We start from the raw sequence: 71,712 nt of genomic DNA on the forward strand, positions 1-71,712 counted from the left end.
GTAATTTTTTTTCCAAAAAGCTTTCTTTTATATTGCCCATTTATTTCCCCTCCTCCCACCAACCATTTCCATTACTAATAGGCAGCAGCAAGACTCAACCCCTAGCACAGCACTCCATTAATACCTGCAAGGATATATGGGCTGATCGGAGCACAGCTAAACAGCTAAAGCGTAGTCAATGACAGATTAATTGATTATGGAGATGGATTTACACACAGAGCATGTGACATGAATATCTGATGCCCTTCTATGGATTTTAAAATCGACTATAATGCAAATAGCAAGCATGGTTGTGACTTGAATATTATGTTAATCTCTTATTCATTGGTTTGAAACACTGTTCCTTCCACCTTTGCTGAAAGACAGAAATATACAAACTCATGCTTTGTAACATGATGCAATTTTGTGCATTAGAGATGAAATTCACCATACACAACTGTATCTAATCATAATATTCCATAATTATGCATCTAATTATGAAACCTCTGCACCGCTCTCAACCAAACCTATTTTTTAGTCACTCTAAACTCAGTGTATTGGTTACAAACCCCATACACATGCTTTTCACAAACTCACTCAGGGCTTACATACAGTCAATTGTCTTGGTGTGTAATGAAGTATAAAATGATCTTCTGTTTATCATGTCTGGAAGCTGAAGATAATGGGGAGCCTCTAAATCACTGTATGATAACTGCAACACAGAATTTCTCCCTGTTCAGAAATGTTCAACACTGTTCCCCATCTTCGAGACAGAATGAAAAAAGAAAATTATATTAATCTAAAAAGATAATTAAGCCCTCATGTGGAAGTTGAGCTGTTTAATAAGGAAAGGGACATGGCCTTTTAGCTGACACCTCCTCTCTCTCTCTCTCTCTCTCATCCTTTCATGTTTTTTTTTTTTGCTCTTTCAGCAGTCTGTAAACAGCTGGTCATCAGCAAATTTTGCTTGTGATGTGCTAAAGAGATGAGTTCACATGTTTGCTTTCCTCATCTCATTTATACCAAATCTTGTTTGATATTGTAATTTAATCAATGTAATTCAATCAAATTTAATTAACCAATTTTTTTGAAATCACCCAAAACAGCCACATAAATGTTTATTGTTTTGTGTCAAATTAGTCATTGGAAGCAAAGACTTCATGTTCATCCCATCTCTAGTCTATCTTTCAGTAAGTACTGTATGTGAAGCTGGGCATGTGCATGAGTTTTTCTCCATCTTCTACAAAGGAGCTCTAGTTTTCAAGTTAACAGTGTTATAAAGCAGTGAACACAGTTGTGTTTGGAGACTTAAAAATGACTACTAAATCCGGCGCAATGACCTAGATTACTTTCTAAGATAGTAGCGAGGATTGCCTTGTAGCTTTCATGATTTTTTTCTAACTCATTATCTCCTTCTTTATTATTATTCATTTTGAAGTGCTAACCTAAAAGCTAGCATCTCTTGCTTCATCACAGCCATGAGCCATAGGTAGCTCATGCGTCTGGTGTCAATAATGACTTTTGTTGTGCTGTGCTGTGCTGTGCTGTAAAACACACAGTTCCTGTGTGGTAGGGCTGACAGTGAAAACATATTTTGTGATTGAACTGTCCTACACTGATGGGGAAAAGAATTTATGGTGCTGTCAAAAAGTTATTAATTGCTCATACTCGGTGTCCTGTGACAGTGTCTCTTTTTTCGTTTGTGCTCTTTATAAAATTCTGCTTTGTCTGGATTTGTGATGGACCAGGATGTACACACCCATGCACATACCCTCAATGTAATTAGACCACAGAGGCCCAGTCTACTGTGCCATGGATGACTGGGTACCATTAAGTGGATGACAGGCAAATCTTTGACAGAACTGGGTTAAGAAATACAGCCCCTCCATTTCCAACATTGCTAAATCTCAGATGTGCTGTGAGCAGAGAGGGTTAAACTTTCTTCTGGCAAGCTAATCTGTTTTACTACTTGAGCTGTAATGCTGTGCAAATTTAAATGTGTTCCTGATCGCTTTGAAATCACTGAGAGGTTAAACTGCATGTGTCTTCCCAGAGCTGCCAGGCGAAGAGGATAAAGAGGATGAAGAAGGTGTGGTTCTTTCAGCTGCACACAGCAACAGGGACACGGGTTTGGCAGACACTTCCACGTCAGCCACTAAGCTGCTAACAACTTCCCCGCCACAGAGCACAGGTAAGCAAACACATCCCCTGAGATGTAAACAAACACTGTGCCTCACTTCAAAAAACTAATCCATTTAAGCTTATGTTTGCACGGGCATGCTGTTAGGAAGACAAGTATTGCATGCTGTTTGTTTCATAAGTCATCATAGCTGTTTCAATATCTGTAAATCTGTCAGGAGGACTGGGAAAAACAATTACCCTGCATCCTCTGCCTGAAGCAGTTAATTGCTTCCAAAGGGAGGAGAAAACTACTCATTCAAGCTGTGAGTTTAGAGAACTCTTGAGAACAAAAAAGGCAGGAAACAATGCCCACTCACTGTTTCTCTGTACAGTCTCTCAGATAAATAATCACTGATCCAACAACAGCTTCTAATACAAACTTAAAAACACAGTAAAACATTCACTCTTAACAGCTAATGTTTGCATGATTGTAGTGCACACATTCATTTACATTTCATTATGTAGATTTTCTGGAAATTCAGATCTTATTTGTCATTATTTCAATGCTAAATCCATTACATAAAAATCACATCGCTATCGCACATTATTGTGACACTCAGGCAAAGATATTTATAATGTATCTTAGCTCACATTTGAGTGGGGCACTGTTCTCAGCAGATGTGAAGACACAGTGGCTAACAATGTTCCCAAGCAATGTTAAATAGCTCATCTCTAGTGGTACTATCCTTTAATAATCTTAACAAAACCATGTTGTGTGTGTGTTGCACCATTATTGACAAATCTTGGCATCTGTGTACATTTAGAGACGAATCTGTGTAGCTTGGCAATGTTTTAAAAACTGGATCAAATCATTTCTCGTGATCTCATCTCCGGTCAAACATGTTTGTGCAAAGATTCACTTTTGTCCCAGTTCACATTACCCACATTACCTCACCCAGAATAGCAGATGCAGTCAAGTGATTTTCAAAAATAGACCTGTCAGATGTGCCACTAGCTGATTTTAGTATGCTTCAGGGCTGTTTAGTTTGGTGTGTCACAAATAGGTGAGTGAATGAAACAATCATTTTTCTACTGTGTTTGTGTATTGTTTTGCCTAAAGCCAAAAGCTGTTGCAAAACATACTGGATGGCTGTGCATACACAAATTACAGCTACCACACAAACACTTCTATATGCTTTAATGCAACCACAGATGGTGGTTTTGCACAGAATTAAACTGTAGATACAACCTTAATTCCACATCTCCCTATACGCACAACCCGCTTCTCCTCAGCATGTGTTCTAACTTCTCCAGGAGCTCTGACTAAATTGCTTTTTCTGAGGTGAGCCAAATTGAGAATGAAAGCAATCAGATGAAAACTACACAGGGCCCTTAGTTTCATGAAGCATAATCAACATGCAGCCAATTAGAGAGGAGTGTTGTAGTCCATGTAGTCCATACATCAGTGGAGTCGTGCAGCTTTATTACTTCTGCTGGTTAGCAGCCTCAGGTGAGACCTTTCAAGATTTATTAGCAAGGCTGAAAGAAATGATGACATAAATACAGCTCTGTGAAGTCTGTGAAGTTTTCTGTTCCTTGATTTATCTTGTAATACCAGCCCTTACTAATAACCAAGTAAATTACCTTAAAACAGGTAAGAATTAAGTTCTTTAGATTTACCCAAAAAATCAACTATCCCAATGTGTCTAAATGAGTACACATTAGCTGCAGATGGTTAAATCTAAATTTTACTGTCAATCTACAGTTATAGCAGACAAATTACTTCGTAAAATGCTAAAGTTTGTGAAACAGAAATGGTCACAATTGTACAAGGAAGGTTGCAGTTTGTCATAGGCTTTTGTTTGTAGGATTTCTGAGGCTGCTGTGCCAAATAATATGTTTATATTTTGCACTAAAAGAGGCTGTTAATGATAATTGTGCTCATGTGGTTGTGAATAAAGCAGATGTACTGTGGTTGGTCTTACTCTACTTGATTTAAATACATGCTGATTTAAAGTACACCCTGTAAAGTGTTGTTTGTTCTCCAGCCAAAAGAAAGATTACTGCCCATACACTGTGGCTTGAAATCATTCTTGGTTATCACATAAGAAATTATAATTCAACCAACACTTTTGTACCCATGAAGACCACTTTAAAAAAATAAACCTCAAAAATTGGTGTTTTTCATCTGCCGAAAAGGTGTTGTGGCCCCCACAGTGAGCCCAAGGGCTTATATCTGTCTTTAAAAAATCTTAGCTTCATTCTTGTCTATGATATTTAAAAGATTATCATCCAATCAGCCCATTTATATAAGCCCATAATAAATTAATTGCCTTTTATTATCATCTGTTTACCAGACACTCTTCACTTGATGCCCACGAATCGAATCATGAGGTACCTGAAGATTCCCACCCCTAGAAATAACCTGTGCCTTGTTCTTACACAGACCAACATCAGCCATTAAAAAAGCGTTTCACACAGACAGACTGCTAAATCACCACACACCTGCCGAAGTTCCTGTGGATAAGTGGCAACACTGCCGAGATAAAAAATAAATAAATAAATAAAGTAAACATGTCTTACCTGTGTTTGCAGCGGCCTCTCTAGTCCAGTTTGCTCAGGTAAATGTCCGCGAAAGTATGTAGAAAGTTCTTTGTTTGTGTCACCACTGATGCTGTGAAACTTTTCACCGCTGGCAGGTCCGTAAATTAGCCTTACCCGGCTGGTCCTAGTCAATGGGGTAAACAGCGGCCCGGTCTTGAACAGTTTATTTCCTCACGGCACCGAAATATCCAGAGTATACATACAAACAGCTAGCACTTAGCTTCCTGTGCGCCTGCGCAATGAACAAAGTGCGTGAGATGACGTCCTGTTTCCCACAAAAAACAAAAACACGAAAAAAAATCCCACTTAATTTAAATTATTATTATTATTGTTATTATTATTAAGTGAATAACAACAACCAGACTGTTTTATTTTCAGCTGTCACATAATAAAAACAACAATAATACAGTCATTAAAGGTTAAAGGTTTTGTATGCTAATGTTAGCATGCTAACAAAAAGCTATTGTAAACATAAGCCTGGTTATGTTTACATAAACCGGCTATTAGCATTTAGCTCAAAGCATATCAGTTTGCAAAGGTACCGAATTCTAAGGTGTGAAAATAAATTTCTGCCTTCATAATGGGTGAGAAGTAATTAAAAGGCTAAGTTTCGCTTACAAGTAAATATCAGGCTTTATGTTTCTCAGTTCTGTGTTTATGTTTTGTGAACATCAACGTCTTTACACAACCATATTTAGCATACAAATTAGCTAGATGGCTAGGGTGTATGATTGCTGTCTGTTCTCACAGGAGAGACAGACTTTTTAATTTAATATGTCTGAAAAATACTATTTTAGTGCCAGGATGGTCAGAAGACACATGATTATGAAAAATAGGTCCAGTATTTATAGCCCCATCACTACGGGGGCAGTGGCAATTCTACTGTGACACAGATACAGAACATTTCTCTCACTCACCACCTCATTTCTGAGCTGCTGGCTTAATTTAAGTCATTTTTACAAACAGCAGTAACCCTTGTAAAATGTTAAATTAAAACTCCAGAGTCTTTAGAAGATTCAATTTAAAGTATTTCTCAGTTAATGGCCAGTTTTTTGCTTTCTGCCTACTGCTAATGTGTCAACTGTCTCTGGCACAAGAGACTTCCCACAGGAATGTGTCAGATGACCGAGCAGCATGCAGTGGAACGTAACGCTCTGATCCATCCTTGCACCATAGCCACCACCACCACATACCAAACCCCATCCAGGCAGCTCATATGTGACACTTCTTGATGCGAGCGAGGCAATGAAACATGGCCACTTTTTCACTAACCGTCATGTTTTCCACTCGGCCTTACTCAGTGGCATGGCAGTCATCACCGTGGAAAGTAAACAAATGGGCAGACAAATCATTGACATAACATTATGCTGAACCCCACCTACTTTATCAGCGGCCCACACTTCCAAAATGCCTGCAGCTGTGTGTTTATTTTACACTCCAGCCACATTTCCCACACAGCTACTGTTTTGATAAGAATAGACACACACACCCAAAATATATACCAAGCACACACACCCGCACCCATACACAGTAGTTTACAAGTTTACTACCGATGCATAAAGAAGCATCTTGACTATTAAAGAGTCACCAGGCCTCTTAAAAAAACAGCACATCAGCACTAAAAACAGCACTTTACTGATCCTTGTTTTCCTCCTGTTGAGGAAAGGATTATGCTTGGGTAGCTGTCAGAAATAAAAACTGCATTGTCACTCTGAGTGATGCACGAGCAGCTGGTGGTCTTGTTTCCTCAAGCTTGATGTTTTCACCACAATCGGCAATAGTGATTTCAGACTCTGAGTTTCCTCAGAGAAGCTTATCCTGAAAAAGGACTTGTGAAAATCCTCAGAATCTGCAAAATGAGAGCGTGGACTTGCTTGCTCAAATGTCAACTGAGCAAACACACAAATACACACGACACATAGACACACACACTAAACATTTTTAGCATTGTCACAGCAGGAACAGAGCTTTAAAGCCTTACTCCTCTCTCTCTCCCCTGCAGAAGTGAACACATTAAACATAATGGAAATAGCAGCTGCCATACATTGAGTAGATATATACACACGAGAGGCAAAGACCAGAAAAGCAGAGATCGTAACGCCTGGGAAGAGAATTGTTAAAATTGTCCACTTCAGAAAACGGTCCAAATTTAACCCACCTATGGGAGTTTCCCCCTTTTTGACAAAAGGGAAACCAAAGACCAAATTAGGGGGGCCAGAACAGGGTGTGATGGGAAATATAAGAATAAACCTATAAAAGACACACAAAAAAGACTTCAAACTGAACTCAACCACATGAATTGCCCTTTAGGACACAAATTGGACTTCTTCAATCTATACACAAGGATTTAGGGGGTTTGCTGTGCTGATGTCTGCACATTTATGTTCTTAAATTGGCACGTAACATCGTCAAACATATATAATGTCTTCGCCGGGCAATTCTTTTTAGCCAAATTTCTAATCAATAAATATGTCATTGACATCAAAATGACTGCAGCAGATATTTATGAGTGGACACTTCACTAAACCTGCCTGCCAGTATGATTTACAGAGCTGTCAGTACATCCCTGTCTGTGGTCCATTATAGCTGCTGGCCCTTTATGGAGAAGTTATTGTCTCTGATAAGCTTGCAGCAAAATGACTGATGAGCCTGAGTTTGTGTGCAAATCACAGAGATGCAGTTTGAAGCAGCACTCACGTTTTCTTACAAGCTGCCATGTTGTAGTTATGTTCTCAGTGTTGAAAATCGGGCATGAACGTGATTATATTTTCTGAAAAAGAAGCTCAGTGATGAGGAGAGTAGGAGACTCTCTGTGAAGTGACTTGTACATGTCCCATTCAAGACATCCTCCTGTAATTCAGCTACATTTTGAGTGTGCGTATATAAGCTTAGCAGACCTCTTTGTGTGTGTACATTTCACACAAACACACACATTCATGGTTGTTCCTTAAATTTTCAAAGCCAAACCACTTCCTTTAGCAGTGCTAAAACATGTCTAACACAATCATAATTAACCGTACTCTCATGGAAACTCCAGATGGCTTACGTAACGAAAAAAAAAAGAAAAACTTGCTCTGTGGTTCTGGGTGGGCTGATTTTACACACTCATGCACACACACATTTTGAAGTTGCCTTCTTACAAGCTTTAACGCATTAGGAGAACAGCACTGTTACACCATGCTGGACCTGATCCAATTTGTTTTCCAGCTCAGATAGTTTGGACGTTGATTAAATGCTTCTGTGTATTCTCATGAGTGGACAATTAGCAGGCTTTTAAGTGATATAAAAGTAGACAAAACAATCTCTAAGTGATTGCATTTTAAAAATATAAATCTCCTTTCTTTCCAGGCACTACTCCAACAACTCTGCCTGATCCTCTCTATACTGAGGAAGACTGGATGCCCGACTCTGTGGACACAGCCATCACCCTCCTTCCAGACTGCAACAAAGAACGCTCCGGGATCTGCAACCTCTCAGACTCCTGGGAACCCACATCCTCTTTGGACATACAGCCCACACCGAACACCACTGCTACAAACCAGTCCAACAACCCCTTTCTGATACCGGCTCTACCCATGTTGGTGCCCTTGTACACAGACTGGAACAGTGCCATGGCCACCTGGGGCCTGGCCTGGGAGGTGCATGTTTATGGTACTGGTTGCATCTTTGCAATGCTGACGCTAGCCTCAGCACTCAATCTGCTATGCTTGCCCCTGCGATGCCCATCTGGATGTGGCTACTTTGCTCTTGTCAGTCTGTTCCTCTTGGCGGCCAGTTGTACCAGATCCTTCTCGCTCCTGTACGATGCCTATGGCCACCAGGACCGCCTAACCTCCACGGAGGCCTCGCTGATGCTTTATGAAGCACCTTTTCCCTGCCTCACTGCAGCTTTTGGTCTGGTTTTCCTTCTCCTCTCAATGCGCTCAAGAATGCAGCTCTCCTACTCAGCTTTCCAGAGACCTTGTTTCCTGGCCTGTTTGGTCATCCTGCACTTTGCTGCTGCATTTGGTCCAGTCACACTACTAAAGTTCTACCAGCAGAAGCCCCCCCTGTGCCTCTTTCTTTCACTCATCTCCCGTGGAGCCTTTGTGGCTCTGGCAACATTTCTGTCCACTGCCTATTTTGTGTTCTACGTCTACGTCCGGGCAGACTCAAAGCACATTTACCACCTAAATAACACCTCTCCGACACCTGCTGAGCGCTACAACCGCTGCCCCTTTGCTGAGAGCCGAGACTGGGACCGCGCAGCTGTAACAGTTTGTCTTTCAGCTTTGTTTTCCTTAGCATGTGCAGGACTTCAGTTGTATGCAATGCTCAATGCTATGGGCATTGCAGGTGGAGAGGAGGTCTTCCACCCTTGGCCATGGTGGGCTTTTCAGTTTAGCTGCAGACTTTGTGAGCTCGGCGTTTGTCTCACTTTAGCCTTGGTGGTTGCACAACCAGTCTATTGCTCAGACCACCTTCCAGATGCTGGAAGCTGTTGGACTGAACTGCTGTCATCCAAGTCACCCATCCTGCCAGGGAGCTACCAATGGACCCTCAGCCATCAAGAGAAGCTAGCCATTGTTGACACAGTTGGGCTTGGAGAGACGGAGAGCCTTCCTCTCTATACTCTGATGGATGAGAGGCTTGGTAGCAGTCTCAATGGCCTGGACCTCCTCTATCACAGCAACCGGGCCTTGGCATACCGAGATCTTGACCTGGATTTGGACTTACAGGGTTCAGAAAAACCAGAGGAAGGAGGCAGAGAGCCCTCAGGTGGATCCTCATTTACCAGTGACTCCACCACAGATCTACGGCCACCTTCGCCCATCAACCTGCGTCGGAGCATAGACGAAGCACTCTTCAGCGAGGCCCTCTTTCCCATGAGCCTCTTCAGTCCTGTTAGGCCTCTCCGCTCCAGTGACGGGTCTGAAAACAACCACTGGACACTTCCTAGCAACGGCCTCTGTGATCGCCTCTCAGCTGACCGTGGCCTTTTTCGGACCTCTTCCTGCGTGGAGATGGCTTCTCCACCCCAGCTTCCTTGTACCCAGTCAGAAGGCCATCAAGGTGTTCAGCCATCTTCCTCTTTGGCTTCTTCCTCCAGTTGTTCATCACCTGAACGTTGGAGGGGCAGCTCTTCCTCCTGTTCCCTTTACCGAACCTCTCTCGGAGGCTCCTCTTTGGTCCTCTGCCCAAGCCCAGACAGGCATGGACAGCAATTTATTCAGCAAAGGAGCTCAGGCCAAGCACAATCCTCGGACCAAAAGGGCAATTCTGACCCTCAGAGGAACTATCATACACTGGGAGCCGCCTCACAGGAGAGCCTGGACCTGGACATGTCAACTGAGACAGACCGATCTGTGCAGGAGGAATTCATTAGTGTCTGCAGACAAATCGATGCTTTGAGCATCTGCAGCGAGACAATTGATTTATAAAGGACCGCCTGGTCAAACAAGGGTTATATTGAGAGTTTAGACTTGTTTTTGGACTATTTGATAGTGCATGGTAGCCTTGCATACACCTTAAGGGACCTAAAATGCAGCTACCACAAGGTTTTTGGAAGTTTGTAAGCTTTCTTGTGTGGTCTTTAGTGAATGTCAGCAAGGGTCTAAGTGCCAAGAATGTCAAAAGCCAAAAGGTAATTTGTAACTTTTACACGTTTGATAAAAGGCAGAAGTTTAATAGTCAAAATAATGTTTTACTGAGTGGTGATATACAAGAACAGATTTGTACAAATGTTTCTATTGCGTTCCAACATTCCAATAGATCGTACTGTGACTGAATTAAGCACTTATTAAGTACTACTGAGGTCAAATTCTGCAGAATATCATTGTTGTTAAATCATATATTGAAATAATGGGATTAAATTAAGTACTCTACTCTACTCTTACTTGCAGTTATGGCACAACAGTGCCCTCTGCTGGTAAAGATGATCCAGACAACATATTCTATGACCAGCTCACTAATTTATTTAAGTTCAAATATAACTTTGCTCAACATATTGTTTAATAAAGTTTGTTTAATAATATATTGCTTGTTTTAATAGTTTTTTAAGTGTTCAAAAGACAGTAGGCCAAACACAGTTTTATTTATTTATTATTCGTTTTACCATATTGAACAGCAAACGCAACTTTCCTCCATTGAGTGTTTTACTGTAAACATAATTTGAAGTGACATTTCTAACAATCCCCCAGGATTTATTAATGTATTGAGTCTTTTTTTTCCATCCATCAAAAAAGGTGGGGGCTTCTCATACCATTTTGTGTGTTATGGCAACTGCAGTGAAGCTTAAATCATACAAAAAGGTGTGCTTTTAAGGTGGACAGAAAAGGATTCAATACTTGACAAGTAAAACATTTTAAAAAACTGAATTACCGGTTTTGGGTGGGAAACAATCTGAATATATAGGTATATATCTGTCCATATATCTTCATGTACATTTTTCTTGCAACTTGGTCCAGTTGCAAGAGAACCATGTGCATTAGCAGGTTAGAGGAAACAACCTTACAATCTGGGAAAATGTATAAAAGAAAGGAAAAGACATCCTGTATGAAAAATATTAGAAAGCTGAACGATAAACAAACACAGCATCTCAAAGTAAGAAAAGGAGGCGAGAAGGTCTATAGCATGTGAATGCATTTTCACTGAGCTGCTGTGTGCAGCCGTTATCCATCCCAGTTTCAAGGCATATCTCTGGTGAAATCAGAAATACAAAATAATAATAAACAGAAAACACGAAAGCACAGGAATGAAACGTGTAGTGAAGTGAGCTGTTGTACCAATTTTGGTTTTTAAAGTTACAAAGGAAGTGTAAATACACTTGGCAGTATGTATGCAATTAAAGCAGAATATAAATACAGCCTGGTTTGGCTAAGTGGAAAAACAAACATGCATATCAAAAACCCTTCATGCTCATTTCAAAGCCCCCAAGACTATACAGGTTTAATATAAAGCTGATTTTATCTAAAAGTATTCAAATGACGAGTAATTCTAATTTTCGATTTTGATTTTAGTTTCTGTTTTAAAACATACCTGATCTTTAGATTTTGGTCCCTTCCTTACATGCTCAACATTTGAAAACTTAACACACTGAGATGGGACTCTGGTCACTTGCCTCAATATGTCTTTGAGGGGGTAAAACAAATATCCACAGTGGCATACACTATGGGTCTAGGGGAGCAACTGTGGCTGATAACTCGTACCTCTGACTCTTCAAGTAAACAATCACGCACTGAAATACAAGCAGCTACTCTTAAAGTAGCATATATGTGATAGAGTGGCACACTACACATATATATACTGTGTGTTTTTAAAGTTCTGGGGATGACGTGTGAGGATTTCAACAGTGTGGACCCTGCCCTCACTAACATTAAACAGGACAAATAAACACAGTGCACCTTCACTTTGCTTGTCCCAATACACATTTAAACTATATCACATAGATCATCCTCTCAATACTAACACACAAACATACAAAAGGGACTGGGCTGCATACTCAAGATGCAGGTGTGGATGTGGTTCCAAAACCCTGATTCACCGCTTCCTGATGCAAAGCCCGGATGTATGAAGGGATTCTCACTTTGCTGCAATGACCCCTGTCCTCCCCCCTGGCCCAATAAAAAAAGCTGGTTGGGATCCGAGAGAGAGAGAAGGAGAGTGTGCGAGAGCAAGTGTGAATATGATGCAGGGGATGGCAGAGATGGTATGGAGTGGGTGGTGCGTGTGTATAGCAGAAGTGGCAATTTAGCATTTTGGTCACTGTTTTGATTGGGTATGTCACATGTCACCCGCTGATCCCCTCTTCAGTAAAGCCGCTTCTCATAACTGTGAAGGTAAATAAAAGCTAAATAAGAACAAAATAACTGAATCAAATACAACCAATATTTGTACTTTTGCACCAATTTAGAAAAGAAATAAAAAGCATGATCTTACTATGACATTTGACCACTTATGGTCAATGTTATATTAAATAGGTAAGAACAAATCAATCAAGTATGCAGTAAATATCCAAAACATACCAAAAGTGATTCTATCAAGAATAGCACACACTTTAAAGGAACCATCTTGTCTCCCCAAAGGACTATAAAAGGACAACTATCACAGAATGAAATGGGCCTTAACATAAGATTTAATGTAGCTTCTGTACTTACGAGTGGAGTCCATGAACACCGCCCTCCATCTGTGCAGACATGGTCCGCCTTTCAAACTTAAGCTCTCCAGAGTACATCATAGAACTGAAAACATAGAAAACACTGTTGAATATAATGCAGATAACATCTGTATTCTGCACAGCAATCCTCACAAACTACTTACCGCAGGACAGAGAGACTTTTTGCCCCAATGTCTTGGCAGCCATGTTGGATACCTGCTATCAGGTAAGGTACAAACTTGTGGATGGAGCCCTTATCCTGGACTGATCCTGACACACCCTGGGCTACCTTCACATTGTCTCCTTCACTGTGGGTGAGGCCATGAGCAGTTAATATTTAATACTGCGACAGCCACACCTGGTATTGACAAGACAAATTCCCACAAACCTAAAGTAGCGTTTCTGGCTGCTGGTGCTTTTCTCCATAGCATCCAAGGAGCCCATGCCACGATACTTCTTAAGTCGTACACCGTCTGAGAAGAAGTACTCTCCAGGAGCCTCAGTGGTTGCTGCTAGCAACGAGCCCATCATAACTGGAGTGGAAGGAGAGACAGAATTACCTCTGTGTTATCCGACATAACCCGTCACTGCTGCAGATGATAAGCTGTCTCGTAATTGCCACAACAATGTGACATTCTTAAATAACTCACCAGTCGATGCTCCCAGAGATAGGGCCTTCACCACATGGCCCACTGTCTGAATGCCACCATCAGCAATGACTGGCACACCAAAACGCCTGGCATACTCTGCAACCTTGTACACTGAGGTACCCTGGGGCCGCCCACATGCCATCACTAGAAAGCAAAGAACATTTGTTATAACATGAAGACATGTAAGTAATGCATACACTGGAGCAGGAGATGCTGTTTCACTGCAACACATCTCTTCTGTTCTTTCAGTAAAATGTGACCTAGTCTGAACAGAAGAGACCGGTCCCCATGGCAACACAGAGCAGAGGCCTTGGCCATCACCATGACAACAAGGAGTGGTCTCAGTGTATTTGTTACCACTGGCAACTGATGGCCTTTTGTTCCCACTGTTCTTCATAGCCAGATACAGAACAGGTACAGCAAGCAGTATTTCGTATTCTTTTATGCTTTTCTTCACATTTTAAGTTCAACATTAGTGCTCGTTTCAGCAGAGCGTATCCATTTCTGCTCTTGTGGGATTGCATGACTAAGAAGTCCTGTACCTTCCTGTGTGATGCAGATGGAGCCACAGCCCATGCCAACCCTCAGAGCATCCACCCCAGCATCTATCAGATTCTTGGCCTGGGCGGCTGTAACCACTACATGAAAACAAACAAAATGTATGTTACATTTGCAGAAATAGCCCTCACATCCATTCTTTCTCTGTTAACACACTCACCATTTCCTCCCACCACTTGCAATTCTGAATGCTTCTGTTTTATATAGTTTATCATGTTGATCTGATAGACAGAGTTGCCTTGTGAAGAGTCCTAGAAAAAGAGTAAACCAGTAAACACAATATGTCTACAGCATCTGCCCCAATACACTTCTGTACAAACACAACTTACTAATACAACCACATCTACTCCAGCTTGTACAAGCATGTCCAGTCTGTATTTGTCATCCTCCCTCGTGCCAATGGCAGCGCCGCACAATAGCTGTTTGCGTGAGTCTTTAGAGGCAAGAGGGTAGTCCCTGTTCTTCTTCAGATCCGTCCTGGCAATAATGGCCACCAGCTCGTCGTTGTCGTTTACAATGGGCAGCTTGCCTGGTTGCAGAGAAAGTAAAAGTGAGGTCAGTAAAATACATGAACTGCTGTTAAAAAACACTTCTGTCACACACACACCTTTCTTGCTGCGCTGCAGAATATCGTTAGCTTCTTTCAGTGTAACACCAGCTGGAGCCACTACCAACTCCTCCCTCCTAGTCATAGCCTACAAGACCAAAGCAACAGCATTGTAAAAATAATCACTAGGGTTGTCAAAATATACTAACTGTGGATGAACATTTTCTTAAAAACAAATGCACACCTCCTCCAAAGGTTTGTTGTGGTCCTTCTCAGACAGGAAGTCAATGTCTCTGGATGTGACAATGCCCATCAGTTTGCTGCCCATTTTTCCTGTCTCTGTGATGGGAATACCAGAGAAGCCGTGTCTTACTTTGGCCTCAATCACATCCCCGACTGTGTGGCGAGGACTCATGACGAGTGGATCTGTGATAAACCCCTGCTCAAACCTCTGAGAGCCAATAAAACATACACGCAGGTATTAATATTATTGTTATTAGCACTGTTTTTGAGCAAAGCAGCAAAAACACAAAAAAAGTGTAAAAACACACAAATTAAATAAAAAGCATCAAACAAGAAAGGTAACAAATATAAAAACAAAACACACACACAAAAAAAATCAAAACACACAGCTGAGACAATTACCATAACCTATATAAAAGACAAGACACAAAATAAGAAAAAGTTAAAGGGCATGGCTCATCAACATAAAACAGTAACAAGCCTACTACCACCACCAACATAAAGTACCCAAAACATTACCTTGACCTTGCGGACCTCGTTAGCTTGGAATTCTGGTGTGCAGTTGTGGTGAATGAAGCCAATGCCTCCCATCAACTAATGAAATTTAAAAGGAAAGACAATGAGGTGAAAAAAAAGGAAAAATCTGCACATTCTCTCACAAAATATTTTCTTTTTCCTTACAGCCATCGCTATCGCCATGGCCGACTCTGTGACTGTGTCCATGGGCGAGGAGATGAGAGGGGTTTTCAGCGTGATCTTCTTGGTGAGTGCTGATGTCAGGTCCTGTGAGACAAGAAAAGGTGAGAGCTTTTACACATCATCCACCAGGGGGCGCACTAGAGGCTAAACGCATACTGTTTTCACAGGGCTTCTAAATCTCCAAAAAAGACACAACCAGTTTTAAGCTCTCCTTTCTTCCTCTCAGGGCCAGAGAGCTGATACAAAAAAGGGAAATGAGCCGTACTCCAGTATCTCTAACGGCAATATTGATTTTCACTTATCACTGATTCCCACAACAGCCAGTACCTTTTGTTTTCTTCCACTGTGAGAGAGAAAATAAATAGCTGCATTCCTTGCATGTGGGAAATGTGAATGTGAGTTATGTTGTTGAAACTTTATCTGACAGACATAAAGTTTTCTCAGGGCTTCACAGCAAGAGAAAAATCACCTAACACCACTTCTCTATATAGAGCTGCACTGACTTGCTAAATTCAACCAGGAGTTAGAAAAGCACATGAAAAACAACACAACCTCTCAAGAACGCCCCTCATGCTCACCTGGCCTCTCCTCATGTTTGACAACATTTTAAGCAAAAGTAATAGTCACTTTTTTAAGCTGTGACTGAGGCCAAATGTGGAAGCATTTGAGTTATTCAAGCTTGAATGGGCTCACTATCCAGTGAAAAAGTAGGGCAGACCAAGTGTCTGCAGAGACAGCTAACTCATGACAGCATACTGGGCAGTAAAGCCAGCTCACTTTGACACTGAAGGAAACCGAGTGAGAGAGAGAGATTACTCATAAATTAAATTATAACCCTCAGTGATGGATGAAGCAGACAAAAGGGATTTCATCTAGAGCCTCAAGATTAACTATCCCATCCCATGAGGGAGGTCTCTGAACAGACAGAGATGTAAACATGAGGGAGCAGCCAGTGGGTGACCGCGTCGGGCAAAAAAACAACAGAGAGAGAAGTGTTGCAGACGGTTTTAAGCGAGCAAAAAAAAAAAACATTTTTCAAAAGCTACAATTATAAAACACAGAGCTTCAGTGGCCTGGAGTAGTACGTGCTAAATTAGGCATCATGAGGGGGGGAGAACACTCACTTGTGACAATTCTCCGAAACCACACGTACTTCACATGTGTATACTTACCACTTCGTCTGAGGTAAAGTCGATGAAGCCAGGTAAAATCAGGAAGTCGCTGAAAGACAAAATTCAAAAGGGTCACATGTTTCTTAAAACTTTGAGATTATAGACAATATGAATAAACATTTGTAACAATGTCGCTGTGAGAAGCAGAAGACTAAATGTTTCCCTACTTCATCAGCAAACACATGGACAAAACTGAAAAGTGGATAAAATAAGGGTAATACTGAGAGAAATGGGCAAACAAGACAGATGAGAATGTGTGGTAAAAAAATAATTTAGATTAGTCAAAAAGTAAATTTACCTCTGACTGCTAACACAATGATAGGATTACATCCTGATTAAATACATTTTTAGCAACCCGAACACCATCGGTCAATACTTTTTTTAGTTCAGAGAAAACTACAAGATGGCTGAGTGCGCCCACTTTAAGTGCAGCTGGGTGCGTCCTGTTCTACTGTTCTCTAAAAAGCTACTATTGCCCTTATTTAGCTTAAGGCCTGCACGCACGCACGCACACTGAGAGGTAAAAGGAGATGAGTGGAGGAGCCTGAACTAGACACAGGAATGGTGTGTTTGTTTTCTAGCCAGAGTCAGTATGTACTTTGTGGTTTTTGCAGACGGGTGGGGAAAATAGGCAGAGGAGAGGTGGAAAGATGGAGAATAAAAGGAGGCTTTATACAGTGAGTGGATGTGCAGACAAGAGTAAATGGTGGACATAACGGGTCTAAGTATGAACAAGAGCTCAGTTTCATCTCCTCTGCTTCAGTCTGAAAATAGATGGGACTCTGCACAGAGCGCAAACGCCCACAATTAACAAACCAGGGGACAATCAGGAAGTCCAACAAACAGCTGCTAGCATTTAGCGAGAAGCCACAAACCTCAGCTGAGCCTACCGACTCGGGGTCAGCAGCAAACCAGAGATTGCAGTGCTGAGTTTGAAAGCTAAAGAAAACAATGACTGGCTCATACCTCATTATGGTTTTGATTTGAATGTAAAATGTAGACAAATGCATGATGTTAACAGGGAGGGGTAGGAGTCCAGAGAACCTGATAACAGGGTGAATTAAGGTAACACATGTACACTTACTAGGACTGTGTGTCATGTGAGTAAACACAAGGCTGTTTATACAGCATGCCAGGCCTGCGCCTGGGGCTAACAACTGTGGGTTTTCTACAACCATGACGTGCAAGTGGTTTTTAAGGTTAATCATGCAACTTTCCCTTGAGGCTACAAAAGGCAATGACTGATCTGATTTTCTGTTATTTAAAAGGCAGTTTGTCAGCGTGGACAAGAGCACAAAAGTCTGCACAGCAGCAAATGGTATGGTTGGATGTATAGCTTTAATTATATGGTTCAGTTAAACTTGCATGAGCAATCTCATATTTTCCTGCTGCCAACACCCTAGAGCTTGTGTGACAAGCTAGCTTAGCTAGCCGATTAATAAAAACAGACACACGTTCTGGCTTGAGGTGCCATCATGTCCATTGTTTACATAACTCAAAAAAGTACTACTGCTAACAATGTTTACATGAAGACACACTATACAGAGTTCAGAATGAGTTATTAAATTACACAGATTTGAGCCTTCTGATTGGCTAGGATTATTGGTACTAATTTCTATGCTCATGGGAACAGAAATTCTTTTTTTAACACTTTAAACTGTCATGTACTTATCAGCAAGGCCTGAGCCAACATGTTGAAAATGTTTCATCCGCACCTGCTTGAAGGTCATAATGGAGCAGGAAGCTGCTGCTCTCACAGAGCTGTTTTGTTTCTTCCTGTGTTTGTGTACCAGTTTCTTAGTGCATGCTTTTTAAACACTGATCAAATTTGCAGGTTCATATACTGACAAATGTTTTCTACACTGCATTTGTCACATTTGGAATATAAAGAGGTTTTAACAGAGAACAGCTTATACAGAAGCTTTCCCCAGAATGAAAAAGAAAACACACCACCAATCACATGTGCAGCTTTCCCCTTACAGACATGATGCACCTGATTACACTCAAAACACACATTTCTTCAATTAGCCTCTACAAAGCAGCAGCAGCACAGTTAAGGCAAATAATTCAAAGAATTCATGCTAATTAAGCCACAATAACTTGTTAAAGAGCAGTCCCTGAGAACTGTTAGGAGGGCATCTTAACTGATTGGAGTGGTTGTTAGAAGGGTTAGAAAGTGGCATGCTTCTTAGTAAGTGACATCTACTACAACTGATTTGCACAATTTGTTATGAAAATACCAAGAGTGAGTACTTTGGTGAATTATAGAAAAGCAGCTCAGTAAAAAAAAAAACATGATGATGTACAGAGTAACAGAAAGCTAAGCAGAGGAGGGAGTGAGGATATGGAAGAAGTGAGACATTAGTGTGTAGATCTTAAGTCTTTAAGGAAGGGCATGAGCTGTTCTGTCATGCAGTTTGCATTTACAGGACAGGTCGTGCACTGGGATGATTAGTTGAAGTTAATAATGCAGTTATGTCCACTGGAAGCAAATTTCATCCACATGACTAAAGATCGAGTTAAGCGTTCCAACAAGCGTTATGTTTAACCTTCATGCACTTACAGGTAGAATGTATTTTGGGATTGTTGCTTTGCTTTAGAAGGACAATTATTTGCTTCCTCTTTATGAATTCACCATTTAGGAGAGACAGAGGATTTTTTTGAAGGTTACTCACTTGTAAGTCAACCCATCTCCTTTAGAGCATAGCTCTTCAGCCGTATGACCATCGGAGACAACACACTGTTGGTCAGATCTGCTGGTTCAAAATGCGTTGGCCATTACAAAGCACTGGTGCGTACACTTTTGTTGTTTTTTTTTCCACCCACCATTTCGCACAAGTGAGGTTTTAAAAAAAAAAGACCTCATCTTAAAATGATTACAGTAGTTTATAGAAAGGTTAGCAGAGCAGGGAAACTTACTTGTATGTGAGGCCATCTCCAATTGAGAAAAGCTGCTGAGCTGAGAGTCCATCTTCGGGGACGTAGCCTGTGCCACCACTGATTAAGTAATCTGCCATGCTGCCAAATAATAAAAGAGAGGCGCCTTTATTCAATCAGCACAAAGACACTTATTTGCATAAGGATGCTCTAATGGAACACTACACATCCCCTCTGCAGCCAGAGCTTTGGAGGAGGAAGCCATAACCATAGCAACATCAACATCTCCCCTCAGCCAGACTCGGGCCAGTGCGCCTGCGCGTCTGATGCAAGCTCGATCGCTTCTTCCATAAATAATCTAGTAATAAAGCTGTAGGCTTGCACAGTTATGAATACACAATGTATCATGAAAGATACTACAACAACAAAGCTAGTGTATCCGTATACTGTTAATAACAAATGGCAGCCACCACCTCACCGCGTGTGGAGGAAAACATGGCCGGGTGACCCACTAACATATAACTGAACTTCTACGGAATCGCTTTCGATCTTAAACACAACTAAATACCGCGTTAAAATATCATGTAATACATAAAACCTCACCAGTTAAAAGAATATCCCCAACTCGTCGTATGACGTGCTATATTTTAATTGGCCTGTGACCTACATCGTATTATCAGCAGCTAGCAAACATTAGCTGCTCGCAGTGCACATTCGTAGTTTAGAAAACACGACGCTTCAGACCTGCTTTTTGTTGTTGAGGTTTAAACAGAAGCGAAGAAACGCAGCATCCACGTTGCATTATCCCATGCTAGCCCTAGTTAGCTACCAGCATCCGTCACATTACAGAAGCACATGCCACGGAGTAGAGGGGTGGGGGTTTACACTGATTACATTCACCACACAATATTACAGCTAATCTAGCAACATAATTGTTTTTTTAAAGGAATAACAAAATGCTTTGTGGTTTAATCCACGCCGATTTATAAAGACGGTCAGTGTGTATTGTAATTAATAAATCATATTCATCTGTGCATCATAACTACTTTTTAAGAAGAAACACTAAACTATTTTTGGCAGAGTTTCCAGTGGAGTTTGGTGCGGCGTTCAGTGACGTACGGTGCTTCGAGCTATCTTCCGCAAGCATGTGAGTGCATGCCGGCTGATAGGACTTTATAAACTGTATCTGTCTTTTGCAGAAACCCAGAGCTGATGTGCTTTATGTTCACTTTAACAACAGGTGAGTCATGTGATATAAACAGACACGTTCAGCAGACACTGCATACACCTCTGTTTACACAGTCCCCACAACAACTAGGTTAGCTAGTAATCATTAACGCGAGTAATATTGTCTGTAATATACCAAAACAACTACTCGACAGTGTTATACTGACCAACTAACACACAATTGGAACAAAATGTCAGTCATGAAAGTGACAAATATTCAGGTGCACTTCACAACTTCGCACTTTCAGTTACAATGAAGCTACCGCCAGGACGTCATTTTAACCTTACGGCATTAAACGTGTATAAACATGTAGGTAGGTGCCAATAGGAACGATAATGGGCATTTAAGTAAACTTCAAGCACACCAGACATATGCTACATGTGGCATCGCTAACTGTTAGCAGTTAGCATTAGCAACGTGCTTTATTTTAGCTTTGCTTACGCGGAATAATAAATAGCCATAGAAAGCAGCTTTAAACAGGCAAACAAACCAACGTGTCAAACCGTGTAGCTGTCTTGTCAATAGAGACAGACAGCATCATTTTCCCCGAGCACACGTTAGCTAGCTGCTGAGGAGCAGATGCCCACGTTGACTAAAAGGAAGCAACTTTCTAGACGCAGGAATGAGACAGTGAAGCGACGGTAGGTGCAGTTAGCGTTTATATTTACCTCGATGAACAAACACGATGAACGGTCTTGGCTTCCAGATATTAAAGTAGCACAGTACTTCGGTGATTCAGAAGTGGGTGACGCTGCTGTGTGCAGACAGTGCGTGTTGGTGTTATGTACTAGTAGCAGCGTCACATCCTCCCCACCCCTCCCCAGGCTGTCTCCTCCCCCCCCCCGGGGGTCCATGTCTGTGGATCAGTTCATTTGTTCTGTTGGTGTAATCCACAGCGTGGTCACATCAAAACCAGCAGTACACGCCTGACATGTGTAGATACAATATAAAGTGGTTTGCTAGGTTCAAATATTCAAAACAATAACTCCAACTTTACACAGAGTGTGAAGGAATGTCTGTGCCAGCCACAGGCAATCATTTTTAATTAACTTTATACTGCAAGCTGCAGTCTAACCTCAGTACAATGTGAAAGCAATAAGGAGAAGCACAAAAGGATGAGTGACATCGGAGCATTTGGTCATGTCTAGAATAGAAACCATCCCATCTGGCATGATGGTCTGCTAAATAAACTACGCAATCTCAGCATGCTGCCAGGACCAGACCTCCAGTCCTTGGCAGCGTGTGGCGACGACTTGCTTCCATTTAGCCTGCCAGATCTCACAATGGTGTGGAGATAGTTCTCATCGCTGATGGGGAAGTGCAGGTCATGTTACCTTTGACATGTACTCTGCTTCTACTTTTGGATAAGCAAACATGAAGAGGTGTAAATAATAGTCCTGAGTCAGGATCTTAGGATTTGTAACAGAAACAATCAGGACTACTTTAAGAAAAGGCTACTGCGCTTTTTTTTTGTGTTACAAACTTTTAAATAAAATCCTCACTGAAGTAGAGGTATTGTTGTGCAAAGTTAAAAGGGGAAATGATGTGGCTGAGCAGCTCCCATCTATTGTCAAATACAAATGAGTCGTTGTTTGTCTTCAACAAAATCCAAACCTTTCATGGCTTAATTAACTTTAATTTAGTGAAATGTGGTGTTAAATTTAAGCAGCACCGTCTGAATTTTGGTCACACGGAAATCACCTTAATTGGATTAAGTGTACAGAAAAGCCAGCCCTAACCACACTTTGTTCACATGATGACAGCTGCACTAAGGTTGCACAGAAACTAGTAGCTCAAGCTTTTCATAAAGAAAGCCGCCCTGTCTCTTATAATCCCATATGTCCACATTGTTATATTAAGAAATTCAGGACATGCTGCAGGCACAAATAGTTGGCATGTTGCTTTCTCACAATTAAGCATGTGACTGTCTGTGTCTGTTATCACAGCTCCTACATAAATGGCAGCATGACATGTTTTACTACTAGAGGAACACTTTTGTTTCCTCATGCTGTGATGTTCCATCCTACACCAAGGAGATGCAGAGGTCTCTAGAAGTCTGGTCCCTTGACAACCCCGTCCAGAGAAAGGTACCAGTACTACAGATTTTTTCATTCATTCTTGAAGCGCTGCCTCTAGAACCACATGGTCTTTCCTGTAGCCTAATATGATTCACAGCTCTATTTTAGTCATAGGTGAGTGCTGCTAGATGTGTCTGCCAAGGTGACTGGGGGATCTGTTTCCCACTCTGTATTTGTGTCAAATTAAATATGGGTCAATGCAGATATGGGTCAGCAGTTCCTTTATGCATTGTAGCTATTCTGAGCACTTAATTCAGCCTTGTTTATCCTCTCTGCAGTGTGCTGCTCACTCCTGTCCCCTCGATGGTACATCGCACAGGGGCCAGAAGGGCCACGGTAAAAATAACACCTGTCAACATTAACACAAGACCTATTCGTGTGTGTATTAGTGTTGGTATTCTCACTTTTTTACAACCCAGAGCAAGGATTTAACCTCAACTAAATGTGCAAATTGTTCCCTGATATGTAAACTGACCTGACGAGGCAATTTACATGTGTGTAACCTTATGAAGGCACAAGCACTGAGTATGATAGGCAGAACACACATTTTACTCATTTTATTTCACTGGTGACTGATGTTTAGAACCAGTCTTACTGAACACAAGCAATAACTGATGAAATATATCTTCATCTCTATACACACTTTCCCTTGTATCTCACCTCTCTGGGCCTAGAGCAGCCAGGATCCGTGTGGCGCTGTATCTCTGGGCTGCAGTTTCATGGCCATGTAAGGTTTGCCGGACGTAGTGCTCCCCTTCCCGGGACAAAACATCGGCCCGTGAGGGCTGCTCTTTCTCTCTGGGTCCTTCTCCATAGTGTTTGCACCCAAAACCCTCCATCGTCTGTCCAAGGTCGGATGTCAGAACCCAGCGGCCCCTTGGCCTTGTTGTGCAGCAACAATAAACTGAATTTACAAACTCAGAGAAGATAATTACATTTGAAGCCAAAGGAGAGAATTTATAGGTCTCCGAGTTCAGTAAATATAGTAAATGAAATCCAGTTGCTTCAAAATATCTGAAGTTGAAATGGGAGGAAAAAAACAGACAAACCCATGTCAGCGTACTCCGTCTGCCCCTGCACAGGATGCACCTGCGTTCAAACAGACACCAGCCACCTCTAGGCGTGTCAACAGAGGGCGTCACCAAGGAGATTCTCCCACTGAGAGGGTGTCGCCTTGGAAATCATGCCAGCAATCGGAACGCTGCTGCTGCTGCTGCTGTTGTTGTGAAGAGAGCCTGCTGTGCTGGCTTCTTCACCAAATATCATGGAGGAGTGTTTCTGCCTGGTGCAGCCCTATGTGCTGTACTTTATACATGAGATAAAGCATCCATTGCCCTGAGGGTCGGATACAAGTTGAATGGAGTGAGTGGTCCTGTCCTACTGAGACGGGCTGCCTTTATGTCTTCTACTGCCTTCTCCATGCATGGGTTAATCCTGCTTTCTATCACAACACCACGTCATTTTCACAAAGAGGATTTCAGTATTAGAATGCAACAGCACTAAAGAGAATGAGCTCTGGAAAAAGAGCAGCACATTAGTTTACAGTCAGATCACCACTGTCAGCCATTAACCAGGACAGAGGTCCTTTTATTGCTTGTCAGGCTTCGTTCAGGCCTCAAACTAGACTTGTGTTTCCTCCCACACTTATGGGAGGAGTATAAAATATGTCTGTCAAGCCTTCCGTAACACAGCATGTATTTGACACTGCTGGGTAAAGAGTTGCACTAGAGTGTGAGCGTTGCAAAATCCTGAAGCATTTTCAAATGCAATTGGGACAATTTCACAATTGAGAGGGATGTTTTGTACAGTTAAGAGGATTCCCCTCTCCACACACACACACACACACACACAACAGGGTTCTCAAAGGGATCACCTCCAGGTGACTGACTGTTTGTGACAGTTGGTGAGACATTAAGATGGAAAATCCTCTTAGCCCATCCTCTGAGGATTCTGGTAAGTTCCCCACTCACCTTTAACACATGGTCACAAAAAATGGTGTAACTATGGACAACTTCTGCTGTGTAATCTGTTTGTTTAAAGGGTTTGTGTCACATGCAGGAGGACATCACTCTCGGTTTTTCATGTGGACGTCTCGGGTCCCCCTTCCATTACATTTGTTGTAATGAACATCATGTGCACAGTGTGGATACTCATTGACCTGCAGAGGCAAATCAGAGTCATGAGGTTTTACACAAACGAAAGCTACTTGTGTGGTTAAAGTGTGTGTGTGTGTGTGTGTGTGTGTGTGTGTGTGAGAGAGAGAGCGTGATCACAGATGATATGAATTATTTTCTCACATTACACATTTCTGATAGAGCACAGGTCTTTCACTCTACATTTAAAAAACATATGATAGCATTCAAATTTTTTATATTATACGTTTTACTTCCAATTTGACATTTCTTTTACTGCAATTGCTACAAATTAAGATCAGAGAAAAACACAATGCTGAAACGATTCAACTAATGCTCAACAGATAAATGTTGATGACGGTTCTCAACAGGTAAACAACTAAAAAAAGAGAAGCTAGATCGTAGGATTTGCACATAGTGTGGAGTAATTAAGAGGCCAGAAAGAGTGTGCAAATTGCATGATGTATACTGGGAGTCTGTGAGGACTTTCTAAAGAAAACTACAACACAAGCAACCTCAGAAAGGAGACAATGACCTAACAGGAGAACAAACACACAAACACACACACTGTTAATGAGAGAAAAGGTAATTAAATACATGTAGGAGTAGCGCAACAAACAATAATGTATAGAACTTGTAACACAAACTATCAATTTCATCCACTACTCCTCCACTGATAGGAGCTATAACCCAGTAGACATAGTAGCACAGACTAGCATGGGGTTTGTTTTTAGGAGCTGGAGCTCATGCAGATCATGATACAGGTGTGTGTGTGTGTGTGTTGTATAATGACTTATTATAAACTAGAAACAAACACCAGTCACAATGCTACTCATTCTTCTTCTCTTGAATTGACTCATGCAGCTTTCATTGTTAATAATTTCATATTTTTTGTCTACATTTTATGCTAAAAAACAATTTGTCATAAAATATAACAGACCACAGTAGGCAGTAATAACACATCATAATAATTATAATAGAATGAGTGATGGCTGAACTCCATTTCCAGTCCAGACTAAACACGATACAATATAAACACACGTCTGTGTTCAAGAGTGAATCCACTTCTGCAGTCATGTTAGGACTCTCAGCGCCTAACTGTTGAGTACTGCCATCTAGTGGATATAATGTCATATTGCGTCACATGATTGTGACTTCCGGAGTGAGGATTTTTCTCAGCGTGCATATTTCTCAGCTCAACTGCTTCACAGCTATGTTGAATCTATTCTTGCAGACAGGAAATCAATGGCATCTGTGGAAATCTAAAATGATAGTATGTTCCTTTTTGTACTGTCATATAAACATCTCCTGAAAATGGCCTTTCCCATTGGTTTACTGTACACATATCAGTATAATCACAAGTAACCTTTAATAAAAAAAAAACATATTTCAACATACTGAAATATAAATGACTAACTGTGTGTGTACATAAGCATTATGAAACACTGGCTGCCTTTATAGCATGAGCTGAAGAAGGTTCTGGCATGTCTAGTCCCACACACTAAAATCACTGAGTTGATCTATTCTCAGTCATTACAACGCCTAGATTAGCTTTGCTAAGCACTGGCAGGTTGTTTAGTTTGATGATCGTTATTTCACAGACCATACAAAAGTGGCTCGTATTGAACCAAACTCAAAACCTGTGATGATTTAGAGGGAGAAAGTTGCCAAGAGTATATTAACAAGCTCTTGTTTTGTGAATAGGTGCCTGCTGCTGGCATCAAAATGAGAGTTTTGCCTGGAGGGTGGGTTTCATTTCGAACCAGATGTTTTTGTTGGCGAATAGTGAACAGTGAGAAAAGACAGGGAAATAAATGGCAGCAACAACATGACTACTTTTCTACCCTTCACAACCTGGCTTCTCCACAGTACTGAAGGCTTGTTCTAATGACTGTAAAATGCACTTACACAACCTAATGGTAGGAGAATAACAACAACAGTCTGTACTCCACAAGCTGATCATGCATTTGGCTCGACTCTTTTCTCAAGAACTATAAGTGTCAGACCCACAGAGAAAATGATTTGCATTCTTATCGCTACACCGCAATTCAACTGAACTAATAAGTTACAGATTTATGTAAAGTTTTATTGCTGGTATAGGGTTCAGAATAGCACTGTAAGTCTTGAAACTGGAGACTGTGCCTCAGGAGGAATGATATCATGATGTGGTCTTGATCCTGAATGGGGATTTTTTTTCCCCCTTTCATTTTGTTTGTTTTAAATAGCAGTCTGGAGTCACCACGCTGACATGTGAGTAATGTGGAAATTCCAGTAAACACCGATCTGAGTGCGTCCATCAACGAAGGAGTGTGTGTGTCATAAAAATGCAATATACAGTACTGATGTCACTCTCACACACTTCCTTGCTATGCATCATAAAAGACACAACTATTTTAATGTATTTGTACGGCTGTAGGGCATGAAAACACGGCCATTGTTGCTAAAATAAACAAATATATGTGTTTGAACAGCTTCTTAAGAATGCACTAAGTTTAACTTTTTGATTTAACATTTATGATTTCAGGAGAAATAATCTTACAGACACTGGCAGCATGCTGAAATGTTAAACCAGAGTTTAGCCAATGTATGAGATCATTAATCATGCTAAGCTAAGTTTTACCAAGCATTAATTTAGTCACTGTGAAACTGCTAAATGTTAGCACACAGTCTCAGGCTGGCTCTAAACGTGAGACCAACTTTAGAGCAGAATAATATAGGTACAACAGAAAAGGTAATGACTGAAAAAAACTACAAGTGATAGAAATAAGTTAACAGGGTGGCTGAGCCAACTCTCCAAAAGCAGGACTGGACTGAGCATTCTATAAAATGAATAATGGTTTACCTTTACATGACAACAGCGTCTGCCCTCCTCTGCTCCATTCATTTTTAGGCAGATTCAGGCACTGCCAAGGTTGCCATCTTGCTTTAATTACACTCAAGGCATAGTTTACACAACTGAGCTAGCAAGTTAGCATGCTAACTACAGTAAATTTAACTGGTGTCTTAGTAGGCATAACATCAAAGTTTTATTCAGATTTTATTAAATATTTTAGGGCTACAAAAGTTACATTTGGTCAATTTAAGATTGAAACATTTTGTATTCTTTACATCTTTATTTGGGAATTTACAAGAGGCTGATGAAAAAATAAAAACATTGTAATGACCTAAAAAAATACATTCTGACTTTAATCTCAGAATTCTGACGTTAACCTCAGAATTCTTAATATGTTTTTTTCTGTCATTACATTTTTTTTATTTTTTCAGTGGCCCTAATCCTCTTCCGTAGAGAATGAGTGCTTTCTGTACAATTTGATTTTTTTTCCTTTTGAGCAGCTGTTCAAATATAAGATACAAGTCAGACACATGACACCTGGGAAAAACCAGAAGTCCTTAAAGCATCTGTTTCAGATTCAGGAAGTAGCCTGCTGCTAGTTACAACGTGACGTCACCGCTTATCACCACCATACAAGTTTCACTGGCTGGCACACACACACACAGACACACACACATCGCTCGCTCAGCAGCACAGAGGCAGCCGCTCGCCTTCAGCTCCAGAGGGATGTAGACTTTCTAATCTGAAAGAAAAACTGTCACGACTCACCGAGTCTGCTTTGTTTGAGGGAAACACTTCAGCCTTCATCGCTACGATTTTAACAGGAAACTTCAGCGGATCACGTTTGGTAAGTTAATTCACCGCCGACACTCTGCTCTAGTTCTTACAGCATGTTAGTAAAAAGCGGCTTATTGTCGCTGTGTGGTCCTGTTGTTCTGCTTTCTAAAGCCATGTGCTCTCTCTCTCTCTCTCTCTCTCTGTGGCTGCTGCTGCCTTCACTCGCTTAATGCTAACACCATAAAATAATAATAATAAATGTAGGCTAGCATTTGGCACCAGCAGCGTTTTTTGTTTTATTGGTTTGCAGTTGCACTATTTCTCGAACAAAAATGATTAAATGATTTAATCCCGCTGTCCCACCTTCATCTAAATAATTCAGTCGTTTTACATCGATTTAATGATAAAGTAGTCTTTTCCAGCAGTCAGTAAATGCACCACTAATTCTAGTTTCCTGTTGATGTGGTGGTGACTGTCTTCCTTTTATATAATTTCTCAACAACAAACGCTTTCACTCATGTCACCAAATCCTGTCCTAGAACCTAGTGTGCTTATTTTTTCAGCATGTAATGTAATTTCTTTGTCCTTTTTTTTATCTTCCTTTCAGGCAGCTGCCCCCCCCCCAGGCAGCCATGGTTGCTGCGGTACTTAAAGTGTATTTCATCGGAACAGCCCTGTCTGTCCTCGCAGTCCTTTATGGAATAGTGGACTCCTTTGGTGGCCTCATGTACCAGCAGAACCATCAATACATCCTGGAGGTGGAACATCAGACGCAAAGGCAGTTTGCCACAAGCGGTGGCGGCGGCGGCAGCAGCAGGAGGGGACCATCTTTGACCAAAAATATTGGATCATAAAGAACATGTGACTTGTTGGACCTTTTGTGTGTACAGACTGTTGACAGAGCTGCATAATGCGACTATAGGTTGTTGTATTATTTATCTCCCATCAAAACATCTACACATGTGACAGCACTACTGATCATTGATTTGCACTAAACCTGACTGTTTTTGAATAAAATGAGTTTAATAACTGTCCAGGAGTGTACAGGAGTTAACTGGAAAACTACTGAAGTCCATGAGATCAACATGTCCTGACAAAGACTTACTTCTCTAAAAAGAAAGAAAAAAAAATCTGGCAGTCCAAAGACAATTCTGTTCCTCTTATGGTTGCACAACATCCCCAGTAGTGTTAAAGCAATGAGGCTACAGGAAGAGCTGTCTGGCTGCTCCTCCGATGTGATTATTTTGGTTTGTTGTTATCAGTCTGACATTCTTGTCTCGTAAAACTGAAGAGATTTAATCATGGAATGATGGATAGTTCATGTGCTCTCATGTGGAGGTCTCTACAGTGTAGGGCAAAAAAATGAGTTACTAGCACAACTTTGGTCTCATGTGGGTAACCTCTGTGGGATACATCATGGGGTCCACATTTTTGCATTTCCGGTTACCTCCTCATGAAGTCCAACATCAGATTTTTATAGAAAAATTGCAGCAATTTGAACAATATTGGGGCCCCTATTTAAGTGTGTTAGCATTTTTGCTACACTTCATAATTAAATAATGCTAACTTGTGGGCAATATGTATTTTAACTTGTCATGGAATATGTCACATAAAGAGCAGACACCCACCAAGTCAAAAAAGGTTGCACCTAATGTGGGCTGCACTAAAGGTCACTGAGGTTGAGAATTGGGGTCCAGCCTTACATGGATCTCATGCGGGCAGCCCTTCTGTGACCCAGAGACACACATAAGCCAAATGGATTCTATCCTATAATACATAATTATGTTGATTTTTTTATAACTTTCTCTGTGTCTGTGTGAATCAGATGTTAATCAGGGACTAAATGTGACTACAGATGAGTCACTAAACACCATCTTGTCAAACAGGCCACCCTAAGTGCACTAATGATAGCGGCGGTGACAGAAGTTCATATCGAACCACACTATATTATCACTATACTTCTGATGATTGTAATTGGCATCAGACATTATAAAAGTGATTTTAATGTGAGAGATATGCTGTATTATCTTTTCATTTTCTACAGTGTTGATGGAAAAACCCCTTCTGAAGCCTCAGGCTGTCTTTACTTTGAAATGTTAGGACTTATCAGCAGTTACAGTAATGATGACAGAAGTGCAAAAGGCCGTCATCAGAGCTGAGTCATAGAACGGCTTGTATGGTTTAACAAATTGTTCTCCTCCACAAATTATCTTGACAGATTGAAACTGTTTACCCACTTTAATCTGAAGCTGTTACAGGGACAAACTGCTTCTTTCTCTGTGTTACCTCCTGCCCTGTACAAAAACACACCTGAACATCAGTTACAGTAAGCTTGACATGAAAGTTGATTATTTCCGAAACGGCAATGGGATAACTGAGGCGTGTCACCGCTGGATAATATTTATGTGGAGTCTTTCGAAAGGTATTCGCCCCCCCCCCCCACTCTCTCTCTCTCTTACACACACACACACACACACACACACACACACACCTTCTGTGCGCTTGTTCAAGTCTTCACTTGAACATTACTCTCCTTATTTCTTGTGCGTAAAAGCGCAAAACCGCCTGAGGGAACTTTGGCGTTAGTTTACCCAGCTGCGACCTGTGTAGAGCCTACAACTCTGTGGCGTCATTCGTCTCTCATGCTACTTTAAAAAGGCTGACAATTATGTCTCAATATTCATTTGTAGTGTAAGCATATTTGACACATTACAAATAAATGATCTCCAAACCCCTTCCTCTGTTTGTTCCATCAGATATAACACTGAAATGTTAATCCTCCTTGCAGCTAGGTCACCTGGATGCGGGCAGAAACACCTGCTGACAGAGGAAGCGCAACTTCACACAGCACTTTTTTATGTTAATGACCCCTCCAGGGACGTCCCACAGCCACTTGCCTTCAGAGCGCAACACCATTAAGTAAGGCAGTATCGGCAGGCATCTCACAGGTCACTGGGTCTCTTGTTTATTTATTCATTCATTCATTCACGCTGAGCTTCTCTACTTGCTCGATATGATCTGGAGACTGGTGGTCCTCGTTGGGGTGTGCGTCCTCTTTCTGGGTGCTGAGAGCAGAACCAGCAGAGGGGGGAAGACGGTGTCGTTACGCCGGACCCAGCATGATGACAGCCAGGGGCAAGTGAGCTCACGTCTCAGGAGGGACACCTCAGGCAGCTCCAGCCCTACTCACGGTCCTCCCTTCACCTCCTGTCGACTCCCCCTCACCTCAGCCGAACACAAGGTCTTGGATGACAACACGCACGAGGTGAAGTGAATATATAGGCAGGTGTGATGATGTCAGTCAAACCGTGAAAAATTCTAAACAAGACGAGCAACTCAGGATATAATATTGTTCTTGTAATCTGTATTTTTTGCAGATTATTTAGATATAATATGGTCACATGTGTGAGTCTCTTTTGCCCCCCTTTTTCTCCTAGACAGGGTTTAATGGTGATGATGGCTCTCATGTGATTCTCACATGGGTTGGCGATGAAACAGGAGTGAGTACTGCAACCAAAACATGTGAATTACAAGCTTTAATTTTGCTTTGCAAAATATAACATTTATTTGTATTTTAGTATCTTTATTTGTATTTTAGTATCTTTTTTGTGTTGTGAAAAATTTGTGGCAGACACCATTCCCTAATATAATTGAAAATGAAGAATATGTCACGGTAACGGTATGGCCTCACTTCCCAGGTGATCCTGGTGCTGTCAACAATCAGTGTTCCTCTGGATTCTTTCCTTGAAGGAGGCTCCTCACGACTTTACAGAAGGTGAGTCAACATCCGATCACCTCATCCACCCAACTTTGCATTCACCTCACTAAACATCTCTCCTCTCTCATCATCATCAGTACGGATTACGGCAAGTCCTTCAATGACATATCCCATCGCATCAACCACACTTTTATCAGAGAGGAGTTTGGAGTCAGTGTTGGACCTGGGAACACTGTAAGTCCACAGCTTGGCTTCCCCTTTTTTATGAGTTTCAGTTGGTGTGGCATGTTGCGCTAACTTCTCAGCAGTTTGAGCCACATCTTCGCTGCCACTTCTGCTGTTGTTGTGTTCGAGAAACACTTTCAGACGCTCTGACTGCAGCAACAGTATGAAAAAAGATCAGACAGAGCTGGAATCTCAAACACATATGAGTCATAATACATTTTGTCCAAGTCTATACCCTGTCTTGTCAACTTAAATGTGTAAGAATGGGAATAAATTAGTAAAATCTGCCCCACTACCTTACAAGTTAGTAAAAACCCAGTGTATGACTGCATCTAATGCATTTATACACCACCCACACTGGGGAAATCAATCTGGCTAGAGCGGGATTCGGGCCGTATCTGGATATATCCTGAGTGTGAACACCACAAATCCAGCTATATCCAGCTTGATTTCAATCCACCTCTCGGAGGTGGATCCAGCCGGATTGGCTCAAATGTGGCTCAGGTCTGAACGCAAATGCACAAGGACAGTGTCCAGGTTGTGTACAAAAGCCGTATGTAAACAACCGTCGAACTATGACAGCTTTGCCCAGAGTTTATTTTCCACAGGGCTAAACTGCTTTTAAAATGAAGGAATGAGCAACATGGGACAAAAAAGACACGACGCACACGCGGTCCTACCACGGCCTGAACAGACTCTGTATATTACGAGGCACCACCTAACGGTTTGGAGGATCACAAACAAGCCAGATTAAGCCGGATTGAGTGCGGACACACGTGTGTGATAGCCAGATTTGAAAATAGGTCTGAACGTATCCAGTTTAAAGACTATCCAGATACAATCCTACTCTAGCTGGATTAACATTCTCCAGTATGAACGGGGCCTTAAACTCCCTTCTAAGACTAACACTGACACCCAGAATGCACCAGGGTTCTGACTGCAGTTTACTTGATGGCCATAGTTGTCAGTCTTTTCTGATTCTTAAAACCTTTAATAGTAATGTCTTGTCTCAGATCTGTTTGATTTTGACTGACAGGTGATACTGACAGCAGACACGCCAGTGCTCAACAATCCAGGCGGGATTATCTTCACATCCACAGATGCCGGAGCAACCTTCAAGTTCATCCAGCTGCCCTTTCATCTGGTTCAGCCAATCACCTACAACTTCCTCAACCCTGACTACCTTGTGGCCCTCAGTATTGATGTGAGTACTGGCCTTCTACACATACACACACACATCGGGACGCACCTTAAAGCTAAAAGTAAATATTCCTCTGTTTCCTTGTTTGCAGGGCAGTCTTTGGCTCTCTTTGGACTTTGGTGCCATGTGGACAAAAGTTCATGATGGAGTACATTCTTTCTCATGGTGAGAATAAACAGAAAACACAATCACTCATAATTTCCTAATAAATCACACTTCTTCTTCTTTTTTGGTGTTGTGTAACTTCCCCTTTCTATCAGGGGGGCTGGCATCAATTTGTTCTTCAGCTGCATTCGAGGAGACACAGGTAAGAAACTATATGAAAGGTCAAGTGTCAAACATACAGCATTGAAAACAACAGAAACAGTATGGCTACACAGACAATGTGACCAAGAAGTGTAACACTGGTATTTGCAGTCTTTATTAGGACATGTTCAGATTTCCTGCTTTTGTCTCTATAGAAGAGACAGATGAGAGAGGAGATTTACTGCTGAAGAGGACCAAGGATCTGGGTAAAACCTTTGCCACAATACACGAGGACATCTACAGCTTTGGCTACATAGGTGCCTTCCTCTTCTTCTCTGTGATGGAAGAACCGGTAAGATATAATTGTACACCATAGATTCTAATTCATATTCCTCTTATTATAATTATAAAGCCATGTGCTGTTTTGCTCCCAGAGATCCCCACGTGTCATGTATTTCTCGTCAGACCAGGGAGACACCTTCAGTCGGGCGCTGCTCCCTTCTGCATCTACTGAGCAGGTGAGGTTTCGCTATTCATATAGTTCTTGTTTACAATTAAAATTTAATACATGGATACATTCAAAGTGTCTCTCAAACGGTTGAAATAACAAAGAAATGAAATCACATAGGACAGTGAAGACCACACACAATGCACAATGCTATCATTTCATATAAAAATATTACTGCTGGTGAAGAAGAGATGCAAGTAGAAAGAGGGCAAGACAAGATGTAGCAAAGAAAGTCACTGAAAATCAGTACGTAGCTCTGGGTGGAGGATGAGTCATCCACACTTCTTCACTTCTTTATTGTTTTCCAGGAAATGACACACTAAGACACGCTAAGAATAAAACAACCATACAGTAGGTGAAACATACCATAGAAACACATCTACTTTTACACTGAGTATTTAAAGACATGTGTAGTTAGTTATCATAGAAATGCAGCCTACTCACAGCCTCCTATTAGTCCCAACCATGGACCAGAGGATTTATGTCTTCTCTGCACACATTCTATTAAACGTTGGATCCATTGTGACATTCTAAACGTATAAAAAATACACTTTAAGTCTGCTTCTTCAAAAAAAAAAACATTGGTCTTTTGCGATTGATTGTGTGAATTACTAATATAAATAAGGTTATGCCAAAATAATCCAACTTTATCCAGTAAAACACATAAAATAGAGTTGACTCACATGTAGTCAAACATTACACATCTACAGGTTGTTAATTGCTTCCTCGTGTTTGCTTGTCAGTTACACTGTTGCTTTTCGTTGTTGGGACATCATGGGAGTTGATTTCAAGTGAAGACATCAGTGGCGAAATTCTCTCCCTTTTTTCAACACCCAGCTTTCTCTGATGAAACACCCGCCCACACATCATGTTGACAGCACAAACACACACTCTATCTCATGACGATTAGACAAGGTTTATGACAACGATTAAATTAGTCATCACAAAGTTTGTTTTTTCTTCGGCATTTTCTCACACATGTGTGTGTGTGTGTTTGCAGTTTTACTCTATCCTGGATGGAGACGAGGATATGCTCTTCATGCACGTGGACAACCCAGGAGGTATCACACACACACACACACACACACACACACAGGCACAGCAAATCTCTGTGTCTGAAGTTTTTATTAAAACTTCATAACATGTCTTACACATATTTGCAAATATGCCCACACAATGTGAAATTACAGCTCTCTCAGCCTCTTTTTTTTGTTGTAATGGAAAAGCTCAACGGTAAAGACCAAACTGGTTACACAAGTTCTAGGTGTTGCTGACAAATCATTCCATTATACAGAGTGTGTGTTTGTGCATGTAATTCTAGCTGCCCAGTCTTTGTTCCTTTCGCTCTCTTCTTCTGCCTCCCCCTCACACTCATTCACTTTCTCATACTCCTTCTATTTCCGCTAACTTTTGTATTATTATATATGTATACTCCCCCCTCCCCCGGTAGCTTCTCCAGTTTATATGGGTAAGGTGATGGGACGTTTGTGCAGTTTGGAGATAAATAGGGGAGATATGAGGGCAGAGGGGCTTTATCTTTTGTCACCAGAAGGGAGACAGCTTTAGTTTACACAGCAAAAGCTGACAAACATATCTCAGGATCAGGGTGTAACACACACACACACACACACACTTAAACCTCAACCACTGCTTTTTCTTCAACTGAGCTTGTCCTTGATGCAGTTAGCTGAGGCTAGTTACACACAGATAAAATATGACTTATCACCTGGCATCACCTGTTCCCAGAGTGAAGCCTACATTTCCCAGAGTGCAACAGGGCTGTCATTAAATTCTGACACATATATCCAGTATGTATACACACTAGCAGGATGTATTTTAACATAATTATTTTATTATTTTTTATTTTATTTTATTTCCTTCTCAGACACATATTTTGGGACGATGTACACCTCAGATGACCGTGGGATCTTGTTCTCCAAATCCCTGGAGCGCCACCTGTTTGATGGGCAGAGGAAGAGCGACTTCACCAACATCACCTCACTGAGAGGAGTTTACCTCACCAATAAACTAGACGTGGGTAAGGCTTAATGGAGAGACGTAGGGGGAGGGATTCTAGATGCAAACTTAGTACATGCCTGACAGACTAGTACATGAGGACAGACTAAACAACTGCTCTGTCATTTTTTTGCTGCATACGTGTGTATGATGTATTTATGATTTTACTTCTGGGGCTATATTTTCAATCATCTGTTTTATGTAAACTGTATCATGACCTGGACTCTTGTTTTTGTTGCAGATGGCCGAATAAGATCTGTCATTTCCTTTAACAGAGGCGGGACATGGAGACCTCTTAACAAACCTGAGAATGTTGATTGTGGAGACCAAGTCAAGAATGTATGTCATACAATGAAAATAACTTTTTAATCTTTCAATTTCATTACTAATTTTTTTTTCATGTGTATTTTTTTACCAGTGCAACCTCCACATTCATGGAGAACACAGTCGAAATAACAGAATAGTTCCCATGCTGGCTCTTTCTGAGCCGTCTGCTATTGGTCTGGTTATTGCCCATGGTAATAAGAAAAGGATTTTTTTGTTTTATTTTAAGTCTCATGTCTAATATAACCATAAATAAAATATTGTATTTTGTCTTCACCAGGTACTGTGGGCGATTCTTTGTCGTCATCGCAGCACCCAGATGTGTTTGTCTCCTCAGATGGAGGTTATAACTGGAGGGGAACACTCAGAGGTCCTCACCACTACAGTATACTGGACTCTGGGGGTCTCATAGTGGCTGTGGAGGCCCAGTTTGAAGGCCAAGTCAAGACTATCAAGTAATGGAAGTTTAAATTAATTTTAGCTGTAAATGTGAACGTTCTTTGCACTTAAATTCTTCCATTTCTCATCTCCAGATTCTCCACAGATGAGGGCCAGTGCTGGAAGTCATATAACTTCACCGAGCAGCCCTTCTTCTTCGCCGGCCTGTCTTCTGAGCCTGGCACCAAGGCCCTGAGCGTCAGCGTGTGGGGCTTCCGGCCTGAAGAAGACGGGCAGCCCATGTGGGTGGCCGTCACTATTGATTTCCAGAGCCTCGTTACCAGAAAATGTAAGTGAAGATGCTAAATGTGAATGTGCATAAAAGATGACAATGAAATGATTGTTCTCTGGATGTTCTTCTGATTCATCATGTTCATCATCAGGTAATGACCAGGACTATGAGGAGTGGTTGGCTCATTCCATTCAAGGAGATGACTCAGAGAGAAAGGGCTGTGTGCTGGGAGCCAAAGAGATTTACAGGAGGTTAAAGAAGCCGTCTGTGTGCAGAAATGGACGAGGCTTCACTGTGTCCAAGAAGCGAAGCCCCTGCTCCTGCACCAGAGAGGATTACCTGTGGTAGGTCAAACATTATTAGAACTAGGAGGAATGCTTGATAATTATGTGGCCTTGGTTAGAAGGACATGCAAACTTTTTTTCTGGTGGTCCAGACTTCTGATCCCAGCCCTCAGTGCTTCTTCTGGTGTGGTGTAATTTCTGCATGTACAATATCTTCCTCTAACAGTGACTACGGTTACTATCGGCACGTGAACACCTCTGAGTGTCTCAGACAGCCAAGCGCTCCAAATAAGACCTTGGAGATCTGCCTGGAAGGAGAGGAGGATGAACTTCTGACAGCGGGGTAAATGGTCTTATACAAAGAAGCAACATTCCTCCCTTTACATGCTGTCACTCACACACAGTTTATGTTTGTAGGTATCGTAAGGTCCCCAGTGACAGGTGTGAGGGAGGATTCAACCCTCAGCTCGCAGTGCAGACCGTCATCAGACCTTGCGGTGCCAAACCCAGCCCCGGTCCACCCAGAAAGTCCACATCTTCAGTCACACATTTTGACACACCGGTGAGTATGTCTATTGTTTCACTAATTGATCACTTCTTTGTGTTCATTTTTTAAAAAAATATGCAATATTGCTTATCTAGCGGGAAAAGCTGGTGTTGATCCTGGTGTGTGCAGGAGCAGCAGTCATCGTCCTGATAGCTATCGTCTCTGCAGTTATTGCTGTCAGGAGAGTGGTTTATAGAAACAGGTGAGTCACACACACAAACACACACCCACACCTGCTGCAGTCAAGTACAAAGTGACGCAACTTCCCTTCCCAGATTACCTGAGTATCGCTTCTCCAACCTCCGGATGCATGATGAGGATAACTACATCACAGTCGATCATGAAAGTGGGACGAGCAGCAACGGCACCTCCTGCCATCCAGACTCAGACGATGTGAGCACACTGCTTTTTATAATAAGTGATTAAAATAATTTAACATTTTCTCTAATACGTTTGTTTTCTTGCCTTGCCAGGAGCTTATTGAATGTCACACATGACCCATTTTTATGGACAAAATCATTTTTTATGATTGAGAGGAGCTGAGCTGAAAAGACTGTTGCTGCCGCCCCAGGATCTGTTGTTTTGAATGACAAATATGGAAATGTCTTAATTTATTGTTGTCATTTTATTGCTTTGCTTTCTCTTTGAACTATACAGTATTTTTATTTTCATTTCTGTTAAATGTGAAAACAAACCTGAAAATGTGCATTAGCAACAACAAAACAAACACAAAGTTTGCGTTCATTCTCATGTTTAAATTCATGATTTTTCTCTAAATGCACAATTTAGTTCAGCTTTGAAACATGTCCGTCAGGGGGCGCTGGTGGCACTCAACTCTGCTACAAAAGGAGCAGAGAAGAAGAACGATGTCGTAGCCAGCACACCACAAAGATTTTTTTTAGACAGATGTCTCACTCATGACACTTATTCAGTAGATGGCTCAAAAGTGATGAGCTGTTTACACAATAAAACTATATATTAATTATTTCTCATAAAGCTAAAAATACATTTCTGGAAGTATTACTTACAATAGTTTCCCTGTCATTATTATTAGTGAGAAAATAAGGACAAATAATTTAATGAAAAATAATTTTGGAAGGAGAAGAATTTCTTGCACAGGTATTTTCAGAATCAGAATCAGAATCAGAATCAGAAATACTTTATTGATCCCCGGGGGGAAATTGTTTTCGTTCCAGGTGCTCCATGTATACTCAAAAAGACAGAAATACTAATAAGGTAAAGTAGTGAGCGTAAAAAATAAAAATAAAAATATAAGATAAAAACCTAATAAATTCTAAACATTAATGTACATTCAAGTCAATCCTGGCAAGTGGAGACTAAAGTCATATATAATACAACTTGTACCATGTGCAGTAAAATCTTGTCTGAATAAATCCAATATGGATAAGATTACAAGACAGTGTGTTCTGATCTCAGAGGGAGGTGTTGTACAGTTTGATGGCCACAGGAAGGAAGGACCTCCTGTGGCGCTCAGTGCTGCATTTTTATTTTTATTTTCATTTCAAATGTTTAAGAATTCCCATGCTCAGTAGGTTGTAATATACCATCGAAATGTAAAACAATCCCATTTTGTTAATTTATTTTTTTTAGATACGTTTATTATATTTGTCTAATAAATGTGATGTTTTATGTTGAGATTTGATGGCCTGATTTGCTTTTTTTGGGTAATTTACAGAAACATTTTTTAGGCTTTGCACAAATTAAAAAAAATATATATTAAATACGTTTTGTAGATATTTAGTGGTTATACTTTTTGTTAAATAATACTACATATAATTAAAAAAAAACGAACCGTAATAAATATATAAATAAATAAATGCTTCTGAACCGATTTACTTCCCTGTGGTCTTTAGGGTTCTCTTCCGGGTTATTTCGTGTTTGTTTTTTCAGACAGAGTGACACCTCACACCCACACTGTCTCTTGTCGCCTCGCACATCTCCGCTGTCATGACACGAACCACCGCCACTAGCCCGTCCTAGTCCTGTCCGGTGGCGTCCGCGTCTACAGAGGTGATTTAACAGGTAAACAAAACGTTACCATGTTTATAAAATCCTGAAATTTACAGCTGTTGACATATTTTACAGTCAAGACATGGAAGATGGGACAGATGATGAAGCTGACAGCGCGCTTGCGTCAGTACACAGGCTACATTTAGCTTTTCAAGCATGTACCTTACAGTGTGTGCACAGTTTGTCAGGCAGCTAACGCTACATTGGTGTAATAGCTTATTACCAGTTAACTTACAGAGCAAGCGTTAGCAAACTTTCTACATAACGCTGTTATTTCAACAGCAAACCTGCACAGCTAGCTAAAGCGAATAATGTACCGGTGGCCTCTTAACCCAAACCACACGTTATCGAAATAACTAAGCCGACATTGTGATTGTGTGCTTCGTTATTACAGGTTGTTATCTGTGAAGAAAACGTGCTGGGAGCCTCGCAGAGATGATCAGGGCTAGTGGTAAGATCAGTTTGCATTTTTAACGCTGTGAGAGAAGCAGAGAAACGCCCCTTCCCAACCCGGAAGTTAGCACCAGCCTGGTTCTCTTAATTAAAATACTTAGATTATATCAGAAAGTAAGCTTTATAAGGGTTGTAAAAGTGAACTATTTGTTTACTTGTGCTTCACCAAAATAATGTTATTAAAAAAAACAGCACTTTTATAATACTAGGATGCCAGAATATACCCCCAGGTATGTCTATCAGGTTGTCTACACTTTGTGCTCCAGAGTTGCATGATCTCACTAAGCACAGTGCACTTTACCTGTTCCCAGCCATCTCTGACACATAAAAACCTAAAATAAATTTCTATTCATGTGTGTCTGAAAAAAAAAAACTCAATCTCTTTATGTATTTTCACTGGAAGGAATAAAGCCCCACGGGTCTTTAATTCGCTGTACTATTTAAAAACAAAAACGAAACAAATTGTTATGTAAATACATTTTTGTTGAGAGTTATTATTGAACTGACACTCCCTTTTTACCTTTCCAGGTATTTTGAAGTTAGCAGCGCTCGTCTTTGCGTTCCTCCTGGCTGTCTTTCTGGCTTTTGAACTGCTGGAGATAAACATGGATTTTAAACTTGCCAGTGTGATCTGTAAGTGATTAAACGTGACATACTGCATTAAGCAGCAGGACAACAGTCGTTAAAACATGACATATATTTAGTCATTTATCATAGTAACCATATGCCTTTTTTACTTTTTACATGCTGTGTTTATTAATACATGTACTTTTCACTGTTTAGCGCGATCGATGCCAGTGAATGAAGTCGGTAAGTGTCATGATATTATCCTTCCATGCTCTAACTTTGTTCTTTCACTCACTGTATTTTGATCACACCTTTTTCTCATCTCTCTGCACAGTGAACACAGTAAGGGTAATCATAAGCTTGTGTCAGATAGTACAGTGGCTAAATCCTGCTATATGCATGTACAGAACATAAACACACTTTGTATAATGGTGTGTGTGTTAATCGTAGAGAATCCAGTGTGAATAGGTTCCTGTAGTATGGTGGCTTTCTGTTCTGTGTTTTTGAATGGGCCTACATGTGATTGGACCATCTTGTTACCTGATATTGTGGTGCCTGTTACTCGATGTGTAAATGGAGTTTTGTGTTTACAGTGACAAAGCCTCTCCGGAACAAATGTGGGCTGTCCAAGGCATGTCCCCTTGGACACTTTTCCTTCAAGATGGCGAGCGGTGCCGCCAGCGTAGTGGGGCCCAGGATCTGCGTGGAGGACAAATTGTAAGCATACAGACATCAGTGTGTTTTTGTAGCTGTTTTCACACATGGATTGTGGACGATCTCCATGAGGCTGTTGGGGTCAGACTGTCTATTATCAGCTAATTATGTTTTTATAATACTGTCAATGATCTTATACAGTTTGATGCTGCACTGACTTTGGATGGATGCTGGTGGCTAGCACTGCTGCCTCACAGTTTCCTGGTTTAAATCTGGTTGGGGTCTTTCGGTGTGCTGTTTTCACTTTCTCCAACTGTCCGTGTGGCCATTCTCTGGGTACCCCTTCTCATTTGAGGACTCTAAATTGGCTATATGGACAGGTTGACAGTGATAGCCGGTAAGGAACCAGCTCCCCAATGATCCTGTAGAGCAGGACAAACTGGTTAATAAGATAGACGGAGAATGCTGCCTATTTGAACTCTAACCAGACCTGCCCAACCCACAGATAAATGGTCGACAAGGCCCTGTATGAATGCTAAACTTTAAACCAACAATCAGCTGTTGATTGGCTGTCAATTGATCAGCCATTCACAAAGAAAACAGTTTTTCTATTTATTTTTTTAATTCATATGATCATAAATTAAGGTGCCTCTCAGCTGGAGTACATCTTGGCTTTATCAATGTTAGACAAGGGAGGCAAACATTTTATTGTGCCCCGTCCTTATGCTTATTGTTTATGCTGTGCAATAAAACTGTAATAAGGTGTCAAGAAGGCACAGTAGAAGCTCAATCCATTCCCACAATACACCTCCAAGAAATTGAATTTCTGTTGCTATCAGATTATTTTTAATTTTATTGTAACATTGTGACTCTCAGCTTGAGTTTAGTGTTCAGATCCGGATACCTGTCTTTTAGATCCTTCTGAACCGCTTCTCTTTTGTTCTAAACTATGCACTTTATTTATATTCTGGTTTGTAGTCATGTCGAACTGTATGTTCATGCTGTGTTTTTATCCCAACAAGTCTCAGCAGAACCATCATTCCTTACCTATTTGCTGTTGTCGGTCTGTTTTTCCAGTACAACATTTATCTTATCTTTTGTCCTCTACCATGAAAAAACAATTCCAGAATTTTGGCTTTGACTCAACTTCACTAAAGCTTCACATGTTTTATATTCTACCACTGTACTCCTCTGTTTTAAATGACTTTGACTTCAGGGCGGAGAACAGATCTTTATTGTCCTCCTCTTCCTTGCAGACTAATGAGCGGCGTGAAGAACAATGTGGGGAGGGGAATCAACATCGCCTTGGTTAATGGTAAAGTTTGAGGATGCAGCCTCCATTTCTGTTTAATGTAGCAGTCATACAACAACATGTACTTAAATTATATGTTTTTCCCGCTGCAGGGAGATCAGGGGAAGTTATAAAGACAGAGTTTTTTGATATGTGGGCAGGAGGTGAGTGGACTTCAGTACTGTTTTTGTTTCAGTCATTTAAAGCATGTGTTACCCACGTGTGTCCCTGCTTACTGCAGATGTGGCTCCCTTAATTAAATTTGTGAAGGAAATTGAAGACGGGACGGTCGTAATGATGGCATCGTTTGATGACTCTGCTACAAAGTAAGAAGAACCTACACAGTATACCGCAACATCTCTGACAAGTTAGCATGGTCACTATTAACATGTTTTTCTCTTTGTTCTTTAGACTCAACGATGAAGCCAGGAAGTTAATTGCTGATCTGGGCAGCTCGGCCATCAGTAATCTGGGCTTCAGAGATAACTGGATCTTTGTAGGGGGGAAAGGGATCAAAACCAAAAGTCCGTTTGAGCAGGTAACACGACCCACAACATCCTGTTTTCACATCTGCTGCTTTCCTGCTCAGGAGAAAAAGCAAACAGTGGCTTTCCCCAGCTACTCTTACATATGCTGTTGCCATCAAATTTAAAATGTGGATATATTTATTTTTCAATCACATGTAATGATGTTCAGGGTTTAATGATGCTGAGCACTCTTTTTAATTAAATATAAGTTATAGGTAAGGAGAATGTTTAAAGAGTCCTTCTGTGGTTAGATTTTGTGTCCAATTGTGTCCATTGTCTAGAACAGAACCACTTCCTTATTTACTTTACAATACAGGACACACTGATCATGTCATTATTCTAGACTGATGTGTTGACTCATGTATATTTGTTTCCTCTCATGTGAAATGCAGTTTGGGCACATTCTTGTGTGCTTTAATCTTACATTCCTTTTAAATTCACTGTGAGTGTTTCTGTACCCACCCTACCTAGCACATAAAGAACAGCGCAGAGACCAACAAGTTTGAAGGCTGGCCCGAGGTGTTGGAGATGGAAGGCTGCATACCGCAGAGGCAGGACTGACCACCGGCCACATGCTTCTCATCCACGCCTGTCCCCCGCCCTTATTTTAATGGTTACAGGTCTTTAGTTCAACCAAAAGTTCATTTTAACGAAGGTGTTTGTAATTTTTTACACTCAACACTCAAGTCAGGAAAGAGAAGTTGGATTTCCCATTGTTTGGATTACATAGATGCTTGTAAGCATGGGATATTTTAATAGCTATCACAGCAGAGGATTAGTTGTGATAGTGTTGAGTTATTGCACTGCTGTGGATGGAAATGGACATCATGGCTTAGTGTGTTTTTTCTTTTGTTTTTGTTTTTTTCCCAGAAGTGGTGGGGGTGCGTATTCCTTTAGTTGTAACCGGCCTTATGAACATGCTCTGTCTTTAAGAGGTATTATTATGGATCATTAACAGGATCGTTTTTTTTCTCTTTTCATGCCGTTGTAACCAAATGCACCAAATCCACTGTGAATTGTGTAAATAATTGTTTTGAGGGTCCAGAGTTGACTGATCCTAATCAGTAATGAACACTGTATTAATAATATAATTTGTTAAAATAAATGACTTTGTTAGACGTCTATTCATGTGTGTGTGTGTTGCATCTGGCAGCGGTGTGTAGCAGTTTGGTTGTGTTTATAAGCAGTATGTGGTTTAACACGTTCTTATAAAGAACATTCCGTTTATATTTAGGATACCGAGTTCAGCGTCAGTATTCATTACATGGTGACGTTGCACAGGAGTAGCAGCCTGTTGTCTGTGAGGAAAGAGTTAATGCACTGTGTTGGCAGCCATCTTTAAATGTCATTTTTGAGGTGATGCCACAAAAAAAAAGATATATAAGCTAAAATATATTAGTAGAGTAATGATGATCCCTTCCAGAGGAGAGGAATTTAGACAAACGTAGCTTGTAAAAAAAAAAAAAATAATGCCACCAGGAACTACTGTTGTATTCTCTGTTTACAGTTTCGCCTCCAGGGGGCACCATTGTCTCATTTATTCAGCCTACATGCTGTTTTTGTTTATACAGAGTAAAAAAACTGACCTGAGTTTATCACATCTTTACCACTGAACACACACTTACTTTACATTCCCGTAGGATTTGTAATTATTTGGCAGCTGTCCCAGTGTATCTGCATATTGTTTGTGGGCATATCAAGTTATCATGTGCCTTTGGAGATGCATTCTATGTGTGAGGTCTGTGAAAGTGTCAATGTAGGCTGAGAGATGCAGTGTAGGAGTGAATCATCTCTCTTGACTTATATAAAATCACGCCACCCGATGCATTATATATGTATCTCCCATCGCATAAACTTCTCTAATGATGACTTCTCTCGTGGGAGCCTGAGGTTTTAATGCTCTCACAAAAGTTTCGGATGAACAACACCCACAGACTCCGGTTTCTCCCAAAATAAATCCGTCCACTAAACAAAGGTGCTTGCTAAAGAGGACTCTGAAGAGCTCCTCATTTTGACCTCTGACCCCTGACCCTTGACCCCTAACCCCCACCTCCCACCCCCAGACCAAAGCATGCATATGTTTCTTCAAAACAAGCTTAAAATCAGCTCCTGTCCTCTACAAACCTGCGGCAATTTACAAAACTTTCAAAAAGACATTACAACATGATGAAATAAGAGTCAAGCTGTGTTTGCATTGTGTTGCTCAGGTATCTACAGAAGTCAGTACGCTGACCAGCCAGCCATTTGCTTGTCAATCATGTTGATAGACAGGTGGTTGAAAAGAATGTAAAAATAAGGCATAGAGCCTACCAGAATACCCTGTCAAGTTGCATTATGGGAATTGATATATCTTATTGACTTAAAAGAAATGAACAGATTGAAGAGGTTCTGAGGTGTTTCCAGGCCTTCAGTCTTGACAGAGCTGGGACTGAATCAACTGAATTGTTGGTAAATCTTCCTGCTGAGGGACTGACTGCAACTCTGCATTCTCAACTCCATGTTCTGCCCTCTGGTGGTCAGAAATCTGCACAGCAGCTTTATAATGAAAGTTTGATTTACTAGTACCTTGATGCAAGGTATTTCTTTATTCAAGTACTATAGTCAAGTACACTTTTAAAGGCATTTCATTGCATTTATTTGACAGCTTCTTTGTCAAATAAGAAGCCTTTAAAAAAAATACAACCTGCAGCTAACACTAACATTCTGACACTATAAAAGTGAATATGTCAGCTGCACCGGTCTGTGCTCTGTCCTTCAGAATAATAATGGAAGTACAATAATGGAAATCATTAATTGAGTCATATCTCTTTGGTTACTTTACGCCCACCTGACATTCATTTTCATTCTTCTAATAAGCTCCTCAGAAGGTTTTATCAGGTTCCCTTTAATAGTTTCCTGGACCATAATAAGACGCATGCTGGATCAGGCCGGCTGGCGGCTGCTATCCAACATAAACACAGTGTTCCTACATTGTCTGTAGGCAGTAACCACTCCCCTCATCTCTTATCTGATACTGACCCTCAAACAGAGCCCAGCCCTCATGTTTACTTCCAGCTCTGCATATTAACCCCTCAAACTTTTCTTTTTTTCCCACAACAACTGTTTCTTTCAGGATCCTCCACCTGCCCCCCCCCTCCTCTAAGTGACCTCACTGCCCTTGCCTTCCACCCCACCTCCAATCCTATAATTGCCTCCACACACACACACAGATCCAGACAGCTGTGTTTACACTCAGTGGGTCTGTGGGAACTTCCTGCTGACCTCAGCACAGACAGACAAATGCCATGCAGGCCTGCAGACACCCGAATCAAATCAATAGTTGATCATATGGATCTTTTCACACAGTTGCTATAAACGGACCCAGGTCAAATGCATACACACACGATAAGACTGTAAATGATTAAATCTGCTTTGATTTATATGTCTTTGTTGTTGTTCTTTGCTGCTTTCTTTGTAACAAATTTAGGGTATTCCAGGAAACGTAGTCAGGTTTTCACACAAATAACATGCTAAACGCTAACCTTTTCACCTTCGCTAATGGATAACATGGCTCACATTCAAGTGCTCACATGGTCTCTTTGGTCTTGTCTGTAAAACAAAGGTCTCTTTGAGAGTTGTCATTTTGAATGGTTGTCAGCAAGTCAACGCAGATCACATCACTGCTGGTGGAGAACAGACACCAAACTCCTCCACAACACCAGGAACCAGCAGGCGCAGAAAGACACAGCTACATGAGTATTTTTCTTTGTAAGCAGCTGTGTAAAATGCATCAAGCATACATGGGTTTTTCCTGCATATTCTTAAACAATGGCACTAGCACAGGTTAGCATCAGCAGATGGATGTTGCTATTGTTATGTGTGGCAGTTTTAGAGGACACGAATGCAGACACACACAAAAAAAAAACAAAAAAAAAACCCAAAGGTTCAACTTACGGTGAGATTTTAATGATAAAAAGTCAAAGTTCAAACAAAATACAAAATAAAACAAAGGAAGAGGGAGCAAACAAACCAAACTCAAACAAGGGAGAACCAAAAGGAGGACGGGAACACACAGGAGGACATGCAGGAGACGACAAAGCACAGGACTTAAAGGTAGGGGAGGAGATTTCATTGTGATGCACTTTTTTTTAAATTACTGTAACTTCTCTTTACAGTCTGATAGCAACCAATTAGTTCGGCAGTTTGGCATTAAAACGAAGAATATGAATCATTTGTGGAAGTTATAAACGCTAAAAACATCAGCCAATCCTCCGAGGCGCCCCTGCGCGTTGTATTGGCTGGTTGTCACTCTCTTCCTGTGCTGCGCGCACAAGAGAGGTACGTGAACTCGATGTGCATGAACGTCAAGTTAAACACCGGATCGGCGCATAATGGCGGATGGCAGAGATGCTACCAGCGAGTGGGAAAAGAAACACTGTTTTTGGAAACGCCACCATAAGAAAACGGCTTGATGCAGAAAGATGTGAGACAAGAGTAAACTGTTGCCAACATATCTGGTTTTCATTATTTGTGCAGCTATTTAAATAACAAAGATTGAATATTTTCTGTAACAACAAACACAGTTACAGTTTTTCAGTGAAGATATTTATTCTCATGTATGATCAACAACAAAAAAGAACAGAAGCACCAAACATGTTAGAACCTGAAGAAATAACAGGCCAGCTCTAGGTGTGGGACGCCTCCCTGCTACACAGGCCTGTGTGTCAGCATGAGGATGCACCAGTCACCAGGTTGTCCACAGCATCATCATCAAACAACAGCTGGCTGCACCTGCTGCAGGAGGACCATGGTGAGGAGGTCAGATGTCAGGCTTGGTTCAGATGGAGCTCCAGCAGCTGATGGGTCTGCTCCAGGCTCAGGATTTGAATTCTGACCTGTCAATCAGTAAACAATAAACATTTATATACTGTCAATAAACAGAGTTTTACCATCCTTGAACAAGTCTTGCATATCATTGGTGTTCAGACTAAGGTAGAGCAGGTAGGTGTCTGGTGATGTGAGCTAGCTGAATATCTGTAGGGAGCAGACTGCTCTGTAAACAACATAAACACCAGAGGAAATGTAGTGAAGAGTCATATATTCAATGCTAACTGGCTGTGTAGCATCACCACCCTTGTTGATTAGCTTTACAGGAGTTCATCCATAACATAAACTGACTGCGTAGGAACACACTGTGCTGAGCATTCAAAGCAAAGACGGTGTAGCATCATGGCTAACATGGCAACTATAGCTTTACATGACTGCTGTGGCTAGTTGGCCTGCAACACTGCACTCATTATTATATAAATAGTATTACGCACTGTTTTCATACACTAACATTTTCGCTTGGCAGATCCAGCTTGCAATAACTGCCACATTTGTTGTTTATATTTGTTATGATGATGTTACGTGTTTTTTACCTGTGAATGAGATCCGGCTGATGCAGGTCACGGTGCTGGTCCACAGTCATCTTCTGTGAACACATACTGCACGTCCCTGTGATTAGGAGGCGTGGATTCAGGGTGGGCTCAGAGAGAAGGAGGCGGGAGTGTATTTTCAAATTCTGGCTGTTACTCACTGAGTTTTCAAGATCTCCTACCCTACCTTTAAATACAAAAGGGTAACAAGACACAGGTGAGACACATCAGGGCGGGACAGGCAATCACTATGAAGGGAAAACACTAGGAAGTACAACTCACAGGGAGACACAGGCTTTCAAAATAAAACAGTGAGGACGTAAGACGATTAAAAATAACAAGAGGTCAGAGCTGAAAGGAAACTACAGGTCAGGGCAGGAAGGAAAACTAATAATGAAAACCACAATGTCAAAATAAACTGAGAACTTAGCATAAAACAAGGAAAGCAGAACACCAGATCACAGAACCATAATAGCTATATAGCTCGTTCTGTTTAGGTTCAAGAAAGGCCCGTATGCAGGCCAAGTCCAAACAAAACCTGAGCTGTATTAACTTAACAAAGCCTGAAGTCCAAAACTTAAAAGACCAAAACTCCAAAAGTAAACACTAAAACAATCAAATGTAAAGTTCATAACTTGGAATCAATCAGAAACAAAGACCTTGGAAGAAACACTGGGGAAGCAGGAAACATGGGACAAAGAACAAACACAGGGGACGCAACACAGGACAAACCGACACAAAGGGGAGCACAAGACTTATAATTAAGACTTAATACATGAGGGGTAACAAGACACAGGTGAACACAATCAGGGTGGGCATGAGAGGAAGTAAAACAGACAGACACATGAGGAAACAGGCCTTTCAAAATTAAAGAGGACCCAGGAAAATACAAATATACCAAGATATATATATATATATATATATATATATATATATATATATATATATATATATATATATATATATATATATATATATATATATATATATATATATACCATAGAGGACTCAATGAGCTAGAGTTTGTCCATGACACTTGTTGTGCAGGTGTGTCCACAGTTGTAAAGATGTGTACATATTATGGAGATATTTACCAGTGACTGGTAGGGTTGATCTGTATATGGTGTATCTGACATATATGTACACATAGTTGTGGATTAACAAGCATCAGCATGTCTGGATATTTTAATTTGATTTAAAAACAATAGAAAGATTAAATGATGTGTTTTCGATAGCCAGTGTTCCTGACTCTTTGTTTTCATCTCCTGTTTTTGAGTTCACGCCGGCCGTCTGGAAGAATACTGTTAACGCGGTTCATGGACTTCCACTCCTGTGACCACAAAGTCTGGCTTATTCATTATGCAACAGTCTAGACAACACTCCCCTCCACTTTCCCTGATTGAGCACTATCACTCCTGAAGCTGCGATACCTTTCCAAAGAAACACAGGGACTCAGCAGCTTTACATCAGCATGCTCCTTCCTGATTATTCCATAAGGTGAGCGGTTTCTGCAGGTCGCTGATCAAATCATTGACTTTGAAGACGCTGTTTGGTATAAATGTGATGTAAGTATTAGGATGAGTGCAGAGCTAGAGTCATAACACAACTATAACCATACCAGCAGCTACTGAGAGCAGAAAATCACACTTTCTTTGGCAGGCTACTGTAGCCTTTTTTCCCATAAATACAGCCACCTCATAAATTCCACATCACTTTGCATTTTGCATGCCCTTTACTGCACAACATATCCTTAAGTACAGCATACCATAAAAGGCTGATTCCAGTGAGTTTGTGTGATCACAATGAAAACAGGCAGCATGGCCGAACAACAACCTTACAAGGGCCTCATTCATATCTAAAGTGTTTGAATCAGATTTTGATCTTCCTGGAGGTCGCCTGCAAGCGCTGGTGTATGAGTCTCTGCATCAACTGCCTTGCATGCAACCTCAGAAACATTACTGTGATAGCTAGGATGGAAATGTGGGGGGAGGCCCCAGACATGGGTGGGCTCCTTCCTATATGTCAGGGGTCTGCCCTGCTTTGTGGTTACCCTTTAAACTGATGTGTTATGACGGATTCAGGCTTCACACCCACTCTGATTTATGTTTTTCACATTAAAGGAGCTTTTCCTTCATCTGAATCAAGGACAGACACACATGGATGCCACGTCTTTAGTTTGTCACTCCAATGATGTCACCAAGGTTGTGATTAGTCCGACACCGACTCTCAGCCTGTCAGGGTCCCTGGCCAGGTTACAGTGAGAATTAATGGGCCTGTTCACACCTAGCATTAACAAGGGATCTTATTCCAAGTGACACTGAGGACACACTGAGATCCAGTCGCTGAGACTTGTGTAATCAGTCCGGCTAGAGCGGGAATCGGGCCGTATATTTTCGACATGGCTACAAAGGTGCACCCGGTCCCACCCCTGTCTGAATGTGGCCTGAATTTTTATTATGTGACACCTGGCGGTTTGGAGGAAACCAAAGAAGCCGGATTTAGCCAGATGGATTTTGAGACTTCAGTATGACAGATGTTATTGTCTCCTCTGGGTGGAGTCAGATCAAGTTACAATACAGGCAGTTAGACATAACACCACAGAGGGCGTCTTTAAAGAAGCTCCTTTTGCACCCTAAATGTTCTCAGATGGTAACAGTATATTGTGTGCTGTATACACTATAATGCACACATGATGGTGTTGGGCTGTGAAAAAACAATATTCTAACACATAAAATTAAATAGGCCTCCATACAACAACTGTTTTGCCTGGATGGACCTCAGAGCTGAGAGCAGACTGAACAAACAGAGCCTGCTAATGGCAGCCATGTTGCTTTACCATTTATGTGTGTATACTTTGAGACGGTGCCAAGCCAACTGTATACGCTGTACAAATGTGTGACTGTCTGCAGTGTGTTTTCGCTTCCATAAAAAGGATGCAGGTGTGTAGGTTTAACCTACACCTTCACCCTGTGATATGCAACAACACACACACACACACAAATGGTGTTGCTTATACCCCAGGTGGATTTTAGGATAAAAAAAAACTTCTCACACCTTCATGTTCTGGAGGTGTTTTCATAAAATAGGCTCATGCATGCATGATTACTCATTCACACACAATGTTTTTTTAAATTAAAGGTAAATATGTGATCTGTGTGTGTGTGTGTGTGTTCTAGGCGATAGCTGTCACTGCAGCTGACTTCTTTGTGAGTCATCTGTCAGACGGTTCATACTAACAGAGGGAGTGGAGGTCAGTGAACCTTCAGGAGGTGTTGTAGTCTCTCTCCTCAGGTGACCAATGAGAATCCAGAAATACCAGGTGATAGGAGAGGAGGGGAGTGGCTGCAGCTCTCCCTCTGGCAAAACAACTTGTTGATGTATGTGTGCCAGAGGGTGTGGAGGAGTTTGGTGTTTAACAGGATTGATAAGGTGATTGAGAAAAACACTCTGAAGGGGATTGGACGAGCAGACAAGGGTGTGTTGTCGCATCAAAACTGGTTCCAAATGTTTTGCCTGCAGTTTGTGTGAGTGTTTATGTTTCTGACCTGAATCTCCAAAGTCTGTGTTTGGGTTTCATCCACCACCATAACCACAGAGCCATATGTGTTTCATTTCAATCCTTCTTAAGATCATTTTTCACAGCATTTCTGATCATTGTCCTCTCATGGCAAATGGCCTCCCATGTTACACAAGCCATGTGGAAACACAACACCATTTGGCCCAAAGCTGTCCAAATATGGCCTGCGTCCTATTTGGTCACGCCTGTCCGCACCTTTAAAGTCTAAGGCAGCAGAACCCCGTTCTTAGTATTCCTAATTTCATTAGCAGAGACACAGATAAGGATGGCTGTCTGTCGTTTTTTTTTGGCTGTCTGTTTTTTTTTACTGAAAATGTAATTACACAAACAGCACATCTTGTGTGAAATGCTTACAGCAGCCAAGGACAAAACCTCCTCTGTTTCCATTGGCCAGGCATGGGGAATGTTTTCCGAGCCGTAAAATCAACTCATTTAGTCTCTATTTGCCTTTATTATGTGACCTCAATATCAAGCCTATCATTTTCTCCACCATTGTTCAAAAACCCTCGCCACTGTATCTCCCGCTCTCTCCCTCCTCCAGTAATCTGCGTCAGTATGGTGATAATTATAGCTTACTGGAAGAGATGTGGCTGGCTGTAAGCGCTGCCTCTTGGGTAGGAAAAAACAGCAGGAAAAAAAAACAACTTCCATTTTCCCTTTCTCCTCTGGGAGACAGAATTCAGGGCTGTGTGTGTGGGTGACAGTGGGGGATAAACAGGATTGCTGCTGCTGCTGCTGCTCTTCTTCTTCTTCTTCTTCTTCCCTTGGTTTCACTTCCTGCCAAAAAAGCTGGTTGCAGGGGAAGATGCTTTGCTGCTGTCAAGATTCTGATCCTCTGACTGCCCACTTGAGTGCTGTGCTACCGAGCGTCTGCAGCACGCATGCATGTGTGTGTGCGTAGGCTGATCCTGTTACACTAATGGCTCCCATCCTTTAATGGCATATGGAGTTCACCAGGGACGGATGGATGACACAATGCATGTCAAGAGCTTGCGCACACGAATTGTATGAAGCAAGGAGCACATTTCCATTACCATGGATTCTTACATAGAGGGTCATTTAATCATCCAGATAACATGTCTTACACATAACAAGGTCTGGCAGTTTAAAATCTGCCATGTTTTCCTCTCACTGCCCTCGAAGAGCACTTCGTCAGTTTATGTGGATTCCCACATACAGAAGTGAGCAGTATGCAATTTTCATACTTCCCCCTATATTCCTATTTTTAACTTCGTTGTTGTTTATTTGCACAAGACTGAAAGTACCTACAGTGTTTCTCTGTCATATGGGAGCAGAAGTAGCCTAGATGTTTAAGAAGGGGGATTATGGTTGAGAAATATTGGCTAGTGTCCCATGATGGGCTCTCTCTCTCTCTCTCTCTCTCTCTCTCTCTCTATATATATATATATATATATATATATATATATATATATATATACAGCATATACCGTATGTATTATATATTTACCCCACATTATCCGACTGTACGTTCTCTCTGTAGACACACAGAGACAGAGAGACTTTCCTTTACTCACATAACACTTATGGGCTGCAAGTCTTCTGTTTTTGTTTCCGTGACCTGTGACCCATATTGTTAGGCAGCGGCTCCTCCCTTAGTGATACAGAAATGGTTGACTTGTGTTTTGCAAATGTTTACAAAGTTAACAGTCTTAACCACGGAGCCTGTAAAGACAGAAAAGGCTCCACAACGGCCATAAAACTTGACTGAAGCTCGGCCTACCAACGCTCGGTCTAATAAATTTGGGTATTTGCTTATGGTTTTTGTGTTCCAGTTTGTAAGTAGGTGTTTCTACATGTATACTTAAGTTCACAAGCTTGTAGCAGCAGTGCAAACAAACATGTAGCCTACAGAGAGCAGAGTATTACATGTTCATAGGAATGGCTCCAGCATCATATCATATCCACACCTTCATCCCGTCAGGAGTTGGGTTTATCAGGTGTCAGCCAGCCAGAACTGCATCGTTACAGGCCATATAAAAAGGCCAGGCTCAGCCTCCTCAGCAGGAGCTCGCTGTTACTGCCTTCAGATCCTGGCTCCCAGCGGTACAGGCAGAATGCACAGGAAAGACTCAGGAACAAAACAACAGATGCACAAAAATGAAAAAAAGTTCCATGGAAATGAACCAGTTCACACATTCAGTGTGTCAGCAGACAAATCATGTAGAATATACTGTTATCTCGACAATAGCGCTCTGTCTTATGTCAAGAAACTAGGGTGGTTTGACTTTTAACATTTGATTTTTAAACAGTTAAAGGAAAATCCATCCATTTCACACACACACAAAGTTTGTTTACAGTCAAAAAGTTGCACAACACCCTCTGTGGCTGTAGAGGGAACTGTGAGAAATGACAAATTCAGCATTTTAAAGTAACAATAGTGAGAATGTGGGGTTTTACGCAAGAAAACCTCCCCAATGTTAGGGAATATTGTTCGTAGTTGTTGTTCAAGTGCGCTAAGAGGATGTAAAAGTGGTGTTAAATGATGTGGTGTGGATTTAAAAAGAAGAAAAACAGATCTGATCAGCTCCTTTCGTAGCAGCAAAACAATCTCAAGTTAAAGTACCAGAAGTAAAATCTACTCTTTTACCCTAACTGTGATGCAACTTTAACAAATATAGCTGTGACCCTCTTTTAGTAAATGTCAGCAACTTTAAATGTTCTGTGTACTGTAAAGAAACCGCCATTGGACTCTTTAGGATTTCTTAGAAAGTCAGAACAAAGGTTGCAGACACAATACAAAACAGTGATGTACTTCATCAGAATTGTTGAAGGTGACAAACTGCAAACAGCTGATGCATGCATGTGGAAAAACTGTAGTGGTTGAACAGCTGTGGAGCTCAGTGACCGTCACCTTTTGGCTGTGGTGGGTGTGTGTTCTAATTCTGTCCTGTCCAAATGTGGTTGACCACAGAAGGTTTATCTGCTTTTTCCAACCCATGCTTCCATTTCTGGAGCGATAGGCCTGCACTATCAGGACACTTAGGAAGATCCAGGAGCCTCATCTGCATGATTTGAAACCCTGCTGCTATCACAGCTGGGATGTTGGTGTTCCATCTTGAAAGGCCATTTTCTAATCCTGTCACTGATTGCTGATCTTTGGTCCTGCTTGGTATTTTTGTGGAGCAGCACTCCTGTCCTCTTCCACTTCACACAGTGTGTAACAGGTGTGACTGGTTCCCAGTGATGATGTTTGTAGAACAAACATCGTATCTACTTTGCTTTGGGGGAGGAAATCACCTGACCTGCTGGAAAGTGCATGGTGCTTGTATTGTGTGAGATGTGGAAAAAACCTCCAGGTGGCTTATTCTCTGAATCTGTTTGATGTAAGTCTAGACACGGGCCGTCACATTTGAATGCACATCTACAATACTGAAGCTTTCCATAATACAGTGCAAACTTTAAGAAAGCATAAATGTATTTTTTCACATTCTGTAGAGTAAAGCCAATAAAAACAAAAAGGCAGCATATTGTGCCATTTCAGCCTGAGATAATGGCTTTAGTTTGCTGTTGACTCAGTTTTTTTTTTCTTTAAATCTTCCTTATTCCCATTGGCTCCCTGTAATGAGATCGCTGTGCTTTCATTCATCAGTTCCAGAGTTACTAAGAGTAATGGTAATGAGATAATGGGTGATGTCTGCTTCCACTTCCCCAACAATCCCATGTTATCTTTCTTTCTCCTGCCTGCCTTCCATTACACACCAGTCACTGCATCTTCACTCAAATGAATCTCACCGTTGTTAATTAGCTTTGCAGGCTTTGACAGATATTGGGGATTTTTATTGAGTTTATGCTTTTTTTTTCATCACTGCTGCTGCCAGCTGTGTGGTAAATGATTAGTGTTGGGCCCAAAGCTGAAGAAGTCACACCACACCACAATATACCCTCTATATGAAAGGTGCTATGATGATGGATCAGTGTGTCTTTCACACTGTTTTCCATGTACTACAGTAGACATGTGGTATCACTGACTAAAGCATTGTGAGGCTTCTGCATCTGTAACATTTGAATCAAAGAGGCAGCGTGGAATAAGTTTTTATGAAGCGACGCTAAGTGCGGCCTGGATGTTTTTCTTGGCATAACCGAGAACAACTGCTACTGGCTGCAAAGAGTATGATGAGGACAAATGTGCTCCAAGTACAAGTCACAGTACATAGAACACAACCAAACACTCAGCCAAAACACGGTCTTTGGAAGAAAAAAGTCTGACTCAGAGCTTTTTAATGTTGTTGCTCAGAATACTGGATTTTATATTCCCAAAGTAACCAGAAAAACACAAAAAGCTATTGTGATGTTTCATGCTGGCTGCAGCTGCAATCATTTTTTTCTTTTTTTTTTTTCCACAAAGACACATTATTTTTACTCCTTTTATACCTCACAGCACATTTTTTTTGGTGTGTGTTGTTAAGTCGTACATTTTTTTATTAATTAAAATGTTTAAATACTACAGTACTTCCCACCCCCCCTTTGAAAAACCCTACCTCCTTTTTTAATTTTTTTGCAGTGAATAATATCTCTAGGGAGACAAATGCAAATATAATCCATATGGCATTGTGTAGCAAAGAAAGACAATCACAGACAATACACTTGACTGACACACTGTTTTCTAAAGGATCATTCTGCCACCGCTTTCATAACCAAAGAAGTTAAGCTACGAGGCGTTCCGTATTCTAATGTATGTAAAACCTTTACTGAGAGCGTCCTCGCAGCAAGGTGAGAATATGTATGAAATCAGGTTATTATTGAGCTGGGAGGGATGGATCAGTCATGGAGCTGATTGCAGAGTGCACATGAAGATTGATTCAAATGTAGTTTTTTTGACATGTGTGCAGGGAGTGATCGGGATATCAGGTTATGATGATCCGCAGGCTTTCATCTCTGTATTTGCATGCGTGATTTTACTGTGTGAAGGTTCAGTTTGCAAATGCAGTTTTTTTCCTGGGGTGTCAGTTAAATGTCCTCCTTCAACATGTTATTATTATTTAAAGAATGAAAACACTATTGTGAGTGCTCTCTATTTTCTGATTTTAAGCAAACTACACTTGCTTTTTTATGTTATAAGGAACACTATCACATCAACATTCACAAAAATCATTCCTAAATTTCAGTTTAGTTTTGTTTTTATTTACTTTTCTAAAACGGAAAAATGGGTGGTTATACCTTCCACATCTGCCCGCATGTACACAGCAGTCAGTGTAATTCCACAGGTTGCTACCTGCTACATAAGGACTCCTTTCTTGTCTTCACATGACTGATAGCTACTAGCTAGCTGGCAGGTCTGCCTCAGACATCTGTGCGTGGCCTTGCATAAATCTACTGATGATCATTTACGCATCACCCAACAGCTCGGCAGGAATATATTCATCTGGCTACCTCAGCTGTCTGTAATAATGAAGCATTATTAAATTTGGTGGCTAGCAGCTAACAGCTAACATTAGCATCAGCCTGTCAAATGTTGCTCCAGTCATTTTTTTTGTTCAATTTAAAACCTCACTTTTACATGCAAAACAGAGTGTAAGATGGAGGAGTACAGCGCGCTCCTACAACTGTCTGAATTAGTGACACGTCGGCCAATCAGAAAATAAAATTTCTTGTTGCCGGGTGAGCTCAGAGTTTCAGCTGTATGCTCTGAATGCAAGTTGTGGTGGTCCCTCCCCTGATGGTTCTCTTCCACTTACAGCTCGTCTACTGTGGGGTCATATGGGGCTATGTGTTTTTATTTATTTAAATTGCCTGTTTGTTTGTTTGTTTAGAAAGGCATAGCATAAGAGTATTCTTTTTGTGTACCAGTGTACTCTTATGTTATAAAAAGGTGAAGACCAAATGAATCTTGTTGAAATAGAAAGGCATAGCTAAAACAAAGTATTTAATAAATTTAGTGTAAAGTGAAGAGACCAAAGTGTTTTTCTTTGTGATTTTAGAGAGGCAAACGACAATGGTTACAGATAGGCTATCCACAGTGTATGTGCCTATGTGTTTTACAGACATAGACAACATTACAATGTCTAGCATGTGAGTTTGTGTATCTTTGTAGCCTTTTTTCCAAGAATTTTTCAGAACAAAAGCGGTTTCTGGTGGCAGCAAAACAGGGAAGTGTGGGGATTTTTTCAGCTACAGTTTGTGGTGTAAAAACATTTACCGAAAGAACAGGGGAGTTTGAGAGGCTGAGGATAAGAAAAGAAAAGGGAAATAGTCTAAAAAGTGCTCTGCCTAAAAAATGAGGAGCTTTTTTTTGTATTTTTTTAGTATCGTGAGTCCACTTTATTGTTGTCTTTGTCCTCTTTGGATATTTTCTCCGTCACTGTAATCTTGTGATGTGGAATAATGGCTACTGAGCAGTAACAAACAACATTCTGCAGATGTCGCGTTGCAGCACAAAGGTCACACAGTCTACCACACATGTTAAGAGGCCAAATCACACGGCGCTGTCAGCTTCCTGGTGGTGAATAAGACCCTGTGTTCCCCTCACGCTGATCAGCACTGACAGAAGAGATGGATGAAGCAGCGTTTGTTGTTTATGGCTCTGAGGGGCTAAACGTGAGGTAACAGTGGTTGTAGGCTTCCAGGCTGAAGTCTACATAAACAATGTTTTGATCACATGAGAAAAAAGGTACCCAGCTATGTTTGGCATGCTGTGAGTGGAATCTGGCAGAGTCTCTTATTCTGCATAAGTAAAGTTATACAGAAAAAAATGGTGCTAAACTTGGAGAGCTTTATTATTTTTTTCACTGGCATCTGCTGTTTCTCCTCATGAAATCGACATGCAACCCTACATTTTTCTTAATAGGAGCATGGTCACTCTTTTTGGAGGATGCAAAAAAATAAATCAAAAAACCTTAAAGTTGACAAGCTCAAGCTCATACAAAACTAAACAACATCACTGTAGGCTCCAGGGTGTTTCACTTCTCATGTTACAGTACTTAAAAACACATTGGCAGAACCAACTAAAACCAACATAAAACTAAAGTAAACAAACAAATAAACTGTACACAAACCCTCCTCACCTTCACACATAAGTGTCCTGAAAGAGCAGTTTGGAAACACTGTCTGTTTAGACATTGACATCTTAGCAGCACTCGAATCCGCCTAACTTCCAGGTTAATCCGTGTATGGATTGATAAGGAATTTACTGCATGTAAACCAAAACAAAACAGTTTTTCATTGCACTATAAAGTTGGGGTTTGTCTTTTTTGGAGCCACCGTGAAGTGGTCGTTTGTGGAACTTAGACAACAGTTGGACCTTCAGAAAGTGATCCAAACTAAGGATGACGTAATCACCACTGTCAAAATAGGAACCTCTGGGCTTCTTCCTCACCTTGGGGGAGAGGTAGGAGTCTCAGGGTGCGAAATTCAGATGAATATGTATTAAACCAAAAACATTATTTACTTTAACCTCTGCCCAATTATTCACACATATGAACTCCATAATCTGTCATCACCTTCTGCCTTAGGCCGTGAACCCATCAGTCACCTCATACGCACTGAATGAGGATCCACAGGAGGCTTTTAGCCTCTAGCTCTCCAGTCAGAGCACCTACCAAGCTGCACGGCTCATTACAGCTCCTCAGCCGTCCTCCACAAGCCCTGTAATTATAAATCCCCTGACGACCCATCTACATAAAGCCTTTCGTTAGCATACAGGAGCCCAGGAAAGTATGAGTTCATCATTGTCCGAGATTTCCATCAAGCTACCTCTGGGGGTTTTACATTTACCCACGCAAAACGACCTGTTTGTTGACAGTGTGGCGGAAAGAGGAAGATTTAAGTGGTTCAGATCTGCTGTGTTTTAAGTGTTTGTGTACATATGACATGCCTGTGCAGGGGGCTGCTTCACTGTTTAATCTCTGTGTATGTGTATGTTACGCAGCGAGGCGGGGCTAGTCTGATTTGGTTGGAGAAGGCAGAGATGTAATCAAGTGTAGGCAAATGCTACACTCAGAGAGGGCTGTTTACGCTTATCAGTCACACACACACACAAATACACAATTCATTTTGTATACACCCATACAGGCACATTTACCCTTTGCTCTGCTACACACACACACATACAGGCAGGCCTGCTGGGTTTATCAGACGAAGTTGTTATTGTACACAGAGAACAGTTGGACAGATAAGAAAGTAGTTCTTAAAGCTCTCACATCATCCACTGTCATTAGTCTGCCTTTGTTGATTTAGAGACAAGTCCCAGACAGACTTGCCGTCCCCCCACCTCTGGCTGTTTTGTTCCACAGCAAACCCCTTAGGACATACATGTGGGTCCTCACGAAAAGCCACAATTTGCATGGATCAACATGATCGGCCATTCTGTGACACAGGTGTGGATTTTATGTGTTACATTCAAAAAGTTGTGTTTTTGAATCACAAAACAGTCAAAATTTCCATGTGTATAACAACTCATACATTAAGTCATATGTATATTTACAGGATTAAGTCATAGCTAAGAATAGTCACTGTACATATATCGTAATTTGTCTCCTCATTTTTTTTAACCAGTCCAACTGTTGTTGTTGTAAAATGAGCATCCTGTCATCGGGGGACAGCACTATAGACTTTCAGTCTTGTTCATGTATCAGTTTTGTTTTCTTTCAGCCAGCCCCTCCATTTAAAACGTATTGTGTTGGATCACGAGACGAGCCACGGATCGCCCATGCTTTTCCCACGTGCCCACGCTGTTCCCTCTTTGTGCCAGTCTTGTTTGGCACTGGCTGCTCCTCTCTGCAGATATAAGAAGCCTATTGAAGCACCGGGGCCCCAGCAGACAGTTCTGCGGGGGTTGATGCTTAATACAAGCCGCCTATTATGAATGTGAGACAGATGCAAGTTGTGGTGTAGTATTTTTGTGGGAAAGTGATAGTAGGCCTGTAAGTGTGTGTAAAAGTTGTGTGTGAGGATTCGGGAGATGGCTGCTGTTGATTACATCTGCGATGTAGGTCAACAGAGCTCTCCATCCACCCCCTTCTCGGCGGACCTTGTGACCTCTGGGTTTGTAAGAGACTTCTTTTAGGGCCTAGAGAGAGAGAGAGGGTGGGTGTGGATGGGTTTTTGTGAAGATTCCCTTTGCTGAGAGACTGAATGATGTCACCAATCCCTTTAGTACAATCAGCCCCGTTGAGGTCTCCTGGCAGACTGAAAAGAAAAGCCAGTGTTCATTGTCTCGCCTTGTGGCTACACTACGCTGTTATTGACCACTCTGGTCAGCACCCAGGATTAAGATACACTGCAATCTGTACTTATCCCTTTATAGCTGCAGACAATGGAGAATTAACCTTTAAGGAGTACCAGCCCTTAAACCATAATAGGGTGGTAGAGCAGGGCATACAGTGACTCAGCTGAATAAATTAGCCGCTGTTAGCCAGAAGAGTAGGTTTTAGTTCTACCCAGCTGACTCTAAAGACAGTTGTTGTTTCTTTTAGACCCAAACACTAACTTTACAGTATCTTAAACCATCTACTGACTTTTTTGTGGGGCATATTCTTGAGTTTCAGATTTTAAACAACATTCAAGCTTCTGCACATATATGCTGAAGCTGCAGATTCTACTTTCAAAACAGCTGCAAACAACAACAAGGACAGCACCACTGTTAAATCTGATAGCCAAGGATGACCCTTTTCCTCTGGAAAAGGGTCATGTGACAGGCAGGGAACAAATCAGTAAAGGACATGTAGACCCAGTCAGGAAACAAATATGGCTGTTTGCCGCATTGTTTACAAAAGTCTCAGCCTTTCAAAATGATAATTGGTGGCGGAGCAGCCAGTGTTCATTAGGCTAAATCAATATTTTGTCACCTCAACAGGGGTTTTTTTTTTGCAATTCTTGCGACATTAAAGCACTGTAATATCTTAAAGCACATTTCAGAAAAACAAGTGAACTAGTAGACTATACCTGGTGCATACAGCCTGGAGGACGCCTGAGGACATGTTTGTCCCCATGTGCCCTGTGTAAACCCCCTAAACATTATCCAACCACTTTTACCATCGAGATGTTCTGCATAACTTTAGACTGATTTATGGACTGTAACATAGTTCGTGCACATCCTGCCTGCATAAATCAGGTATGCAGTTCCATGCACATATATACGCATGTGTTTGTTGTCCAGTAGACTGGAACATGTTATTCACCATGAAGGTCGTGTTTGCTCTTCTACTTGTAATTAGGCTTGGTGAAGTGTGACACATTCTGCATGATGCTGTGAAAAGTTACAGGCACTAAGGTAAAGTAACAAACCTGGTGACCTCAGTGCATGGGGAATAACATGCACACACACACAAGTATGTATGCAGGCACCAGGAGGATGGGCCTCCTCCTTTCAGCTCTATCAAATGTGTAAATCCCATACTGCCTGAACCAGACCCCCCCCCTCCCCAGTCATCCCTGTAGCTAACACACACTGGGTGACATTGGGACGCTGTTAGACCCTGGATCCCTGTAATCTCTGTGCATTTTTTACCCCCAGCTGTCCTCCAGTGTAGGCCTCATTGTCAAAATCCCCCATAGCTTCACTTTATCCTTTCCCACATAGTTATATAAATAAAGCACACAACGTGTTTCCACACATTTTAAAATACACACGGTACATGGTGTACACACTCAAGACATGGAAATTGCACATTTCTAAGCCAAACAAGGCATCTGCGTGGAAAGACGTACCAAGTTACACCACTTGATGTCACAGCCTTCAGGCATGGCCCAGCACTAACCACTGTGATCCACCTTTGTGTGTAGCCATAAAGGATGGTAACAATGCACAGAAAGTAGCAAAGAGATGGATGGGATGACTTCTATAACAAAGACAGGCAGTGTGAACCACATGGGAGTTTTAGTGATCCTGCCACTGTGTCCTCAGGGTCTTCTCCTTGTGGCATTCGACCTTCCCATCCGGTTTGATCCCCTTTATGAGAGGATATTTTGAGACAATCCTACCAATGGGGAATAGGCTTAGAGTGAATGCAACCTATAGAAATGGGTGTAAAAGCTATGACTACAGAGGCAGCAAGACGCTCATCTCAGTGACTGACCAGATCAGAAATGTGACTGTTGTTCAGTTTCTTGCTCACACTGAGACCAATTTAATTATTAATGGCTCTATAAATACAATTAGATGCATTTATACACACACATTTTATAGATACATTTCCTTCCAATTTTGAATTGGCTTGGCCATTTATGAGGCAATATAATACTCACAACATTCCTGCCTCTTTTTCTCCACTGTCTCTGTTATTTCTTTATTATTTCTTTTGGCCAGTTGATCAAATTTCCAACACAGAGGCCATGTATAGATTCCACATGTTTATGAAGTTATGTTGATTTATAAAGCTAATTGGTATAACCAAGCTGCTGTGAGCTAACCCTAGTATAAAAAACACATTCACACCATGACCAAGAAATCCCCTGATCTAAGCTAAGTTCCAGTGGTGGATTTTCTACAGGATGAGTATCCATGTAAATTGTTCATTGTTGATGGGCAAACATTTCTGTCCCTACAGCCACATGGCTAACATTGCTAAAAACAAATGATTTCAAGGTTTAGACTGAGCACACACACACACATACATTCCCATTACACACAGTGATGATGAAACCTTGTTCTCTGTATGCCAAGATTCTTTTCTGACACATATACTCACACACACACACACACACACACACAATGCATTACTGGCTGTTCCATTCACACACAGTTTTATTTTTAAGCTCACAGGGGGGAAAAAAGACAAAAACAATGAGCTCACATGGATTCTATCCTCCCACTGGTCCAAGGCTGTAGGGAAGCTGCCCCTCCTCCTGCCTGCTCTCCAACCAACTGATAGGTTTATCTCTTATTTATAAGAATTTGAGGTCAACACCAGAGACTCAGGAACCCTTGAATTCCCAGGAGGAGAAAAGGTGGAGCCTAGTTTTTGCCTCTTTTCATTTGATAACCTTTTGGGGCCTGATTGGCCTGTGTTGATTTTTAAATATGACAACATAACATGAATTCATCAGTATATTGACACTACAGTGAGTGCAAATGTGTGTGGAGAGGAGGCTTGCCCCCCCCACCCCGCTGCTTTGCTTCACCCTAGAGGCTCCTGCGGTGCATGATGCTAATAAATTTAGCAGAAATCACATCAAGTGGACTCATTGCTCCATCGATTGTAAGAATGACATCATCCCTTCTCCTCTCAGACCTTCATGCCCTCTGATGGAGGAAGACGAGGAGAAATCTTTAACCCAGAGAGAGAGAGATCTGCTTTCAGGAGGAGAGTTGTCGATGCTCGTTTTCATCCGTCCTGCATGCGCTGATGAGCGCTGTGAAGGGATTCTTTCTCCACCATATGAGTTTCCATATTAGTCTGCTAGAGGAAGTGTAGACAGTCTAAGAGACAATTACATTAGAGCGTGTGGAAAAGCACCTCACACACTTAGGCGAGAGTTTATGAAAATAAGCCCGTGGGTGTGTGTTGGAAAGAGGGTATCTGGTTGGCATGCAGCTGTGTTATTTTCAGACGTATAAACGTTCTTGTTCCATGTGAACATATGGGAAGTAATTGTTTGTGTGTGTCAATGAAAAAAAGTGTGTTTTTAAAAGGGTTGCACAGCTTCCTGACTGCTTTTAGGTTTAACCTCAAAATGTCAGTTTTACACATTAGCCCAGCCTTGGAGATTGTATTACCATTGCTAATTTTCCTGTGTCATTGACAGCTGTGTGTGTGTGTCCAGATGTGTACATGTCCAGCAGTGACTCATCCAGAACACACCCTGTACTATTCCCATCCATCTCCGGCTCTCAGGCTCAGATTTTTGTTCAGACCGTCTCTATTAACAAACATAACAACACAGCAACTAAGCCTCTTTCTTGGGCATGAGAACCTGTCCCCCCATAGAGCATGTTCAGAGCAACATTAGCATTGTATCACAACGCACAGCCTCCACATTTGTACCAACGCAGTGGCACAGCATGGGTCCAGATGTTGGGTTGCTCTGGAGAAGACAAAAACAAAATGGAATCTGGCTCACTTGAAAACACTCTGAAGTCACATAAATAGAATCGAATACATTACAACATGTATGGATCACACAAAATAGACCTCCTGGTTGTGATGGAAACGGTGGTTCAATATTACAGAAAATTCCAATAACTTGATGACTTGTTGACTCTCAAGTATGGAGCTAGAGCTCAGAGTTAGCTTACTGGTGCCATAGCAGCTAGCATACAACACTAAGGCATCCATACAAGAAGTAACTCAGAAATAATCTCTACCATACTGCATGCTATTGGAAGAGAAAATCACTTGAAAGAGTTTCTGAAATTATATAAAGGTAACACCAATCTCATCCTCATTGGTAATAAATCTTAGCTGTCTATTGACTGCTGTCTTAATAGAGTAGAAATACTTTATTCATCTTATTCATGAAATGTTCACTGCACTTGTCTCATTTATTCTTTTATGATTTTAAAATGTGATTTTAATGTCCTCTGTAAAGCACTTGTATAAAGTCGATAGCTGATATTCACTTGTTGTATTCACTGTAGTTTTCTCTTCCCTTGGATCAGGAGATCCATCACCTCGCTGTCTTATCAATACTGTATCTTTCAGCAGCACATTACTCCCAAATAGACTATTAAATTCATTGTCTGAAGTTTGAGGTCATACTGTTGCACCAAAAAAAGGTAAAATTAGAGTATCCACCTGGTAAACACAGACCGGGGCTGATAAACACAGTCATTCAACCTGAATCCTGAATGTACCTTTCACAAAATCCAGATGATTGGTCCGGAGTAAAAGGGTCCACAATACATGTCTCATTTCTTCTGCATTATAAGTTTCCTCTAATTTGTCCTTTTTCTGTTTGCACACAGGGAAACAGTACTTTTCTCTCTCTCTCTTTCTCTCTGTGTGTGTGTGTGTTGTATATTTTCAGTGGAAACTGAACCATGCACCTCCAGTTGTGTGTGTGTGTGTGTGTTTACTCACACTGAACACTACAGATTAAAATGCTCTGCAGCATTCATCTCTCTGTCATTTCTATCAAATATAACAAAGACACACAGTCCCTCTTCTCCCGGTCCCTGCGGCTCTGCCATACGTCCCTTTTACATTACTATGGTCAATATTTGTTCCTCTGTCCGCCATTTCTCAACTTCCCATTTATTAATCTCCTGTCCTTTAAAATATATGACATTTAATTATAAATGGATTAAGAATTCAGGTTTCCGACAATGGGTGTATATGGAAGAAAATCAAATGGATTGAGGGCTTCATGCACGCCATGACACAAGATGAATGGGCTTTTGTATAGGGGTGTTTCCATTAAAGCCCAATGCAGACGAATCATAGGGAAAGATTGATTGGTGCTGGTTTGAATAGCAGACTGTGGATGAGCTGCTCTGAGACAAAGGCCCGTGTAGGACAGCAGAGTCCTCTGTGGTGGAATTATTGCCTGCTTTAAATTTGGAAGAGGAGCCTCTAGTAGAGCAAGAAGCTTCTCTCATCATCTTCTTTTCATTTCCTCCTTTTCTCAGTGTTAGAATTCCCATTCAAAGTAGGTCAGCACCCCCTCTCTTTCTTTCTGTTTCCCCACTCTCTTTCTGTGTCTCTCTACCACTCTCTATCTTCCTGGCACTGTTCCCTATGTAATCCCTATCCAAAGAAAAAGAAATGCTACAGATGAGAGTTGGGTGCTTTGATTTGACTAACTCCGCTTTAAGCTAATTTCTTCTTTCCCCTTTGTGGCTCTTTGGTTTTATTCCTCTTCTTGATGTCTGCTTTTCTTTTCATATCAGCCTGAGACCTTCCTCTCTCTCTGTCTCTCTCTCTCTCTCTCTCTGTCCATCCTACCGTCTCTCTTCTCTCCTCTTTACCCTCTCCTTGGGTTATCCATCACTGTCACTGCACTCCTTTGCGGAGCTACTGAAATTATACATCAAGGTTGACCCCGCTCTACATCTCTCCGATAGCTGCTATACAAGTGGTCCAGGCAGTTTAGCTAATGCTCTTACTAATAGGTCTCCCTGTAAACGCTGAAGGACACTGCTTGTCGCAGGGATGGAGCGTTTGATCATGTTTCAAACCACATGGCCATCTTGACATCCCGAAGGCAGATTTATGGTTCCGCATTAGTGTCCGTTTGAGTAGCTCTTCATCTATGCAGAGTTCAGACTCCTTCCCACAACATTCTACATTAGCAAAAGTGGCCTACATTCAACTTTGTTTCAAATCATGGCCACATAAATGCATAATAAAACCAATCTCTGCTGAGTTCCATGCAGGACTCCTAACGTTGCCTGCATTCATTAGCATAGCTGATGAATTCAGGCACAAATGTGCTGTTTCTAGCCACCCAGGCTGAAATACATCCTGGAGCTTTCAAGCCAAAAGGAAGTCTAACAGATGTAACTTAAGTGTGTGCTATGAGCTTGCTTGCTACTGATAGCCACAGTTAAATCTACTTTCAGTAATGTTTACATACTGTAAGTTATTTATTGTCCAAAGACGCTGATCAGATCACTCTGTGTTTAACTGTTGAGGTACCAGATAAGAGGAGTCAAACCCAAAAAAAAAACAGCAACTAAATGTGTAATGTTATTAAACAAGTACAGTATGTAGCATTGTTGTACATTACAGTACTTCACAGAGATGGCAAAATCATCATGCAAATGTTATAATTATCAGGTTTTATATGAAATATTTATGCCTATTTCAAAGAAAGGCAGTAACTCTGGGGCATACATCTACAATCACTATACAGGCTCTCACAAAGTAGAGGCTATATGTAGTGTATATATAGTACAAGCATGTATCTGCCTTCCACTTGAACTGCTCCCTGTCAACACGGAGGAGTAGAATGTATGTGTAAAGGGGAAAAACCCCCGATAATCCATTTTAATTACCAAGAACAAAGGCAAAACTCAGTCACTTGAAGGTGACATGGGGACGTGCTTCCAAGCACCTGTCACCATGGTAATAGCTGTGGGCAGGACACAGCACCGTGGGACACATCAGCCAGTGCATGGCAAGAGTGTGTGTCTTTGTCTTTGAAGCTTTAGAGCTTGGCATACATGGCGTGTGTGGTGAAAAGGCCGGCGAGTGGTACAGTATAGAAAAACTGCAAATGTTCACACACAGAGCTAAAAATATCCACAAAAAGGCATACTGTATGTTCCTTTGTTAATGTATCATTTTTTATTTGATGATGGTGGGCACAAGTTTCAGAGCGTTCCCTGAAGGCAGCAGCACTACAAAGCTAGGCTTTATCTTTTACAAACACATGCTGTCGTTTCGGCCCCATATGGTTGGATCTCTTTGGCTGGCCACACTATGACGGCTGCTGCTAATGAAGGGCTGTACATTCTGTGTGTTTGTGTGCAGGTATTATAATCCTCCTTTTATTACATGATCCATAAAACACCAGGTATCTTACCTAGACCCACGGTCATATAATTTCATACAGCCTATGATAATTCATACTGTAAAATGATAAGAGAACATCAAGCTGTGAAGCAGGTAAATATCATGTTACACAGTTTTAAACATGGTGTCTGGAGCTAAACATAAACAACATTTAAAAGCTTCAGAAACACGGTGGGTCACTGTGTTTATTACCACGGGGGGGGGGGCTGACTGACCTGGAGCCCTAAGCAAGTTTCCTGTATTGCCTACTGGCCAGCAGGTTTCTGCTAGTAGCCAAGCTAGTTCCAGACTCTATCCATCTATCCATCTTCAACCGCTTATCCAAGGCCGGGTTGCAGGGGCAGCAGTCTAAGCAGGGATGCACAGGCTTCCCTCTCACCAGACACTTCCTCCAGGTGTTTCCAGGCCAGTCGAGAGACATAGTCTCTCCACCTCGCCCTGGGTCTTCCCCGGGGACAAGCCCAGAACACCTCATCAGGGAGGCGTCTAGGAGGCATCCAAAACAGATGCCCGAGCCACCTCAGCTGGCTTCTCTCGATGTGGGGGAGCAGCGGCTCTACTCCGAGCTCCTCTCGGGTGACCGAGTTCCTCACCCTATCTCTTAGGGAGCACCCAGCCACCCTTTGAAGGAAACTCATTGTTTCGGTCACTACCCAAAGCTCATGACCATAGGTCAGGATAGGAACGTAGATTGACCCAGACTCATGTTCAAAAGTTGTTAGCGAGCTAGCTAGCATCGTTAGCTGACCACTGCATCTTGAGAGAGAGAGATCAACCCTGAGATGTAGGGACAGACAATGCACTTTGTTTGCTCCAAGCTAGCTTAGCTTAGCATTACTAGCCCAGGCTGGGTCATGGATGGACACCAGATTCTGGAGGGTTCATCTGCAGCATGCATCAATTTTTGCATGGTTACTTTTGCTACCTGAAGGGGGAGTAAAATCAGGAGTAAATTATTTTTTAATCATTGGAATCTTTGGGTCTGTTCCACAACACTGATAGACGACAGGTTAATGGTTCTTTTTCCCAAATTAAACTCTGACCACATATTAACTGATGTAGATTTTAATGTATTATTATTTTATAGTAACTAATAAATCCACAGGGGTCAGAGTACGTGCAATAAATTTTAGTGTGCCTCTCTTTCAGGCATGCTAAAAAGGACAACCATTTATGGTTAACTTTGTTCGTGTCAGTAATGCTATGCTGGCCTTCATAAAGGGGGATTATTTTGCAGCTTACAGTTTAACAGTGCCTTGTAGGAAAATAGAGTCATATTTGAAACAATTGTTCCAGTGAGCAGTTAGTCTTCGCCTGAGTGAAACAGTTAAACACACTTGATTTCCCACAATCAAAGAGCTTCTTGAGTTGAGGTGCTGGAATTTCGCTGCCTTGGCCAATTATTATCAGCTGTCTCCCTCGCCACTTTATATCATGCATTTATTGACACACACACACACACACAGCTTCACAGTGAAACAGACACATCTAAATACAACTATCAAGAAACTATGAATTTTAACCATTCATAGTACTGGACAAAAATCCAACTCCGGCAGCAAACTGTATACTAATAATCTTCAAAGAACGACTTTGTTATACATGAAGGGAGCATTTTACGCTCCACTGACCTGTTCCTGCCTTTACTTAACACCACGTAGTAGGTAATACCCTCATAAATACAGAGGGCTCAGGTCTGGCTGGACACAGGAACAAGGCACCCTGTTCTTGTAGGGCGATGACAGATTTGGTCTAGACTGAGTCTCTGTCTGGCTGCTGTGCCAGCAGCTGTGTTTACATGTATAGGCTGTAAATGTAACAGCGTGAGAGTGCGCAGGTGATTTTTTTTTTATTTTTTTTAATGCAGCACACTTAAATGAAGTTAGTCAAGACTGGATTTATTAATAAAAAAAGTCCTTTCTGCTCAGCAACAAACACCACTTAACCACAACTACACATTACTACACATCATTGAAGTAAGCATTTAGTATTACTGCGTGGGTGTGTGTTTTGGGCTTTGATCAAAGCACAAAAACCCAAAGACTCACACACTCACATAGAGCAAACAAACCCTGAGCAACAGACTTGAGGAGAAAGACAAGCGTGAAATGTAATAGAAAATAAATATGGCAATAATGCCATGAACTGCAGTTCCTCAAACCGCCATTTGGTGGCTTCTCTAAAGGTGAAACTGCCTAAAATAATGAAATAAAAAAGTGTCCTGCGTGCTGAAACCTGGGGTCACACAGAGGACACAGACCCTCACTTCCTCTGTGAACGACTATTGGAGCCCATCCTCAAGTGGCTATTTCTGGAACTGTAGTTTGATACTTTCACACTGCCTTCATTTTACTGATGCTGCCAGTTCAGACATGCAAATATCCCCCCATGCAGCCTACATATTAAAATACACACACATAAGTCATCATCCAC

At 41.3% G+C, this 71,712-nt stretch overlaps 4 protein-coding genes across 11 annotated transcripts in view; 3 read left to right on the plus strand and 1 right to left on the minus strand.

Moving 5' to 3' along the window:
- Nucleotides 1-10,639, plus strand: part of prrt4b (proline rich transmembrane protein 4b) — a 19,162-nt gene extending 8,523 nt beyond the window's left edge. Inside the window, exons 3-4 of the mRNA XM_028400900.1 lie at nucleotides 2,033-2,170; nucleotides 8,053-10,639. Of these exons, the coding sequence (XP_028256701.1) occupies nucleotides 2,033-2,170; nucleotides 8,053-10,124 (2,210 nt within the window). The 3' untranslated portion in view covers nucleotides 10,125-10,639. The remainder of the gene's footprint in view (nucleotides 1-2,032; nucleotides 2,171-8,052) is intronic.
- A 1,816-nt stretch (nucleotides 10,640-12,455) lies between these two features.
- On the minus strand, nucleotides 12,456-21,619 carry LOC114426306 (inosine-5'-monophosphate dehydrogenase 1b-like). Of its 7 annotated transcripts, none has more exons than XM_028393637.1 (16): nucleotides 21,481-21,619; nucleotides 19,627-19,725; nucleotides 19,383-19,460; nucleotides 16,708-16,756; nucleotides 15,518-15,619; nucleotides 15,356-15,430; nucleotides 14,838-15,044; nucleotides 14,654-14,741; nucleotides 14,376-14,575; nucleotides 14,207-14,297; nucleotides 14,031-14,126; nucleotides 13,489-13,632; nucleotides 13,227-13,371; nucleotides 13,003-13,146; nucleotides 12,840-12,923; nucleotides 12,456-12,513 (listed from the first exon to the last, which is right to left on the minus strand). In XM_028393637.1, the coding sequence occupies exons 2-16, from the start codon at nucleotides 19,722-19,724 to the stop codon at nucleotides 12,492-12,494; spliced, it is 1,623 nt and encodes a 540-aa protein (XP_028249438.1). In that variant the 5' UTR covers nucleotide 19,725; nucleotides 21,481-21,619; the 3' UTR covers nucleotides 12,456-12,491. The 7 variants fall into 7 exon arrangements, with proteins under 7 accessions (XP_028249438.1, XP_028249419.1, XP_028249458.1 ...); XM_028393618.1 differs by having other exon boundaries at nucleotides 19,383-19,463; XM_028393657.1 differs by lacking the exon at nucleotides 21,481-21,619 and adding an exon at nucleotides 20,329-20,452.
- Nucleotides 21,620-31,538: 9,919 nt separating this feature from the next.
- Nucleotides 31,539-39,375, plus strand: LOC114429586 (sortilin). 2 transcript variants are annotated; one of them, XM_028398321.1, is made up of 21 exons: nucleotides 31,539-31,897; nucleotides 32,070-32,132; nucleotides 32,331-32,407; nucleotides 32,488-32,584; nucleotides 33,612-33,779; nucleotides 33,868-33,941; nucleotides 34,037-34,083; nucleotides 34,238-34,374; nucleotides 34,457-34,540; nucleotides 35,531-35,591; nucleotides 36,416-36,568; nucleotides 36,788-36,885; nucleotides 36,965-37,064; nucleotides 37,151-37,325; nucleotides 37,404-37,597; nucleotides 37,692-37,884; nucleotides 38,051-38,167; nucleotides 38,242-38,386; nucleotides 38,467-38,573; nucleotides 38,647-38,764; nucleotides 38,845-39,375. In XM_028398321.1, the coding sequence occupies exons 1-21, from the start codon at nucleotides 31,646-31,648 to the stop codon at nucleotides 38,866-38,868; spliced, it is 2,484 nt and encodes an 827-aa protein (XP_028254122.1). In that variant the 5' UTR covers nucleotides 31,539-31,645; the 3' UTR covers nucleotides 38,869-39,375. The 2 variants fall into 2 exon arrangements, 1 of the variants encoding a protein (XP_028254122.1); XR_003669824.1 differs by lacking the exon at nucleotides 38,845-39,375 and having other exon boundaries at nucleotides 38,501-38,573.
- A 912-nt stretch (nucleotides 39,376-40,287) lies between these two features.
- On the plus strand, nucleotides 40,288-44,746 carry fam3c (FAM3 metabolism regulating signaling molecule C). Its single transcript, XM_028400494.1, has 10 exons — nucleotides 40,288-40,414; nucleotides 40,797-40,853; nucleotides 41,384-41,488; nucleotides 41,639-41,665; nucleotides 42,016-42,139; nucleotides 43,333-43,391; nucleotides 43,481-43,531; nucleotides 43,609-43,693; nucleotides 43,779-43,905; nucleotides 44,366-44,746. Exons 2-10 carry the CDS (start codon nucleotides 40,838-40,840, stop codon nucleotides 44,453-44,455), a joined length of 684 nt encoding a protein of 227 aa, XP_028256295.1. The 5' UTR covers nucleotides 40,288-40,414; nucleotides 40,797-40,837; the 3' UTR covers nucleotides 44,456-44,746.
- Nucleotides 44,747-71,712: the final 26,966 nt, after the last annotated feature.

Source organism: Parambassis ranga, chromosome 2, assembly GCF_900634625.1.
Source record: "Parambassis ranga chromosome 2, fParRan2.1, whole genome shotgun sequence".
Classification (NCBI taxonomy): Eukaryota; Metazoa; Chordata; class Actinopteri; family Ambassidae; genus Parambassis; species Parambassis ranga.

Excerpts from the sequence above, each read along its gene's own strand:
- LOC114426306 (XM_028393618.1), bottom strand. The coding sequence starts at position 19,724 with ATGGCAGATTACTTAATCAGTGGTGGCACAGGCTACGTCCCCGAAGAT. Across the intron at positions 15,045-15,355 it reads ACGAGGTCCGCAAGGTCAAG|AGGTTTGAGCAGGGGTTTAT; the intron begins GTAATGTTTTGG and ends ATTGGCTCTCAG. Across the intron at positions 14,576-14,653 it reads TCTGCAGCGCAGCAAGAAAG|GCAAGCTGCCCATTGTAAAC; the intron begins GTGTGTGTGTGA and ends CTCTGCAACCAG.
- LOC114429586 (XM_028398321.1), top strand. The coding sequence starts at position 31,646 with ATGATCTGGAGACTGGTGGTCCTCGTTGGGGTGTGCGTCCTCTTTCTG. Across the intron at positions 33,942-34,036 it reads GGAGTACATTCTTTCTCATG|GGGGGCTGGCATCAATTTGT; the intron begins GTGAGAATAAAC and ends CCTTTCTATCAG. Across the intron at positions 37,885-38,050 it reads ACCAGAGAGGATTACCTGTG|TGACTACGGTTACTATCGGC; the intron begins GTAGGTCAAACA and ends TTCCTCTAACAG.
- fam3c (XM_028400494.1), top strand. Across the intron at positions 43,694-43,778 it reads TTTGATGACTCTGCTACAAA|ACTCAACGATGAAGCCAGGA; the intron begins GTAAGAAGAACC and ends TTTGTTCTTTAG. Across the intron at positions 43,906-44,365 it reads CCAAAAGTCCGTTTGAGCAG|CACATAAAGAACAGCGCAGA; the intron begins GTAACACGACCC and ends CACCCTACCTAG.